Source organism: Rhipicephalus sanguineus, chromosome 1, assembly GCF_013339695.2.
Source record: "Rhipicephalus sanguineus isolate Rsan-2018 chromosome 1, BIME_Rsan_1.4, whole genome shotgun sequence".
NCBI lineage: Eukaryota > Metazoa > Arthropoda > Arachnida > Ixodida > Ixodidae > Rhipicephalus > Rhipicephalus sanguineus.
Genome location: NC_051176.1, coordinates 95,224,147 through 95,296,235, shown reverse-complemented (window position 1 = coordinate 95,296,235; position 72,089 = coordinate 95,224,147). Strand labels below are relative to the sequence as shown.

At 46.3% G+C, this 72,089-nt stretch overlaps 1 long non-coding RNA gene across 1 annotated transcript; it reads right to left on the bottom strand.

Annotated features, from left to right (window-relative positions):
- Window positions 1-32,384: 32,384 nt before the first annotated feature.
- Window positions 32,385-43,257, bottom strand: LOC125758285 (uncharacterized). The gene is made up of 4 exons (XR_007415987.1): window positions 42,855-43,257; window positions 40,027-41,999; window positions 37,545-37,645; window positions 32,385-33,023 (listed from the first exon to the last, which is right to left on the bottom strand). It is a non-coding gene; the product is annotated as an uncharacterized LOC125758285 (long non-coding RNA).
- Window positions 43,258-72,089: the final 28,832 nt, after the last annotated feature.

Genomic DNA, 72,089 nt, shown 5'->3' with positions numbered 1-72,089 from the left:
GCGCGCAGACTCCGCCACCGCCGCGCGCGACTTGCCGCTGCTGGTCTGTGCCGCATTCGAGAGGAGTGACGTCGTAACCATAGACACAGTGGCGCCGGCGCGCGCGCAACTATTCGCCTTCGCTGTGCAGTCGCCGTCTGACACTGCGCTGGGGCCGCTCTGACTGGCGTTTGCAGGTGGGTAACGCCATGGAGAAGGACAACGCAAATGCTGCTCGACGGCATAGAAGAGCCGAGAAGCTTATCTCATCAGATCCCGAAGTAGTTGCTTGGCAATTAGCGGTTCAGCGTACGAGGAATGAACAGAAGAAGGCTAATAATCTTAGACAATCTGGAAAGCTAAGAATAATCAGCTGAACCTTTGCTAACGCTACGTATATCCTGGCATAGCCGAGCTAAGCCACTACAAATTTTGTTCTTACACCGTGCTGTTAACTAGGGTGCGGTGAACTGCCGCGCCGCGCCACTGCTGCGCCGGATCCACCCGTGGGCTTTCCGCGCTCGGGAAGCGCGCCGAAAGCGAGGGGCGTCTGCTACGCGCTGTAAATTTTTGAGCTACAAAGAGCACTCGAAGTCTACTTAACTTTCATAATGCGGTGCGGAATGGCGCTTATCCATCTTTAAACGTTGTGTTAGTGCTGGGGCAACAACAGAATGCAAAAATTCACGTGTCAAGCGGCATCAGCGTGGTCTAATTCCATTGATAGAGTTCGGGGGGGAGGAGGATAACCGAGCGCTGTTATCATTCGTTGATCTAGATACTTACTTTCGTTGCTGAGAGGTACGCACATCCTCCTCCCCCCCTCCCCCCGTGCAAGGGAAACAGTGTCGTCACGGAGGGCGTTTCCGCAGTGAATGGCAGACGCGCTTTTTGGTGCGTAGCTTTCGGTATCGCCAGCAAAATTAGTCACATTTCATCGCTCCGCGGTGATTGCCAGTGACCGCCTTTCAGAAATTTCAAAGCGGCTATGGGCTATTCTCAGGAAGGGCTTCCATTCGCCCATTTGACTGGACCACTTATTTCCACTGGTTAAAAAGTTAATTTTCTTAATTTCTATAATTACTGCCATAATTATTGTTTGCACGCATCTCAAAATGCCCTCTCCCACAGTAAAGGTAACGCCGCAGGTAGCACGCAGGTACCTCCTTTCTGTGATTTTTAAAAAAATACTGGACACGTTTCTTGAAACACCCTGTGTGTGTGTGTATATATATATATATATATATATATATATATATATATATATATATATATATATATATATATATATATATATATATATATATATATATATATGTATATAAGGTCTTCCTGGATTCGGTAGAAATATATATGCTCAAGTGAAGTGGACGAACGTACGAAAAAAGAAGCTTTATTGCCAACGTTGCGGCCGGGGACCAGCCTTCCTCAGGGCACACATGCATATGACTGTAATGCGTACGTCTTATACAAGGACATGGCAGGGTGGGGTCCGCATTGTGCGTATACACTGTTAACAGATTTTTCGATAGAGGCATTCACTGTTAACAGACAGATATTCAGACATGCGCAGTATTTTGTATGGTGATAGCATAGATGGTGGAGTAGCAGTACGTATTGAATATCTCACAAAGCAAAGTAAAATCAAACATCAAAAATAGTATGTAGGGCTGTTGAAATATCACCACACTTGTGACACAATGAAAAAATCTATACAATGTTGATAAGTCACATTTATTTGCAACGAAATGTACACGAGCAAAATATCTGCATCGACGCCACATTATGATAGCACGTTTACATGCGCATTCTGCTCACCTGAGTGATTAGGCTGATATATATATATAGACAGACGTCTAGCGGCACAGACGCCATACCTCTATTCCATTCACGCGCACTTCTTCATCGTCGGCTTCTCCTGCCACGGCTTCATGTGTCACACCATTCCCCCTCCCCCCGAAAGAGTGCGCGAGTTACCAACAAAAGTTAACTAGGAGTCTTTTAGGAGAAAAGAGGTCAATAGTACCATGTCCCTAATAAGTTCAATGACCTCGCCAGAAGTTTAGAACGCGGTTCAGCAGTCCGTTGATGTCCAGCACAGCTCTGGTGGGCGAGGCTGGCTGTTCCACAACAGATGACATAGGCTTCCCCGGCGCCTGGACGCTGATGAAAACACAGCTTGAGCTTCCGTGAAAAACGAACTCGGCTGGGAGACCACGTAGCATCGACAGGTCAGATGTCGTCGGCGTTGGGGTCTTTGCCGTGGCTTATACACACTGTGTGCCTCTCGTTCGCGTGTTCGTCGACCGAAGCTGATGGGGCGGTGTCTGTGTTCTTGACGAGAACATGGGATGGTTTCTCGCTTCTTTCGTCGTTCTCTGTGGTTTTGTCGCAGTTGTCTTGATCTGTGGCGCGGAAAATTTCCTTGACGACGCTCCTTCATGCGAAGTTGTCTCAGATGTTGAAATTGTCGTTGGTTTAGTTGGTGTCTCTTCTGGCGACCTCCTTTATGCCGCAAGTGTTCTTTAGATGTTGTTTCAGTTCGTCGTTGTCCTTGTTCGTGTAGCCATTGTAGTCTCTGAGATTATTCAAGTTCCTTTTTTTGGCATTGCTGTTGTTGCGGAACTGGATGAGGTGGGCTTCTTCTAGTAACATGAACCTGGTTTTCTTTGCAAGTTGATGTGATCAGCAAATGGTCGGTACTCGGTGCTCTACTGTAAGTGTAAGGCTTGTCTAGCGAAGAAAGTAGTGTGCCAGAATCATCAGCAATCTTCTCAGGGTGTTCTGAGACGCCATTCATTGTGGATGTTTCAGTCAGTTGGCAATGCGCAGGGTTTGGTGAATTTGAAACTTCTGTATTGCTTTGCCTTTCAGGTGGGTGATCACTGGACGCTACAGCAGCAGACATAACTTCACCAGGTTTCGATTGCGAAAGCAGGTACGAAAGCGTGGTGTGAGCGTTGTGAGCAGCCGAAGCGCCACTTGATGGAAAACCAGGTGGTGCGGCACTTATGCGATGCGACGAATCAGCTGCACTGGGTGGTTCAATAACGTCTGGAGTCCTGTGGTGCAGGGAACAGGTCGAAAATGCCGATTCCTGGCGGTAGGTTCGGTCTTTTGGGAAAAGGGTCTGGATGCGTTTCGGTAAGCAGATGCTTTACCTTGCCCGCTTGGAATTGTAAATTCCTGTTCGGTGTTCGAATGTTTGAGGGATATTCGGAAGATTCATAAGATGGTACAATCGTCGACAATTTTCTCACATGAGGCCTTGTTTGGCAAATGCGCTTGCTGCGTGAAGAGTTCTCGTTACTGTGATGAACGAGTTGAAAAGCCTCCAGCTGATGGGTTATGGGCAAGTCTTCGTCGTATTCTTTAAATCGGATTGTCATATCTTCTTTGATTTTTTTCCATGATTCGTTGTTTTGGAAGATGTGCGTGAGTTAAAAGCGGAAGGCCTCACCGGTGACGTTGTCGTTGAAGTTTTTGACCATCTCCCGTTCTGACGATGATGCAGCGGCAGCGTGGACCTCGAAAAGGTGGAACCAGTCCTCTATGGGTCCATCGTCCGTCGATCGAGCGTACTTCGGGATGTCGAGGTCTGCAGATGATGCTGCCATGAAGCTAGTCACTGTATGCAGCGATGATCTGCTCAGATGGTCTGTATGTGGTCAGGGCGTCTTGTTGGGAACGTTGATGATGCTTGACTGATGAGGTGGCTGCCAGGTCTTCATCCTTTCGACTTGTGTGACGCTATGAATGAGACGTGCAGCGGCACAGACGCCATACTTTTATTCCATTCACGCGCACGTCATCGTCGGCTTCTCCCGCCATGGCTTCATGAGACATATATATATATATATATATATATATATATATATATATATATATATATATATATATATATAGTGCGAGCCCGCAATCCGCACAAATGTAAGATGTTTCAGGATAGTGCCGCTCTCGCTCTGGGCGTTTCGTTGTTGTTGTTGTTTTGGGCAGCCATCTTGCCAGTTTTGTGTGCGTCTCTCCGCCGATGCGGTATTTTCTAGAAGACCTTTTTGTAGCACGTGACAACTGGTGGAGGTGCGGGGTAAATCCCAGCCGATGTTCTAAATGCCTCCTGGTAGCCCTGTACCTGCAGTGACAACACCTGTTCACCGAGCCAGCCGCAGAATCCGAGGATCACCTCCCGAGTGTGGACCTCTTCCCGAGATGACGTCACCGACACCCCAGTACGGTATGGAAGGCACTGCGACGATGCCTTATACGCGGCAGAAGCCTCGAGTGCCAAAGGTTTTCCATGGTTCCGTCTTCGAGGATGTAAAGGACTGGATGGCTCAGTTCGAACGAGTCGCCGATTTCAACGGGTGGACCGACGCTGACAAGCTGAGGAATGTGTACTTCAACCTGGAGGACGGCGCCCGTACTTGGTACGAAAACCGTGAGCCCTTCTTGCCGTGGAGCGTGTTTCGCCGTCAGCTGCTGGCAGGTTACGCCAATCCCGATCGCCGTGAACGAGCCGAGAGCTGAGAATAATGGAACAAGCCGAGAGGGCAATTCATTCGCGCATCTAAATGCCGAATGAAAGTGTCATGGTGTACGTTGGGGACATGACGAGCCTCTTTCGTAGAGCTGACCCGGAAATGGCAGAAGAAAAGAAGCTCCGCCATTTAATGCGAGGAGTTAAGGAACAGCTTCTCGCTGGCCTCGCTCGATGTCCCCCAAAGACTGGCTGAGTTTTTGACCGAGGCCACAACCATGCAAAAAATGCTGCAGCAGCGTTCGGCTGTGTATGACTGGCAAGCAAATGTCGCCTCGTCTGTAGGCCAGATTGGAGTTGCAGGAAGTAGCATCACCATCGAATCTCTCTGCGACCTCATCCGATCGGTGGTGCGTGACAAGCTGCAAAAGATTCACCGCCCATCTCAGCCTGCTGCTGGATCCATCTGCAGCCTCATCAGAAACAAGGTACAGCAGGCTCTGCAAGTGCCGACCGCGCTTCGCAAACCCTACGCCTCACGATGCACTTCCATCCCTGCAACCAGTTCAGCACTTCGAGAACCGGCAGCCAATCCAAAGGAAATCCGACGTCTGGCGCACACCGGACCGGTGACCGCTGTGTTATCATTGTGGTGAAGCCGGACATGTGTACCTCGAATGCCCCTATCGCCGCCTTGGACTCCAGGGTTTCGCCGTTGACTAGCCAAGGCCGAGATTTGGTGAAAGACCAAGGGCGATCGAAGAGTACCTCTCCCAGCAGCGCATGCCACTGCCCTTGCGGCGGCAGTGAAGATCACCGTCCCCAAGACGATCACAAAATTTTCGGAGTTTCCCAGGGGCGGCGCAGGCGCGTTCGCCAAGCCCTAGGTGGGAAAACTAACGACAGCGACCTTCGGGAGCGAGGCCGTTGACAATCGATGCGAGCAAGGCCTCCCATCGACGCGACAACGGACCCGCAGCGATTCACCGACGACAGCAACAGAAACCGAAAGCCGAATTTCTTTGGACATACCTGTGGTACTCGACCGCGGCCACGACGCTAGTGCTTTGCTGGACACGGGGGCGGACTATTCGATCATCAGCGAAAAACTAGCAGTGCAGCTGAAGAAGGATGTTACGCCTTGGTACGCAACACAAATTCGTACTGCCGGCGGACATGTAGTCTACGCAATGGGTATGTGCACTATCAGAGTGCGCATCCGTGAACGTACGTTTCTCGCCAGCTGCCTTGTACTTCAAGATTGTTCCCGAGACCTCATTCTGGGAATCGACTTTTTACGGGAGTATGGCGCTATTATCGACCTTCGGGAGCGTACTGTGACATTTTCTACAGAGAGAGCAACTGACAAATCCGACGACAGCCATCACAGCACGCTTCGCGTTTCCGCCGACAGCATAACGTTGCCTCCACGGTCGAGCGTCCTGGTTGATGTCGTGTGCGACAACTTACGCGATGGTGAGGCTGTCGCCGAAGGCAACTTATCGCTTTTGTTCGCGCTAGGTCTCTGCGCGACCCGCAGCCTCGTCACACTTTGGGATGGGCCTTCTGTGCTACTTGTGACCAATTTCAGTAATGAATACCGGCACCTTTTGCGTCGCACTGCCATCGCTTTTGCCTACCCTGCAGCAGATGTTGCTGTTTCACGTCTACGTCAGAGGACCATGGGCTTCAACCGACATCAAGGGACGTGACTTCGTCATTCGGAAAGGTTGACATTAACTCGGCCCTCTCGGAGCAACAAGAAACAACGCTGCGTGAACTGCTACTACAATTCAAAGCGTGCTTCGCGTCATCCTCTAAGGTACGACAGACGCCAATCACCAAACACCGAATTACGTATACCGACGCCTCGCCCATCAAAAAACAGCCTTACCGAGTTTCGGCCGAGGAACGTGACGCGATAAATGCCCAAGTCAAAGAGATACTTCAAGATGACGTTATACAGCCTAGACATGAGCGCCGGACCCAAAATCACCGGCGGCGGCACGCCGGTGTTTCCAACTCCGGCGGCGGCGCGTGAACGACGCGGGGTTCATCGGACCGGCGGCGGCGCGGTGCGGAGGGGGGGGGGGCGAAGCCGTGAATGCGATAAGTACACGCTGTAATGTCACATGAACGAGGGCTAGCAGCTAACTCTTTTTGCTCCAATCTCACTTAACTCTACAAAATCCTGGTGTATGGCAATACGGCAGCTCCCGGGAGAGAAGTGGTTTTCGGTCAGTTTGTCGTATAAGTGGTCCGAGCGCTTAGCAGTGAGACCACATAAAGTCCCTTAATATATAGAAAGTAGCGACACTCTCCTCCATATACTCTCCAAAGTGTCCAACCCTCCTCTCCCAAGTGTCCAAACCTTATCTATATCCTCTCCCGAACGGCCACCATGCGGGCGCCGGCCCTATAACCCGGTTCGCGCTACTTTCCTATCAAGAATTCTATGTCACGCGGATAACGCGCGCGTTTGCCGGGCGACGGCCCATGAAGCGGGGAGTTGGAAGGCGGGAGAGGAGGGTGCTCGGCGTGGCGGCTCGGTTAAAAGAAAGACGGTACTTTCCCAAAAATATCCAGGGACCTTAAGACAACAGCGCACACAGCGCTCACAGCGCGTAAAGGTATACGAGCCGTCCGCTGGGGGATGTCTGCCGAAATAGCGCGCGTGCCAGCGCTCTCGACCGTGCCCTTATAGTCAAAGTTCAGAGTTGCTGCTCGAGTTACGCAGTCCCCCTCCCCAGACACCCCTTCCTGCTCATTCGCCCAGCAAATGACGGGCGGGGCGTTTCCTTCTGCTTGAGGAGGAATCGACGGCAGGCCTCGCACGCGGGTTGACGTTATTCCGTGTGACGGAGATGGCCAGCTTGTTTCATCTCTGTTTTAGCCATGTTGCTTGCCAACGCTCGCGAGCTTTTACTCGCGGGTAGAACATACAATGCGCGGAGCGATTTTATCGATTTAGAGTTTATACGTAACATGACGGCGACGGTGAAAACCTGTATAGAGTGTCCATACAATTGCTAACGCAACAAAAAATATACAGAAAACTGTCGAGACAGGCTCGACTTTTTCCTGGAAATCTGCATCGTCTCCGCTGTAAAGAGTGCATCCGTTGGAATAATCGTATAATCCGGCGCCTTTTCCATTGGTTTCGTTCTCGCCTTGAATACTCTATTTACAGGGGACATCTCCTCACCACTTATTTCTTCATAAAGCACGCGTACAATGTCAGCACTAAGCGTTTAACCTATCATAATTTCGCGCTTGTCGGCTACAGTCTGTTATCTCTGCATGCGCGGTCGCAAACGCACAAAATGGAGCCAAATCAGTTAATCGCGCACGATAGTTGTGCGAGAGAAGCAAGAGCGGGTGGGCGGCTGCATAGCAAAGCAGTATGGGAGATAATTCACAACTGTTATTTCTCGTATTAGGACCACTCGAGAGCATGTACCCTGATGATGTCACGTGAATCACTGTTCTGGCATCACGAAGTGCACCAAAAGAAAAGAAACGCCAAGAGAGAATAACGCGCTCGTTGTTTTTGTGTTTTGTTGTATTTTCAGAGGTTGTTAGGGGCCCTTTATAGAAACAGGGCACGCAAACACCGACACAGGAGAGTAGTCAAGACACAAGAAACGCCCCTAACAACTGAAAAATCACACAGCGGCGGAATCGAAGGTAGACACAAATATTTATCTGCGCATTCCCACGTAGAGGCCATACCTATCAATCAAATGCGAGTAGTGGTCTACGTGAGAGATAGCTGTTCACTCTCTCGACTTTTCTCTTATGTCCGTGTTCCCACGTCATGTCTTCTTAACATGAATACCTACCAACTAGCTCAACTATATATTCCAAGTTTGCCATTCTTTTTACTTCTGTATTTATCGATTTACTCGAGTAAGATTGAAAGGAAAAAGTCTACTAACGCACCGAGATATATATATTACTTATCTATTTTATTTATTTATGCACAGTATACTAGGTCCAGGACTCCAAGAATATGCTATCCAGCGAGTTGGGTCGTCGCCCTTTAAGGCTGGAGGACGCGGCAGCGTTAAGGTCAGGCAATACTCGTGATATTTCTGGAGAAGAAAAAGCTACTACAACTTCTGGAGAGCTATTCTCGATGCGTTCATCCAGAGGAGATGTCAACACTCCATTTCGGCAGAGCGCATTCAGTGATTCGAAAAAGCGGTGAGCCGTGATGTCCCCTCGCTCTTGACCACGTCGCCGCATCGAACCCGCCAGCACATTCCTAGCGTAAGAAGAGAGTGGACGAAATGCACAGAAACAGGAACTTTTTAAGTCTGAATTTGCATATGAATGTGTCCCAGATGTTTGAGAACGATGCAGGAAATGCGTACCGACCTTAGAGCAGAATTAGACGAGCGGCCGCATTAAACCTAAATCGATGGCTAACACTATCAAAAGACATGTGCACCGAAAATCGGATCTCTGAGGGCTGCGTTCGTTGCATTGAAGCGCATTCCGTCCCTATCATTTGTGTCGAGAGTGTTTGAAAGCTTCGTGATGTCATGATTGGCGCTACAACAAGAACCGGAAACAGAGGGCGCGCTTCTCGCCGAGCTCCCGCTATTCAGCGGCCGCTCAAATGGACAGTTCATTACATGGACACATCGAAAAGAGTTCCTCCGGCGAAGTGCTGTATTAGATGCGAAGTATCTTGTGGCGGAGTTCAATCCGGTGGTGGTGGTGGTGTGCGGCGTGACCACCCTTACTGCGCATGCGCATACCCTCTCCACTTCCCCTCTCCCCTTTCCCACTCTCCCCTTTCCCACTCTCCCCTTTCCCTATCCCCTCCCCTCTCCACTTCACTTCTCCCCTCTCCCTTTCCACTCTTCCTCTGAAACGCGGGCTAGACATCCCGAAATTATCTCCTGCGCAACGCCGCGATGAGCACCAGCGCATGCACGTCCCCTCCCCCTCTCTCTTCTCTCCTACGCTGCCCCCCTCTCGCATGCCTGCCGACTGCGTTCCCCGCTCGCCCTGTGAGAATTAACGGCCAGGCTAGAGGGAAGACAAGACGCGCGTAGCGTTCCTCTTAGCGTTCCACGACGCGAGGAAGCATACCAAAGAACGCCAACGGAACGCCATTGTGCAAGTGCACTGGCTTCGCATCGCCTCATGGTCCCCTTTAGCGGGAAATGGTGTAATTTTTTTCCAGATTCCCCTTTCGAATTAAATGAGAAGACTAACGGCGGCGCGCCGCAATTATTGCGCGGCGGCGGCGGCGGCGGCGGCGGCGTGATCCTTCGGCGGCAGCGCGAGCGACGTGACCAAAAACAGGCGGCGGCGGCGGCGCGGCGCGGCGGCGCACACCTCTAATACAGCCTTCCCAGAGTCCCTGGTCATCGCGGGTCGTTCTGCGCTTCTGCGTCGACAACAGAAAACTTAATAGCGTGACTAAGAAAGACGTCTATCCGCTTTCCCGCATCGATGATTCACTCGACAGACTGCGGGAGGCACAGTATTTTTCATCTATCGATTTGAAGAGCGGATACTGGCAGATTGAAGTTGATGAACGAGATCGCAAAAAAACTGCCTTTGTTACACCCGATGGCCTGAATGAATTCAAAGTGCTTCTCTTCGGCCTATGTTCTGCACCTGCGACATTCCAGAGAATGATGGACACTGTTCTTACCGGCTTAAAGTGGCATTCTTGCCTAGTTTATCTGGATGACGTTGTCATGCTTTCAGAGACCTTTGAGGAGCACCTGAAGCGCCTGAAGACTGTACTGGAGGCGCTCCGCTCTGCCAACCTCACGCTGAAGCCAGAAAAATGCCACTTCGGCTACAAAAAGTTTCTCGGCCATACTGTGAGCGCGGACTGTGTTCGACCTGACCCTGACAAGACCACTGCCGTAGCCTCGTTTCCTGTTCCCCGTGACAAAAAAGCAGTGCGTCGCTGTCTGGGACTTTGCGCCTACTATCACCGCTTTATTGTCAATTTTTCTAGGATTGCGGAGCCTCTGACACGCCTCACTCGCGAAGATGTACCGCTCACCTGGAATTAAGAGCAGGACGCAGCTTTCACCGAGCTACGAGAGCGTTTGCAGACACCACCAGTCCTCGATCACTTTGACCAGGATGCTCCCACTGAGATTCATACCGACGCCAGCAACGTAGGTGTTGGCGCTGTTCTTGTCCAATATCAAGAGGGCACGGAGCGAGTAATAGCGTACGCCAGCCGCACTCTCTCACGCGCCAAGGTAAACTACTCTACGTCAGAGAAAGACTGTCTCGCGGTTGTGTGGGCCACGATGAAATTTAGGCCTTACCTATACGGACGCCCCTTCAAGTTAGTGACCGACCATCATTCGTTGTGCTGGTTAGCCAACCTACGAGACCCGTCCGGGCGGCTAGCACGGTGGAGTCTTCGTCTGCAGGAATTCGATTTCACTATCGTTTACAAATCAGGCCGCAAGCACGAAGATGCTGATTCAATGTCACGTGCACCCGTCGACGTTTGTGACCACGACGCCGAGGACGACAGTGGCTTCCTAGGGGCTCTTACCACAACGAATCTGGTCACACGACAGTGCAAGGACTCCGAAATCCGTGCAATCATCGAAAACCTCGAAGGACACAACTCCCCCATACCTCGACATCTTTCTCGGAGTCTACCATCGTTCTGCTTGCGAGGTGGACTTCTATACAAGAAAAACTCGAACGGCAACGGGAAAGCCTACCTTCTAGTCGTACCCATTGACATGCGCGACGACATTCTTCTCGCCTGCCACGGCGAGCCCACCTCCGGTAACTTCTTAGGTTCCTCTCGAACTCTCGCCAGAGTTCGTCAAGCGTACTACTGGCCCAAGGTTTCCGCATCTGTAAAGCGATACGTAAAGAGCTGCCGTGAATGTCAACGCTGCGAATCTTCGCCAATGAAGCCTGCAGGGCTACTGCAACCAATCACACCACCAAGAGCGCCATTCGATCAAATAGGCATGGATTTATTAGGCCCCTTTCCGTTGTCATCTGCCGGGAACAAGTGGATCGTAATGGACAGCCTATTTGACGAAATACGCCGAGACAAGGGCACTACAACGCGCTACGGCTTCCGACGTTGCCCTAGTTTTTCATCGAACAGATCGTTCTTCGCCATGGCGACCCGTCGTACGTAATCACAGACAGAGGAACAGCTTTCACAGCCCAGCTCATTGACGACGTCTTCATAATCAGCTACACGAACCATTGCAACACAACAGCATATCACCCGCAGACCAACGGCTTGACAGAGCGACTGAACAAAACCATCACCGACATGTTATCAATGTATGTAGATGTCCGGCATAAGACGTGGGATCAAATCCTACCGTACGTCACATTCGCGTACAACACTGCCATACAGGAAACTACACCATTTACGCCTTTCCGTCTTGCCTATGGACGCATAGGCGTATCTACCGGGGGGGGGGGGGGGGGGGGGCAAGGGGGGCGCTAGCCTCCCCACTTTCGACAGTGGTTATTGTCGGCTGCAGACTGGTAAACTAACAAGTCAGGCAAAGTTTTACTTGAACGCAGCAATATAAATTTTTAATAAAATTTATCCTACGATTCTGCTGTGACGACTGTCCTCCGTACTGTAGGCCACGTACTGTAGGCTACCTGTGGTGCGTGCTGCCTATTCCACGCTTGTGCGTCATGCGCTCGAGCATTGCAGAGGAGGCTATCGCTCAGCAGGGGCGCTATAACATTACAGCAATCTGTCATGATTTTATTTTGTCCTGCCTGGCCTGAAATTTAAGTAATCCGCGACGCAAATATGGGCGGGAACCAGTAAACGTTTTATAGCCCGATCAACGCTCTCCTTTTTCAGGAAATTCAGTTTCTTTGAAAACGAATAGCGTCGCCACTGCTCCATAGTCAAGCTGCTGTGAGTTGACGAGTGTGCAGAAGTGTCCAGTATTTTAGTTGTGCCTAGCCAGGACAGCTAAAATAGATTCCCACTTTAGTCTCCGCGATTAGCCTGCTTCACTTGGCTTATCACATGGTAGCCTGCAGCGATCGTGGCGGCTTGTAACAAGGCAGTGGACTCGAACACATTGAGAAGCCCAGCTTTCAAGTTTGCCCCGTTACTTGATCTACCTCGCCAGGGAGATGATCAGCGTCCACTGTTTTCTGGACTAAGAAGGCTGCCTACCTGCAAAGCATTGTGTCTGTTCCTAATAATGTTTATTTCTCTCTCTACCTCTTTGTCAGCGACGATGAGTTCACAGAGAGTTGTACACGCATGAAAACAGCTCAGCATCGTTATAATGCAACTGAAAGTATCTATCATACACATATGAATCCATCTCGCCCGTTGCTTTAAGCAGCCGCTGCCAATGTGATTGGCGGGCAGCCTTCTTAAATTACGTTCAGAAAGAGACATTGTCTGGCTATTCCGACAAAAATGAGTTATTGTTGAGCACAGTAATGTGCTGCTTATTGTGCACACTTCATTTTAGCGCCGCGAGTTTTCGTAGCCTTGTGACGTCGCGTAACAATTGGAGGCGATTTTATGGGACATTGAAAATTTTTGACGAATATCGAAGCAGCAATGACAAACAATACGCCGTATTGCTTGTCATTCGCAGTCATGCGTACGTGGTAACTACGCGGTGGATCACTTAAGCGTCATTTGTTGTGTCGTTTTACGAGCAGGTGCTCTGAGCATGACCCAGAAAATTTCGACCAACCATTATCAGCTAGCGACCTATACGAACGGAAGCAATACAGGGTAGTTTAACGTCATAATCGTCCACATATTTTCAAGGAAAATTTGAGCTTACACAGTTTACGTAGGCTATTTGCTTGGAGGAACCGGAGGGGAGGAGTAAAGGGCCACCCACAGCACATCAAGCAGGCCTCAATGAGGCCTGCTTGATGTGCTGTAGGTGACGCTAGTCATCACCTAAAGAAATAGCGATGTTAGAGTGCATCAAAGAAGCGTCCTATATGTATGACACTGGGCATATATGGGTTAAGCGATTGAACTTGGTCTTCTTCTTGAGAAAGACTCTATATTAGAGGGCTCTAACAGTAAAAAAAACTGGCACTCAGCTTATCCTGAAGACTTCTGCGAAGTACCTTGCTTTGTCAGCCACATGTTTTGTTTAATAAGGGAGAATTTAAGGTACTAGAGTCATAGCAGGTTCTTCATACTCATGTTCAATAGTCTCTTGTGCCACTGTGCCCAATTTGATGAAGATCGCCGGACTCTCCAGTGTGCCTTGAATAGACTGGATGACCGGCCCTTTAGTGAAGCAAAGATCTTAGGAGCCTGGTCGCGTAGCATATCAGCCCAGAAAGCCACACGAGCCCTCCTGGGGTACTTGAAAAGAACCCTATTGAGCGACCGCCTGTGAAACTCGGCACTGTGTGTGTGATGTGACATGTGTCTATCCTTCTCTCTCTCCCTTTTACTCCTCTTTTCTCCCTCCCAATGTGTAGGGTAGCAAACTGGACGCATTGTCTAGTTAACCTCCTTGCCTTTCCTACATTCCTTCTCTCTCTTCATATTCATCGTATCTACAATGCCAAATTAAGACTCGGAAGTTCGCTGATGGAATGCTGAGATGGTCAGGTTAAATTTGGATGTACTTTTTAAACTTCACGGTAATATTTCCAAAATGTTATTGAACACTGCTTCGTTCATCTTGGTTGATACAGCGCACACGAAACGGCAACGAAGAATAAGAAAACACAGGACAGGCGCTGTTTTCTTATTCTTCGTCGTCGTTTCGTGTGCGCTGTATCAATCATGATGAACGCATACCAACTCGCTCAAGCTTCCATTCTCGTGCACTGCTGTGTTATCGCGGTATAGGGCGGCCCAGCCTGCACAACATGTTTGTGCAGATTCTTCCTGGATTTAAAACAAACAATTTTGAAAAGCTAGTCATCTGATCAGCTCTATGAATATAAAAAATCGCCTCAAATCAAACAAATCAAATATATATATATATATATATATATATATATATATATATATATATATATATATATATATATATATATATATATATATATATATATATATTGTAATGGACGAGATAGAGACAACACCCGTTCCTGGGCCAAGCTGTTCTATTCTCTTCGTCTTCTTCCTCTACCTCGCTCTAGCTGCCCGCGCGCCAGAGCCTTGGTGCCGCTCTTCGTCATCACACTCGGCCATGACTGTGAGCGCGCGGAACAGTCAACAATGTCTCTGGTGGGCGGTGTTGGCTGCGTCGCGATGGTCGGTCCCGACCACGCTGAAAGTTGGTCGGGAGACCTGCCTGAAGTGCCTCTGGTGGGCGACACTGGCTGCATGGTGGTGGTCGGTCCAGGCCACGCGACGACTTGGCTTGAGAAGGCGCTTCAGCGTGCTCTAGCGGGTGACCCTGGGTGATGTAGTGTGGTCGTATGTAGCCCGCACGTTTATGCCGTCGCAGTTGGGAGAAAAGGGAATGAAGTGGTGGGTCCTGTAATGCCACTTGTTGCACCGAACCAGGCCATCTGCACTTTTTGCAGTGGTTAGAGGGGCCTCTAAATGTCTTACTAGACGTCTGTGCCAACGGGAAGCTGAGTTCACGCGCTGACCTTCGACACTCACCTTTTCTTGAAGCGACACTGCTAGCAGCCGAGACATCCTCGTCAGTAGCCGCTCCAATAGCCGGAGACGTGCTGCACTGGCAGGTCTTCGATCAAAACGATCTCAGCCGTGTCAGACACCTTGGCGGCTTCTGGATAGACGCCTCGCAGCAAGTTGCAAACGTTCTCACGTTCTGCCATTGCATGCTGTGGGGTACGCTGATTCGCTTTCGTCTGTTCAGAGGGGGTCTTGCTGTAATCCAAGGAGAGGTACGGCGCGTTGCATGGTAGAGCGTCCAGTACTGCAACTGCCGGTGCCTCCAAGCACTCAAGCGACGACGAGCATGGGGGCAGCGTTTCCGACAGATGTGGACGGAAAACGATCTCGGACACCGGCAGGGATGTTCTGGCGTTGGACACTGACGCCGAGTCGGTGACCTGAGGTGGTATGCCTGGTCTCAGCTGTGTGCTTGTCCCAGGGCAGGTTGAGACACTGTCTGCAGGTGAGCTGCAGCACGCAGTGGCAGCCTCGAGGTGGTGCCCCTTCAGAGCTCCATCCTCGGTAGCGGTGACGTTGGAAAGGGTGGTGGCAGCGAGGTGGTGGTCAATCGGTCCAAAGGCAGCTATGAGCCTGGTGCTCCACTCGACCCAGGATTGCTGCCTCACGCCGTCGTACCTGTGCCACGCCGCGGCACCTTCCCGAAGGCGGTCTACCGCCATGAACCATTTCTGCGCCTCCGTCCAGGCTTCGCGATCTCCCAGGGCGTTGGCGGTCGCCACCCATTTTTCGACGTCGTCCTGGAAGCCGCGAAATTCCGGTAGTACAAAGGTTGCCTGGGATGGTGATACGGCAGGAGCGAATCGGCAGAGTGTGTGCGCGAAGTCACCAAGTTGGATAGAGACCTGGCTGAGGGTAGACCGGAGCTCTCTACGTTGCTCAGGCGAGCTGGCCTCGAGGTCTAGCGAGGTGGCCACATCCAACATGGCGTTGATGGCTGTCAGTGCCGGAATGATGGGAGGAAACAGCACAGAACTCGACGCCGTCAAGGCGTTGGCCGTGACGCGAAGTCGCGCAATGGTACGCCGCAGGTGCGCGGCGCTCTCCGATGGTTCGCGTGCGGAGCCAGTCATGTCGGACAAGTAGGTGGTAGTTGGGCCCATGACGGCGGGCTGCTGGTCCGAAGGAGCTTGTACCGCATCCGAAAGCGCCTCAGCTGCCGATGGAGCCCTGAATGAGAGGGTGTCGCCACGGGAAGCGTGAGCGGCATTCCCGGGCAACGGTAGGCCGTGCACTGTCTTGGCGGCGCCGGGGTAAGCGTGCGCTTGAGCCACCGAGGAGGCCTGGACGCCGTCCTGGGATGGTTTGATGGGTAGCTGTAGCAGCGGTGGGGCCACGGTGTCCATAACCGGGGAAGCGTGGACGGCGCTTCTAGGATTGGGAGACCCGCGCTGCCAACGACGCGCGATGACAGGTGGCTTCAGCTGCAAGGTTCGGCTTACGTTGTAGGCTGCGCCATTGTAATGGACGAGATAGAGACAACACCCGTTCCTGGGCCAAGCTGTTGTAGTAGTAGTAGTAGTGTCCTCTACTGCATGGCTCATACCCACTCAGGGGGATTGGCCAAGAAGTTGTCTTACAAAAATAAATTTTGTTTTTTAAATATTTTGAGTATTGAATGCTGATGCCAATAAAAAGAATAAATAAATAAATAATAGCAATGAATATACAAAAAAACACGTACGCATCAATGAAAGAGTGCAATAATAGTTTTTTAAACATACAGATCAGACACTTTAATCATTGTTCCGAATAGGAATTAGAATAAAAATAATAAGAAGAAGAAGCACAATAATAATGAAAATAATATCAAAACTTTTTTTTGTTATAATAATACTTATACAAGCGGAAATTTAAAGCCGTATTCGTTTTGTTTCTTGAAGGTAGCTACACACGGCATCAAACGCATTTCTGTGGCTGAAGCCCAGAGTTGAAGCACCGAAGGTAAGCACATTGTCAGTTGTGAATTGCAGCCCCAGGTTAGCGAATGGGATATCAAGAAGTCTTTTTCTGAGTAATCTGTATCTGCGACATGATAAAAAGTACTGCTCTATTGATTCTATTTCTAAACAAAAGTGACATAGGGGCGATACCGCCAGACCAGCCCTGTGTGAATATAGATTTAACGGGGGCACACGACATCGTAGTCTAGTTACTAATACTTCCAATTGTCTAGTAGGACACCATTGGATCTTCCACGGAAATTTTAAATGACTAAATTCTGTCCTAGCTGTTATTGATTCTATGGCGTCTGCACGAAGTGAAAATTTTCTATATCTAATCGCAGTTATACTGGCCACTACAGGAAGGACAGGAACAACTGGACCATTCAATGCAGCTCGCGCTAGTGAGTCTGCCATTTCATTTAATTCTAATCCAGAGTGGCCAGGCACCCATAATAATTTTAAGAGCTTCAGCTGTGGAGGAATTAGCGTCAGGAACGTCTTTAGGGCAGTTGATTTTGATGAAGCTGTAAGGGACGTGCATACTGACATGGAATCTGTTATTATTATTGCGCTATGGGCGTTCAAATCTAATTTACGCAGGGCTAGAATAATTGTCAAGAGTTCAGCTTCAAAAATGGGGGTGAAGTCCGGTAGTCTTAATGAAAATGACCAACCAAGCGAAGGGGAGTAAATGCCTGCTCCTGCCTTTTCGTCTATTACTGAAGCGTCTGTGGCTACTACATTATTTGTGTCCACGTGTGCAAGGTAATCTTGTAGCCGGCTATTTAATACCCTGTATGGTTGAAATTTAGGTTTAGGGGGGAAAATCTCATCATATTCTATCTTTAGATTGTGATTGGACACATTTGCTGCAGGCACATCTCGAATTTTCACGTTTATCTGGTCTAGCTGCTTCTGAACAAAAATAATCTGTGGTGTATGAAAACGTGGCCAATGAGCAAGAAAAAAGGAGTCTTGGTTTTTTATAAAAGCATATTCAGATCGTCTTAACGGATAGCTATAAAATTTTAAAAATGCCTGCACCGTTAGGATGCGGAATCGACAAGGCAATGTTGGCAATCTAGCTTCCTGGTACATAACATTGTTAGCTACAAACCTAGGGAGCCCTAGACATAATCGCAAGGCTTCTCGCTCCAGCAGAATCAAAGGCTTAATTTTGTAAGCAGGGCCACCTGAGAACAATACACACCCAAATTCTAATATTGGGCGCATGTACATTTTATATATCATCACCATTGTGTCCCTACGTAATCCATATCGTCTGCTGCTCAGTCTGCGTAGTATGCCTAAGGTACTTTGTGCCTTAGATGCAATACTTTCTATGTGAGGAGTCCAGTTTAGCTTGCCATTATAAATTATCCCCAAACATTTAAGCGACTCAACCTGTGGAATGGGCTCTTGTTTATAACATATTGAAATTGAGATGGGGTCTGTTAATGGAAATATTAACAGTGCGCTTTTATTTACATTTAAGGTCATGCAAATTGCCTCTAGCCATATCTCTAGCATATTTATATATGTCTGCAATTTTTGATATAAAGAATGAATGTCACTATCTGCCGCGAAGAATGCAATATCGTCTGCATAAATATATGTTTGCACGTCCTGGCAAGTGGGGATTGAGCTCATTAATATGTTAAATAATACAGGAGACAAGACTGCTCCTTGGGGGACTCCGCGAGTCTGTTTAAACTTTGACGATGCGCTTCCATCCTTAAAACAATAAAATTCTCTAGCCTTCAAAAATTCCCTCAGCCATGCAATCATATATTGTGGTAGATTGTGGCTCTGTAAGATGTCTAATAATACTGAATGTTCCACACTGTCATATGCTTTGGCTATATCTAGTGTCACTAGAGCAGCGTGTTGCCTTCTTTTTCGAGCAAGTTGAATGCGGCTTTCTAAATCTGCGTGTGCGCACCATATTGAGCACTCTGCTCTAAAACCAATTTGATTTGGATTTAGTACTACGTTTTCTGCCAGCCAGACTGTAATTCTTTTATGTAACACCCTTTCTATGAGTTTTACCATATTCGATGTAAGAGAAATAGGTCGTATATTTTCTATGTTATAGCCTAATCCTGGTCGTTTTTCTATCGGAATTATTTTAGCTAGTTTCCAATCGTATGGAATCCAGGTGTAATTTAACGAATAATTCACAGTGTTTAGGAGGTCACATGGTGACAATTTGAATAGTATTTTTATCATATTAACTGTAATTCCGTCCGGACCTGTAGCTGACGAGGGCAAATCTTGAATCACCTGAGCCAATTCTTCCAATGTAACTTTGGCAAAATCTGTCATTAACGCTGGTATTTGCAAACTGTACGGCTTAGTTGATGTAAATCGACACTCCAGTCCTCTACCTATAACTTCCAAAGATTTCTTCATTTCCTCTGATGACATAATTTCATAATCTATGTTAGTTGGAGATGGCAGAATTTTACGTAATCTCATAAATCTAAACAGCGCATTTTTATTCTTAGGTTTTGACAGGTAATCATAGTGTTTCCTATCATATTCCTCTTTAGCTAAAGAAACTGTGCGTTTAAAATTTGCAGCGTAAAACTTGTAATCAGACCAATTTTGGGGGCACTGGTTATACAGAAGTTTTTTCCAAGCTGCCTGTCGTCGTCGGAAATCACGTGCACAGTCTGAATTCCACCAAGGACTATGGGCGGTACTCTTTACCGTTTCGACAACAAATTCTGCCTTTTTGTACGCTCTTTTTATCAATGCACTTAGTCTCATAGCTTTTGTGTCTTCTCGTTCTTCAGAATGGGTGGGCAAAGCAGTTTCTAGATCTTTTTTTTAATTTGCTATAATTAATAAATACTCGAGTCTGAGAACATGACGGTGTTATTGTGCAACAATCTCAAACATCACTGGCAAGTGATCGCTGTTGGTGGCACACTCCAAGGCTGTCCATGATACACTAGTGAGTGACGAACTCACAAAGCTTACATCCAAGGCTGAGCGAGAACGATGACAAATAAATGTAGGCGTTCGAGAATTCAGGCAACGCAGATTGTTATCTGCTGTCCACTCCCACAATCGTTTACCACACCGATCAGTGCGAAAACCCCAGCACGTATGGTGCGAGTTAAAATCGCCCACCACAATTTTATCCTTACAAATAGATGTTACTGCGGCGTCCAAGCATCGAGTTTCTTGCACACCTGTAGGGAAGTACGCATTGACTAACAAGAGGGGCTGGCATCCTGGCAACGTTATTTCCAGAGCAAAAATTTCGCTTTCAGGTGACATATGCTTATATGCAATTTTCGCCTTGAGACTTATTCTATTATTGATAAAAAATGCCAGACCTCTACCTCGCTCTAGGTGCCCGCGCGCCAGAGCCTTGGTGCCGCTCTTCGTCATCACAATATATATAGACCTGGCGGTGAAAGAAGCACACTGGCTCCGTAGTAAAACGGAAGCGAGAAAGCACGACGTGCGTGGAAACACCTTTAATAATCACAAACGTTTCGGCTGGCCCACCAGCCGAAACACTTGTGATTATTAAAGGTGTTTCCACTTACGTCATGCCTTCTCGCTTCCATATATATATATATATATATATATATATATATATATATATATATATATATATATATATATATATATATAAGGAATGAAGAAAGAAACTACGGCTTTCGTTGATTCGGCGCTGTATATTTTTGCTAACGTTTCGTCTGGTGGACCATACTTTGTCAAAGTCATATATTTCCACCAGACGAAACGTTAGTAAAAATATACAGTGCCGAATCAACGAAAGTCGTAGTTTCTTTCTTCATTCCTTATTCTATCGGGGTCCGCGTGATTCTTTTCCCACTACTATGTATATATATATATATATATATATATATATATATATATATATATATATATATATATATATATATATATATATATATATATATATATATATATATATATATATATATATATATATGTGTGTGTGTGTGTGTGTGTGTGTGTGTGTGTGTGTGTGTGTGTGTGTGTGTGTGTGTGTGTGTGTGTGTGTGTGTGTGTGTGTGTAAATTAAGTTTTAAAGGGACACCAAAGAGAAAATCGACTTTTTCCACATTAGTAAATTACTCTTTCACAATTCCAAAATCATCATGCTTGCCGCGAGAAGACGCTTGGTAAGCGAGAAAGCGCGCGAAAAGAAAATGCGGGTGGCGATGCCGCCTTCCAATTTCCGCACCAAACGTCGTGACGTCATAGATTTTAACGGCATCTGCTATGTCCTACGTTTTTCTTAATCGGTAAAAGTAAAGTACATCGTCTTCTGAGGGGGCCATAGACCTAACATGCCAAGTTTCAGGAAATTTGTTTAAGCCAATGTCGCCAAAGTACGACAAATGCACTTTGAAATCCGTGACGTCACGTGCGGCGTTTTCGGCGCGATATTTCAAAATTGAACTCTGACCTTGATTTTCTCCTCTATTAATGAACATATGATGGTGAAATTAACGAGGTTCGAGTTCTAAGAGAACAATTTATCAATTTTAACCGATTCATTGTTTCGCTTTAGTGTCCCTTTATGTGTTAACAGATGTGTTTGGGACGATCATAGTGCAGTGAAGCCAACTGTCACTAGAACTGAACAAATGCTTATGACTGTTATACAAATAAATTTATTATTCCGAGTGTATTTTGGGCATTTATTCCATATGTAGAAGCCGGTAGCTTCACGCTCAGGTGCCTCGGGAAACAGTACGCTGTGCCAAGAATCTTAGTCGAGCAAGGTGGTGACCCGTGGTGTGCAGTGTCTCGGGAAAGTGTTTTGCTGACGCCCCATCAATCAAATAATCGCGATTAAATTATTCTTCCGAAATTTGGAGAGTTATAATTTCCCCACACAAAGCACTTGTGCCGCAGTGCTACAGATGACCTGCCGAGGGGGGGAGGCGAACCCCTCCTTGAAAAATGCAGGGAGGCCGGAACCCCCCCCCACCCCCCTTGATTTCAATTCCTGATCAGCCCATAGACAGATTGTTCTTCTCGTTACCAGTAACCCTTGTTCATTCAAAACAAAAAGCTACTTTGGACCATTATTCAGTATTAGGCCTACGCTCGATTTCTTTTTTCGTAGCGTTCTATTTCGTTTGCTCAGTGTTTTCCTCCGAACACGCAGATGCTGCAGCATACGTCGAAATACGAATATAACCGCAGTATAGGTAGTCCACCGCCTCCACACGTTTGCTCCAAGTGTGTCGCGACTCATGAAATGTCCGCGTGAAGGGCCACGACAACTGACGACGCATCGCCACTTTTTCTTTGCGCACTATGTGCCGATGACGACGACGGATGCGTTGCCGCTTGTTCGTCCACATCTCCCCTTTTCCAGCGCAGGTACGACTCGTAGTCCGGAACCTTAAGGTCGCTGCCGCGTGCCAGGCGGCACAAGACACGGTAACCTGCGCAATGGGCAGACAGCAACATCGTCATCGATACCTGGTTTCTCAACATGTAGCCGGCATGTCGCGGTTCATAAACAACTGCAGTTTGGGGAGTTTTGTGCACCCTCATAAGCTTCTAAATACAATGTAACCTTATTAGACAGGATAATTGTGGGTAACAATGCAAACTTCATTAACATCGGAATGCAACAAGTGAACGGACGCGTTAATGTACCGAAGATGAAGATGCAAGGCGATAATACTGGTTATGAACAGGTGAGGTCCCCGTGGACGGAAGCAGCCGCAAGTTCAACTGTCGTTTAACGACAGTGTAATTTTTCTTGGCATGCGGCATTGGTGTACTTTGCGGATCACTTGCTCCGCCTTCATTACTTAGATCTGGGCTGAAACACGTAGTAGGGATAAGGGCGCACAAGAGACTGGCCATCGGTGCCTATTCAGTTGGGCGCAACAGAAGCAGTAATAACGAAGAATAGGCGTCAAAGTATCCCTTCGCCAGTGTGCTTGTATATGCTTTCGTTTTTTCAGTATACTCTTGAGAACGTACACTCTAAAAAAACTCACAGGATCCCTTATGCACTCACTTAAAGGGGCCCTGCCACACTTTTCTGAGTTTTAATGAAATAGTCTCACTATTAGCGCATGACGCTTCAAGAGTCACGTGCAGCAAAAGTTTTAAGAATCGGTCGAGTAGTAGTAGTGGTTCTTGGGGAAAAGGAAAAGGGCGCTAATTTCTGTCTGCCTATAGGCGACACGGCTAAGCGCCCTGTAGGGGTAGGGGGATGGGAATAAAAGAAAAGTAGAGAGAAAAGAGAAAGAAGTGAGAGATAGTCGGCAAGCAAGAACGACGAACAGAGAAGAAGACAGGAAAGATGGGGGGCCGGTCACAAGAGTTCAAGGACGGGACCACGATTCAGCCAGGGGCACGATGCACGTCGGTGACGAGGCGGCGAAGGCCCCGTCGATGAGAGGCGCACCGCATGGTGGTCGAGGCAGCCGTCACGGGGCGTCGATCAGCGAGAGGCACGAGGAGAGATCCAGGGCGTCGCGGACGATGCGACCGTTCTTCATGAAATCCTGCAATCAACTCGCTCGGTCGAGTACGAGCGAAGTTACAGGCATTTTTCGCATGTTCCAAGTGCCTTCTCTTTCCTCTCGTACTAGCGAGCGCTCTGAAAGCTACGCAGGGATGGGGGATGACAAAGGGGCGAGAAGAGGCGTCCCTTCGTCAGTGCGCGTCACGACCTTCAGCACTTTCTTTCGTGTTTTTTTCTTCGAAGACGCGGCTTCATTTCAGTGTGATCGCGAGCACAGGCACGTGGCGGCATCTCGCGGCGGCCACGGTAACTGCACAGCCCGCGATGCTCAAAGCAGCCAATGCCACGGACTTGGATATATGGCGCAAGAATTTGGGTATATGGCATCAGAGAGAAGGAACGATTTCTAGCTGACTGAGAATTAATTGTAAATTCCAGGCCGCGTGCAGCGCTATAATATTTGACCCGAGTGTTCTCGGTAGCCTCGACTACCGATCAGCAGGGGACGTTAAACCCCAGATATTATTATTATTACCGATCAGCAGCGTTTTCTGACCATGCTGGAAAAGTGTTGTAGGGCCGCTTTAATTTTGAACTGTGACTATTCCTCAAAACAGCAGCAACAGCGAAACGAACGACTGTGCGCGTAACATTGGCCGTTTCAAACTATCCTAGAATGCCTAAGGCAAGTACAGTTCTTAAGTGCCCACTACGCCATAATTCTTCCTTTTGTGAATCAGCGAGGGGCCCACTACGCGTCCGTAAGGCAACACGCGAACCTACGCAACTGCTCACTTTTTAGATGCTTTTACAGCTGATGATGATTAAATATGTCTGAGTGTTTTGTAATGGCTAGGCCTTTAAAACACCCACTCGTGGCGCGATTCACATGTTTTGACTCCTGGCGCGATTCTACGCTTCTTCCACGCAATATTACATGCGTTAAGGAGACTCCTTCCACTATACATGACATTCATATAGTGTTTTTTTTTTGTGAAGCAGTTTCAAGTAATACCGTGGCTCTGTGGTAGAACACCTGCTCGCCACGCAGACGGCCTGGGTTCGATTCTTACTCGAACCGAAGTTTTTATTATTTCTTTAATTTGCATCTTTCTCGATTTTTCGGTCACGGACAAGATGATTTTTCTCTCGCAACCAACGACGCCGACACCAGACTCTAAGGCAGCTCTACAGTGCCTGATATTCGCCTTACGCCGGGGACCTCACGAGCAACTACTGTTGGAAATTAGAGAGCTGCTCCATCACATCTTCGTGCAAGGACATGACATCATCTTTCAGTGGCTTCCAACTCTCTGCGGCATATTGGGCAATGAACATGCCGACGCAGCTGCTCGAACTGTACACGAAGACGGCGTACAAGAACCCATCCCGTTATCAAGAACGGATGCTACAATGAAAATTCGAGAAATTGCCAATGAATACATAAAATCCTTGTGGAGCACACCAAGTTTACAGCACACACGACTGCATAGACTGGACCCGTTTCGTCGACTTCGGCCTCCGTCCGAACTCTCTCGACACGAGGCAACGGTGCATTGCCGACTGTGGCTTGGTGTTGCTTTCACTAAAGCTTTTGCGTTCCGAATCGGCATGGCATACAGTGCTGCTTGCAGCCAGTGTGACAGCGAAGAAACGATAGACCACGTTCTTTGCCGCTGCCCTCGCTACAGCTCGCACAGACTGTCGCTAGCTGCTGTGTTGGCCCGCCTTGACGACCGACCTCTGTTGGAAAAGTCAGTGCTGGAATGCTGACCCGAGCTGTCTTCACACCGAAAATCAATGAAGGCCTTACTCACCTTTTTGCGTGCCAGTGGCCTATTGAATAAGCATTAGTACTCCCGCTCTGCACCTTCCTTTTGCTTATATCTTTTTATCGCGCGCCTGCTCTTCTCTCCGCTTTCATTTCCATCTGTCTTTCCCTTTCCCCCTCCCCTTAGTGTAGAGTAGCAAACCGGATTCTACAATTCTGGTTGACCTCCCTGCCTTTCTCTCGTTTTATTCTCTCTCTCTCCGTGACTTGTTCCAGCTGCGCGCTTTGGTGGAACTGATCGCGAAGGCCACGCTTTAACAGAGCTGATGGCGCCGATGACGCGCAACGTCGAAGATGACGTCACCGCCTTCGCTCAGCAGCTCAAGAAACCCTGCGGCTGCAGCCGCTGTTTTTTGCCAAGAAATCCTATTTGCGTTCACTACTGTGAACTCTTACATTGGTTTTCGAATTCAGCAGGGATCAAACTACGATTACACACTCCAAAGCCATTTTTTAAGTGATTCAGCTTCCCTTTAAGAACTTCGTCCTGGCTAAAACCACGATCTAAGCGTCTATCCACAGCCGACAAAAAGATATCACACAGTATCGGTGCGACACAGGAACTGATGCAGACACCACGTTTCTGCGCATAAAGTTTGCCGTCAAAGGTAACAACAGTAGACCCTGAGTAGAATTCCAAGACATACATGAAGTCTTCAACACTAATACCTGCTCTGTTTTGAAATAAACCGTCCCCATAGTTGTCAATACACTCCCTTACGGCAGCGAACATTTCCGGCATCGACTTCGGGTCTTCCTTTGAACTGTGACTCGTGAAGTGCAAGGACCTTGCCGTGCGGAGACAAGACGGCTGCAAGTGCGGCGTCTCGAATGTACGGGGGGACGCGGAATGCGGAAATCTAGAGGACTCGAGGTCCGACTTGAGCGACGGGGACCGACGGGATGTTCAGGACGAAAGAGCTCCGGGACGATAACTACACGGTGGCTGCTGCAGACGCTACAGCTGCGATGAAATTTACTCCTCCGTGGTGTTGGAGGGTCCCAAGGCCCTAAGGTTTCTTCGATGGCGTCGATTGTTTCATCGGCACTGCTGCCCGGTGATGCGTTGAAGGTAAAGCAGTGCGCCTTGGGCGGGGGTTCTCGGATGGCCATCCTCACCGTGTTGGACGGCTAGATGTAGTCCTGTCTGCCGCGGCTGGGCGCGGGGCGCCTTTGTGTTGCACTCGTTGGTTGCTCGCTCGAGACGAACGCTCCACACACGCGAGCGCACGCTTATCAGTTATCGAGACACCGCCTCGTATCACGTGGTTTGCCGCCGGCGCAACCAGGGGAGCTATTCTGTACATTGTCGGATTCCGCCCTTGGTGGACAACACTGAGAGGCACAGAGGACTGTTATGACCTCTCTGATTGCTTTATTGGCTTAAAATACTGCCATTACAAAATCTGACAATATGGCAGAATTTGAATGTGTCCTGGATAGCCCCCCAGAATTCTGCCATGTATGAGCTCCCCGTTATATACATGACCCTCGCGGCAAGCCTGCCGCAACGGCGCGGGGCCGTGGAACGTCGGCCGTCGCCGCCCGCGCGAGAGCTGTCCAACGTGCACGGCAAACTTCGGCGGCAAGGCAATCGCGTTTCCAAAAAACATGACCGCACTGCCAAAAGCAGTTGTCGTCCACCTCAAATCTATCGAGTGGCCGCTGTGCGCTCTGTGGCTTGTCAGCTCCGAACTGATGCTTCCATTTGCTCTAGATTCGTGTCCTTAAGCTTCGACAGCAATGTATTTGTCCCGATTCGGCGCGAGCTTTTGAGAGCCTTAGTCAAATAATCAATGCTGTAATCTTAGCGAGTCGAGATGGGCGCTTCCAAAATCTCGGAGGACATAGATTACGTGTTTTTTTAGTTGTCTATAATCCTCCTTAGCTGGCGCCACTTGACCTGGCCCCCACCTTGGGAACCCTTTATTTTGTTTTACGTATTCTCCGAACGACAAGGACCGGCTGACGTGCGCGAACGAAACCGTTTGCGCACAGCAGCCTGAGAACGGCAATTGGCGAGCTGCCGTGCCGCTAGCGTGAGCGGGCCATCACGCGCAGGTGTCTTGCCTTATTAAAATTAATGCAAGTCTCTAAGGAAAGTGTGAATTGCCTCCCGGTATTTTGTACCGAAAGTACGACTAGATTTATGCCTTTATCTTAGTTTCGAAATATTATTTAAATGAAACGCCCATAGCAAGCGTTCTGCTTCTAACAGCGAAGCTGTTTAGCAAAATGTTCCTTGTCCAGTGAACCAAACAACTATCATCATCATAAACGGGTATCACCACTGGCCACTGGTCCTCTAAAAATGAAGAAGGCGACAGTTAGCCCAACAAATGGCTGCGAAGCGACGGCGGCGAGTCGAAGACCCCGAGTACCTACAACCAGAGAATACTAGGGAACGGGAAGGGCAACGGCGGCTACCAGAATACCCTTAAGCGAAGGAAGGCCTACGCCAACGACGACGTGCCTGTAGATCTATAAGAGGTGCCAACGCTTCGTTTCAGCGCGAGATCCTGTCTCTGCAGTTTGGACATCCGTGTCGTGTCTGTGGCTCGCTGCGCTGAGAATCAACGTAGAACCAACCTAGCATCACCTAGCTAAACCCTAGCAACGACCTAGAAGCAACGTAGAAACAATCTGCATTACATAGCTAAGGGAAGGAACCCGGTCAGTCTACACAATCGTGCCGTTTTGCTGTTTCAAGCCTTGCGCGTCTTAGTGCGAGCTTCGCCAGTTTTTGATCCCACATCGGAATTACCCCAAGCTTAAACAGCTCCGGAGTTTAAACGCCCGCACATCCGCTACTAATGCATTTTTAACTGCGTTGCAATCTTCGCTACAACGCACTCATTTGCTCCCCATAAATTCATGTTCTGCAAAGATGCGTGTCTAGACCAGTGGTTTCGACGCTTGCCTTCGGACTATGACGGCCCGGTTTCAAAGGTCGCCTCGCCAAAACAAGTTTGCTTTGTTTTATTTATTTACTTATTCTGTTTTAACGAACGCCGGATGACACCTGCGCAGAGTCCGCAAAGACAGCTTCATTGTAAAACAAACATTCCTTCATAGCTTCGCCTGATGGCAAAGCACACCGATAGCCCCGCCAGAAAACTTGTTACCACGGCCAGACGCGGCCGCTGGAACCGCTTGTGCAGAGCTCGACATCTGGCGCCCGAACGCGTCCGTGCCTGGAGCCATATTCCCTGGACCCAACAAATGGCCAAACGCCTATGATCACCGACAATGAATGTTTTTAAACAGTATGAAGGCGTTGTACACGCGGTGCAAAACCACCATAAACAAAATTAACGCAACTGCGCACTAATGGTGCCAAGCCTGAAGGAAGTGCGGAGCTGGGCGGCCTTCTTTGTTTCCCTTTAGTTCTCTCTTTCTTTCTTCCTGTCTCTTTCTCTTTTTCTCTCTTGTCTCTGTTTTTTTCTGTCTTTTTTTTTTCTCTGTTTACTTCTATTCTCTCTATCTCTATTGCTTTCTCTTCATTCTCAAGCATTAACCTTTCACGCTAGCATAATTTGTAGTTTGTCGTTAGTACCCCTTTAGGGGCTGCTCAGAATACTGACGAACATTACAAAGAAGTCCCCCCCCCCCTTCCGCCCTGAGAACAGCGTTCTGGGGAAGGCCGCATCCTACAATGAACCTACACGCTTACTCGACCCTTAGACCAAAGGAGATTTGGCTCCCGTCAGCTCCGCTGCTCACCCATGCTGACAGAATGGAATGGCACTGAGTTCTCGCTTCTGTGAGTTACAGATTTCGGTGGCCGCGGCGGCATAGTTTGCGAGTAACCCGGCCCAGTGAGTGTACAGAAATGCGGGTGTACGCAAATGCAGCCCTCGAAGGTGCGCCGGTCACATGCTTATTTAAAAGCGCCATTTTCCAATAATTCATGATCGTGGGCTTGTCAGCGATCAGCCGTTTCTGATATGACAATCTGATCTTTTATCAAAGTCACTTGTCATTTGAGGTTGCGCGCATTTTAACACGACATTGTTAATGTGCTCGTTTCGCAGAAATTCCGGTGTCGGCGGCGCCGTCGGTGCCGGCGTCGTTGGTTTAAGCGAAAAAATCATCATCTTGTCCGTGACCGAAAAATTGAGAAAGATGCAAATGAAATAAATAATACAAATATAAGGTTCGAGCGAGAATCGAACCTAGGCCCTATTGGCCTCGAGATCTTTAATTGGCGCCCTCTCGCGTGTGACGTCCGAGAGGACACTCGGGTTCCGCTCTTCGCGCGCGCGCTCGCTGCGTGAAGGCTGCTCGACGCTACCGGCCAGTCTCTCCTGCTCGAGTTATTGAAACATCAGTGGGCAGCTTCATAAAGCAATTTGTACTGAATGTTCAAGCAAAATGCCCAGCAAAATCGAGCGGAGTTGCCGTCAGGAGCACGTTCTGTGTCGATTGCTCCTGGTGTCGTCGGCTAGCCACGAAGCCATGAATGTGTACATCTGCATGTATGGCGACGATTTCTTTTCGCAATTGTCCTATGGCTGTGGCGCACTCAAAATGACTTTCCGGCCCATTTTCGATCACTGATTTCAGCGTTCGGGCTTCGGCTACCGGGTCTACGTTAAAGTGCAATATACGTATACAGCGTGCTGCGCGTGTTCGGTTGCCAAGCCTGCTCCAGGGCCGTAGCCAAGGAGAGGGGGGTTGGCAGCGTTGAAACCCCCCAAAAAGTTTCAATTTTGCTTGCGTGTATATACACGCACGATCATACATAAAGTATGGTTGACCCCCCCCCCCCCCCCCTAAAAAAAATTCTGGCTACGCCCCTGGCCCGTTCCTTAAATTCAATTCCTTTGTTCGGAGTTTTAAGCGCATGACAAGCGACGTGTGATGTCATTCAAATAAATTAAATGGTCGTTACAGGCAACAACTCTCTATTAAATCCATGTTTTCAGCAGCTGCCGTGTAAGCGCATCGTAAGTACTTGAAGTTTAAACAAGAAATAAGAAGGTTGAGAACACGTGTCAAAAGGGGATGCACGACGGTGACATGAAATATTTCGTAGGATGTGCGGAGTATTTATTTATTATATTTTGCAGCGTATAACCCATACGTTAATAAATCAACGTTTGCTGACTCGTTCCCGGTAGTTTAAAGGTATGCTGAACAGTAATCATACAAACGTAGATGAATACAAAGCTTTCGCATCAGAAGTCGTAGTAAGATGTATTTGCAATAAAATAGTGTAAATCACTCTCAATGGTCGACTCCTGATAGGGCATGATGAGGGTCACTGTTAGTGATGCAGAACTATCGATGGTACTATCGATACTATCGATAGCGGAGTCACTATCGAACTATCGATGGTAAAAATACTATCGATAGTGCTATCGATAATAAGTACTATCGATAGTATAAAAACAACAGCGCGAACTCATTGCAGCATAAACTTGGTTCCCCGCGCGCGTGGCGCACAGTGAAGCCGGAGGAGCAGGCTGAAGAGCAAGAAAGTTGACATGCTTGTGTTCTTCACCAGAGTGCTTCACTGACACGTAATCATAAAGTCAAACCGTTCAGCTGTAGCGGAAAGGAAGCCGTTACATGTGATGGAACTGCGCGGCTTCAAATTTATATTGCATTTTATGACTCCAAAATAAAAAAATTATCAAGAACTAAGTTTGTTAATCGTACGGTGTAACTGGTTGCTTTTGAATATGAATTTATTTTTGGACATATTCCGCCATTTTCACTGCGCATATAATTTATTTCTCTCGACGAAAATTGCTCATAAATTAAGCGAAGCGAAGCGTGTCGGCATTTATACATGTGCCGTCGAATATTCCAGCTTTATCGCTGGCTGTCGCGCAAGCTCTAGAATAAGCTCGAGTGTTCGCGTCTTGCACGCAATCTTAACAAAACGATCTACAACAATCGCGAAGCTTCTCGAACAGTGAGGCGCAGTTTGCGCTGAGCGTTGCTGACAGTATTTGTGCGCGAAAACCGAACGGAGCAAAAGTGATAATAAGAAACGCACGTGGCAATATGCACGCACCCCCGATTAGGCGGCACTGCGAAACCGAAAGCATGAATTTGGCTCTCGAGCGGCAAACCGCAAGAGCGTATCTATCTCTAATCCTAAGGGTGCGGACTGTACTACACTGCAAAAAATCTGGCCCCTAAACACGGACAAAGCTGAAGGTATAGCGGTGCCGAGCACTTTTCCGCGATCCGAATTAAACGATTTCTCTAAAAAGGAGTCTTCTTACGAAGTGCTTTCGTTACCACAGATAAAACAAAGCACTCCGTCACTTTGTTTGAATGAGAGCACTGTTCCGTGACCAGAATAAAACAATTTCCTTCAAAGAAGGTCTTCTTACGTGCCTCCTACGTTAAGATACTAAAGAATGGTCTGCCCGTACTGTCCAATATAATACGGCACATTTGCCTTAATGCAAAATAACTGTTTTGTACCACAACTGCACCATAAAATCCCATAGAAGCTTTGCCACCTATGCAGGTGGCAGTCTCGGTATACGCTGGCAACAAGTGAGCGGAGGTCGACCAGTCCACTAGCCACATACGTCCACGTACACGTTCGGTATGGGTCTGTGGTTGTTGTTTCAAGCAGATGCTTCATGACGCATGAACCATAATTCCAATAGTTTTCCTCCACCTTCGTTCCTGAGCCAGCATCGTCGCATTGTTAAGGTCGAAGCTATAACCTGTCGTCTTGCAGTATTCAACAAGCTGTCTTAAAATGCGCTCCATGGGTGGCTTTAGCAACATTCCCACTTTGTGTTCTTTGAACGTCTTTGGCATTTTCCTGCCCAATTCGCCGATGTAAGTGGTGTCATGAACCCCACAACGTACTCTGTAGAATACCCTGCTCTAATCATCCGCAGGTGTGCGGTCTTTGGGCTTTGTGAACACATGTCCTAAGGACAAGGTATACACAAACACCGCCGAAGATTAGAGCGGGATCATCTACGAAGTACAATGTGGGGATTGCGACACAACTTGCATAGGACGAAATGGGTTGAAGAAGGTAATCGAAGGTTAAAGAACACAAAGAGGATGTTGCGAAAACCACCCATGCAACATGTTCTAAGACGGAGCTTGTTGAACGCTGCTGAATGACAAGGCATAACTTTGACCTAATCAATTCGACGATGCTACCTCGTGTACAAAGGTCGGAGGAAAAGAAAAATCTTGGAATCATGGTTCATTCATCACGGCGCATTGGCTTGCAACAACAACAGCAGCCCTCTACGAGATGTTTACAAGGAAATGTGCGACTAATGGACTGGTCAAACTCCGCTTATATTTGGCAGCGTATACTGAGAATGTCGCCTGCATAGGTGGCAAAACTTTCATGTCATTTTGTTAATAATTGTTGTGTTAAGTCAAAGTAAACATTTTACAATCAAGCTACACATCCCGAGCTGGTAGATGTGGGGGTAGCATGCCATGTGTAGATGCACTGTACTGTGTGAACTTGCTGATGACGGAAGCATACCTGCTGCTTCATGCCAAATAAACAGTGAAGTACACTACTACATGCTTCTTTAAATGCCACTTTGGCAGATGTATTCAGGAACATATTTGTCAAAAGTGTTGCAAGCCTGCTTATGAAACTGTGTGCACGGCCCATGGACAGCTCCACTTCGCTCCTTTCTGTACGTCTGAAAAGGAAGTGAAAGAAAACACCTAGAGCAACAGCAATGTTCAGAATTTATACACATTTAAACATTGCCATGGTGCATGTGCACATGGCCTCCATTAGCATCACTGTTTCAGAAATCAAAAAAGCAGAAACGGTATTTTGCAGATATTTCTGGACTCGTTCTAATTATATGAAGAACAAGCAGCATGATTTCACGAAGACTTATTGCTATAGTACACAAGAACTCAGGGTTAAACACACTACGTTCTAACTGCAAGAGTATTTATTTACGTGCATTACCAATTCTATTCAATTATTGTCATGATGTTGAAGTAAAAGTCTTAACAGTTACAATTTTCGTACTTAATGCTGCCGAGAAAGCCGAGAGTTATGTGGGTGAAGAAATGAAGAATTGCGCATGTATAAAATGGAATCGGCTCGCACAAGACGAGGCAAATTGTAGACCACTGCGAAGGGCTACTGCTGCAGTGCACATATAATAAGGCTGAAGATGACAAAGATTAAAGCGTAAACGTAAAGGATGAGAATTAAATTGAGAAGCAAGGCTTGCTGTCAATAGCTCTTGAATTCTATCAGAAAACATGACAGTTGTATATCCTGTACATCTTAACGCGACAAAAGTTGAGCTGAAGATGGCGGCTTGAATAAATGTCAAACCATTGAACAAAGCGTGTTGTTGGAGCCAATGTTTCAACAAATTGATGTGTCTAAGTTGTTGCAGCAACCTTGATGCAATTCGTTGCCCCTCTAAAGAGGAGTCCTCTTGTTGAATCACTAGCTCCAACAACATTCGTTGTTCAACAATTATTTCATGAGCTGCACATCTCGTTACATTCATTACAAACCTCTACTGTACCAAATGCTACTATGGCAATGATAGTGGGTGCAATACTTAAGCTGCAGTGTCATAAGCAGGTGACCGGCTATTCAACTCTTTAAATATACCAGATCCATAAAGACTGCAAACCATGAGGCAAGCACAACACAAAGAACAAGCGTAAGGAAATTGAAAGAGGTTAACTTTAATAAACGAGGTATGGAATTAGTCATCCCCATTTTAAGTATAAAAGGTGGTTTTTTAACGAACTCCTTTGCTGTTGAAAAAGATCATGCTGCTAAAAAGATCATACCTGTAGTCAAGTGCTAATTTCCAGGACGAAATTTCGTGATGCTGAGAGCATGCATTAAACTTCATGCACGATAAGCGTTAGATGCAATGTCAGAGAGGTGGAGATGATTTAATGGATAGCAAATACTAAAAATGAAAAGCTCTGAGTAACTATCGCAAGAATAAGGACGAAGTAAGGAGGGAAGCATATGATAAGCTAGTGCAATGTCTGAAGCGAGTTAATCTTGTCTTAGAATATGCAGTCATAAAGTGAGATCCAGTAAGTAGGCGTCACATGCACTGATTGTGAGAGAGATATGGAAATGACGGACCACCTTTTAAATAAATGTAAAAATGTCCACCCATGTACGTGTTGGGAACTAGCTCTCATGAAGCCCTAGGCTTAGAGAAAGCTTGATAAAGATGAACACATCCACAAGAGAAATCAGTAAAAGACAGATGGAGGATTGGTAGTGGAAAAGCAGCGAGAGCAGCCAAAAACAAACTTGCAGGGTCTTTTGTACAATGCCGAAAAATAAGCTACCTATTATAAGTTTTTTTAAGGAAAGAAATTTAATTCAGGTAGGAAAGGCATTAAGCCAATTCAAAAATTGAGCTTGGCCACTTGCATGTCAATGCTTCGCTTTAAAGGGAACACACATAGCATCCATCCATCTACAGATGTGAAACTGCGTCATGCAAGATAACTTATACAAAGTTATTGCTTTGAGCAATTAGAGCAAAATATTTCAGGACAGCACCTAACTGGGCTGGTTAGTACATGATTACAACGGGAACAAACAGCGCTGGGCACGGGACGGAAAAAAAAGGTAGACGAAGGCGACAGCACCCTCGTCTATTGTTCTTTCTTCGTCCCGTGTCCAGCGCTGTTTGTTCCCGTTTTAATGCAGAATATTTCTTTCTTTAATCTGAAGGTGGCAGTGTTTCATGGCTAAAATAGTTTACTAATTTGCATTTCAAGTTACATTTTTTCAGCCATAAGGAAACACTGCAAAATGCTGAAGTTCTAATGTTAACATTTATCAGAAGAAAGACTAATTCTTTCGTATGGAATACCGAAGGTTGATTTCCAAAGTTCATTGCCTTTGTATTTTGTGCTGTTCCCTTATGATTTTCCTTAAGACGGTTGTATAGATGTTCTTGGTTTATCTTGTGTTTTGTATATGTTATGCTCCTGTTTTTGCTTAGCAAGATCATTTTATGTGTAACTTATCACTGTAGCCCACTTTGCAATACTGCTTACTGGTGTCAGCAGTATTGTCAAGTAATAAATAAATAAGTAAATAGATATCCACTTTGTCATAAAACTACTATAAAAACAAAATAATCAGAAACGTTCCACCCAAACTGTAACAGTCGGAAAAAATAGCTTTTGACCCATATTGCAGCTTAGCTTTTGCTATGTAGCATTCCAAACAGAAATGTCGCCAAGACATTATTGTGTGGTATACTTTGCTGGCAATTTATATTCCATTAAAAAAAAATATATACTGCTTGGTCGTAAGCAAGGAAAAATTTACTGAAGTGATTCCTGCACAGAGTCTCGTTCCTTGACCTTCGCTGCACAGCACATTGGCACAGGATTCACGCGGGTGCCCCTGTGCTCATATAGTGCAAGTCTAAATGTTGCAGATTTAAGCAATACTTCTGTCTGAAATACCATGCAAGAACAATGATGTGCTGTGCAGTGAAGGCAAAGCTCCAAGAAACTTCCCACAGCCTTGTTATTTTTCATTTGAAAAAATTATTTTTCGCTTGAAGATAATATTACACCTTAAAAACTTTGTCTAAATTATCGCACGAGGAAAGCACACTATGATGTGTAGGCAACATTTTAGCTGGGATTGCTACACAGTGAAAGAGAGCCCGCAATATGGGTTCAAACACTACTTCTTCCAAGTGCCAATTTGAAGACATTTTTGCTTCTTTTTGCCAGCAGCATTTTCAACCCTTGGTATATGCACTGAACGCATACTGTGAATATATTTCACATGAAACATTCAGTCTTTTTTACAATATACTTAAAAATGGTGCATTTTGCAATGTTTCCTCACGACTGCAAAGAGCATAAATTGAAATCAAAATAAATTCGACTATCATAGTCATGAAAGATTGGTGACTATGTTAAAGAAACAAATGCTTGTAGTAATAGCTCGACGCAATAACCATGTGTCAATTAATTTGCCTGACACAGCTTCATTTCTGCATGCGAAGTTTGAAAGGTCTTTGCTGCATCATGCAATTCTTTCCCTGAAAATAACGCTTGGATGACTACTTCCCACACTGAAACATAACAGCACCAGTTTTACAAAATATTGGAAATGGTCAAAAAATGACCTGGCACACTGGCGTGAAATGACCCAAATAGGTACTAAAATAAAACAGTGTGCACTGTCAGACACTAAAATGAAGCACTAATCTGCTTGTATTGCTAAATTACTTCAAAACCCTGCTCTGAATAACTGCCCACAAGAAGTTGATTGCGAAAAATTTACTTTAACCTCTGACCTATTTTTATCTATCTCTAGTATAATGACTCCTAACCTTCGGCACACACACAAAGGCACAAAGCATTTCATATGGTTCAATGCCTTCGAACAGTGCGGAAGGTCATATGTTAAGAAATAGCGTAAAATCTGGACTAATTTTAACCAGCTATGTTTTTATAACATGCAAACATCGAGAAATACACAATAATTTAGTAACTCGCCCCCTCTAAAAGTGTTGCTGTCACAGCTCCAAATTCCATTCACGAGCTATACTGGCTAAAATATTAAAACACAGCTGAATTTCCATCACAATGGTGGATGCACACAAGTCTACAATAATTTAGTAACTCACCCCCTATAAAAGTGTTGCTGTCACAGCTCCAAATTCCATTCACGAGCTATACTGGCTAAAATATTAAAACACAGCTGCATTTCCATCTCAATGGTGGATGCACACAAGTCTACACGAACAGGCATGCACTTTAGATTGACTTCACAAGCCAGATATCCGGTAATCCTGCCGTTGGAGAACGTTACCAAGTGTATGAGCTAGACTACTACATAAGCTAAAATGGATGCTTGTGTGTGTTGGTATGACAGAGCGTAAACAAAGCAGTGCAGAAGACTGAGCACACGAGCACAGCACTGTTTGTGTCTTCCTTTTTCTTGTGCTCCGTCTATTGCGTTTTTTACACTAATGCATTAATTGTGGAAACAACTAGCTGCCGCAATTTGGTCATCTAGGTCGAACTTTTTGGGCCTTGTACCAGACTAAAGAGCTCTGTTGTGAAAGCAACAGGGTGTAACAATATTGCACTACAAATCAGGGAATACAAAGCATCGATAAGAATGTTCAGCCAAAATAAAAGGCTTCAGCAAAATGTTTAAGACACATACTCACAGGTTAATGCTCATTCACAGCTTCTACGGCAGCCCCATGATTTCTGTGCGTCCATCTGTGCGTGCCTTCCTTCCGCCTTTGGGCAAGTTCGTGTAGAATGTCTGCCAGGAAAACAAAAACATCAGAAACAAGTCGACTTTTTTTTAGCATGCCTCACATAACCCAAATGAACTTTTCTCTCCCCATGAGGTAGCTGTTTAGAAAGCATCCAAACAGCCTCTGCTTTGTCTATGTATAGCTCATAACCAATAGGTAGCATCCAACACGACACCTGGTCATTGTCAAAGCATACGAGACAAGAAACTGAGACAAGTATAAGCAAAGAGCAAACGGCTATATTTCGCCATTATATTGTTTCCTAATCCAGCCCGATGCATTCATCGCTTAAATTTAATTTACACTGCTATATTGGTGTTCGCCCTAAACTTACTTTCCAAATAACTCACTAGATAACCTATTTCTCTTACGCACTATATGAATACATGTTAAAAAGATGGGGCATGCAAACATGGACACAAGAGAGTCAAGACACCTAAAACGCTGAGATCACTAACTGGAGGCTCATCACCTAATCTACCTTTACATTGTTGAGAGCGTAAATGCACGCCAAAATTCGATGAATGCAGTTTTGTACAAGCACATGAATGAAGAAATGCGTCCAATTGTCGAGGCCTGGCATATCGATAATGGCAGTGCACAAGAGAGCCAACCGTCGATTAACTAGCATAAAGAAGAAATCAAATGATTGAGCAGTTATCTCTCACGTAGACTATCGCGCGTGCCAGATTGATAGGTATCGCCTCTTGCCTGGGCATGCACAGATAAGTTTCTGTGTCTACTTTATTTTGTGCCACTGTCCACCTTTCCAGTTGGCATTAGTGGTGTCTTGGTTCCTCTTTTGTGTCCATGTTTGCATGCCCTGCCTTTTTAACATGAATACCTACCAACCAGCTCAGCTGTCTGTTATACTAAATATGTATACAATCTAGAATTACCACTCTGTCCACTTGCTGATGTAATAATAACAATGGGTTCTGTATGTAAACGTGAAATTAAAAGCACAGGAACCTCTAGGATTTGCACCTCCACCGAAAGTGCAACCACTCCATCAAGGATCGAACCCGCACAGTTCAGATCAGCAGCTGACCATTATAACCACTGTATTGCAGCGGGGGATGTTCACTTGGTAATGTAGGTTAATGTTAAGGATTATGGAAAGAGCTGTAGGTTGAAGAAAGACATGCAATTAAGCAAGGAGCTGCAGACATTATGCAGTTTAGATATTTCTGTAATCCAAAGGGCTGGTGCTCAGGGCATGCACCTAAAGAACTCCTGTTCAGCGTCTCTTTTCGAACCAAAGCTTAGCAGAATTGATGTTTCTGTCTAGATATGCCCCTGAAAACCACAGTTAAATAGCTGCAAAGTAAACACTAGAAGACAGAAAAAATCCATCACTTGTATGATATTAAACACATCAAGATGCAAATACACCAAACACCCTGGACTGTGAAACGCATTGATTGAAAAGATATCAGTTAAACAAAGCAGCATAGCAATGAACTTCCATGTAGCTGCCACACGGCAAAAAGCAGGTGGCTCTGGTGCCATGAAAAATCTATAATAACACTTGTTGAATATAGCAGGATGTTTTGTATGATAAATGTATAAATTACCACTCACAGAAGCTGACATGCTATTTTAAAAATCAGCATTGCAAAAAATAAAGCAAGAAAACCACGTGACGTGTGAATTTACCATTCATAATTTAAGGCTAAAGGGCCCCTAAACAACCCCGGAGTCTAAAATTTGTGACAACTGCACGCTTGCACAACGTGAACATGTTGTCACATGAATTTTTTCATTAAGTGGTGTAATAATGAAGCCACAGGGGATAGAACGAACATTCCAGCTGGTTTCAGTTTCTCGCTCAGCCTGACCGTCCTGAAGAGGGGCTTCCTCGATGTGCCACTGTGCCAGAGCGGTGCGGTGAGGAAGCACAGTAAAAGCACTGGCGAGATAAACCAATTCGCAACTCTTGTGACAACCACAGATACTGCATCATCACAAAGCCAAAATGCCGTTTCGTATTGCAGAGGACTATTCAACAGTCAGCGTTACTTAATGTTGCTCATAGGCAACATTAAGTAACGCTGTTGCTCATAGTGGTGTAATGTTGCTCATAGGCAACATTACACCACTTCGCTAGCAAAGAGGACTGGTAAAGCGCTGAAGAGGAGGTGCGGTTATTGTTTTTAGAAGTGGAGTGTCTGACATTCGGACAATGTGATTCCTGTGGCCCTCTGTACGAATTAGCGAGCTTGTTTGGGAGGTGTAAAAAAAAGAAGTCGGAGCTTGCTGACTGGCCCTTTAAGAGAATGTAAATATACACTAGAAGGAAGTACACTTCTAGACATATTACTATAAGCTATAAAAAACAGGCAATTAACATGCTCAATCCATGCAGCATAGGGATGTCTCACACCTTTGCAAGAACTTTACTATGGTGGCTGCATGTTTGTGTAGGCCAGAAGCAGCAGGCACGTGGCTTCCATGAATTTGACCCGTTCGTTGAAGGGAAACTGCTGCTCACATCCTTGTAGCACTGCTTTTTGAAGATGCTTCCTGCGATAACAAAATGACCACAACACAATTATGGTCTGCAAATATCCACAGATGACCTACATTGCTGCCCTTTCTCATTAAATTCAGCTCTAGACTAAACACTGCTATAGCGGCATCCTCCTACATTACAGGGCATCATACTGCTTTCCTTGGTCTGGTTTTTAGTTCAATAATTGTTTTCACCCATAACAGAATGTAGCACTAGTAAAGATTCGGTTGGGGAGGGTGCAGTCGTAAAGTGTGTATGCAAAGTAAGAATATGAAAAAAAAAACAATGGCATAATTTCACATGAGATATAACAATTATCATAATTCATGTAATGTCAGACACCAAGAAGTGTTTAATTGAGCAAGTTTTGACCTTAAGCTATCACAAAACAATGCCCTTTATGGAAAGTGGGATTTGCAGAGTGAACTCTGATGATGAAATTGGCTGCCTTTACTGGCTCTGTAGCTGCAAGTGCATTGCTAAAGCCGCTTGAATGCACTTAACAAGCCTGTGTAATGATATTGACAAATGTACAGAGAAGACAAACTCATTCGTTCTCACTTAGCTGCCATCACAGCAATACGTTGCTTCGTGTCAGGTTTCCTGGTATGCAGAATGCACGAACTTGGTGGCCGTGCCATACCACAATAAACATGATCGACATCCGCTCCAACTGCGTAGCTGGAAAGTGCTAAATTACACAATCAGCTGTACCATGCACACATAATGTAAATTCTAGCAGTGGCAACATTTCGCACCTCATAATAGCCTATGGGCATTGTACTCGTTGATGCTGCCAGCTGCATTCCCTGTTTTCATTTCTAGCATGCATAGCACATGCACACAAAGCACCCAATAACTGTGGGAAGCAGAGTAGATCGTCCGAGGTAATCAATAAAATTGATTGACAGGAATTCCACACATCACTCAAGCCTGTTGTTTAGCATAAGTGATGAGAATGTGCAGCCAAATGTACACAGCAAATTCAGTATTGGCCTTGAAGAATTGCAAGATAGGTTGAAGCTTTCCAGAAACAAATCGTATGCAGTAAAGTCTGTCCCAGATACTGAAATCATGAAGTTATAAATTTTAAAGTGGGCCGCTATATTCTTCAAGCACCATGCATTGCATTTATGAAAACGCTAACACCCCTGTACAACAATGCGTGCTGCAAGAAGTCATAAACCTTAATATTTTTGGCACAATGCCATTTCCCAGTACCACGTTTTACAGAAAGGCAACATTTTCCTTTGCAAAACTAAGCCATGTTCCCAGGCAAAATGCACTGTCCATGGTGACAAACATGAAGTACGCTCTTCTATACAGCTTAGCTGGTTTACTGGAACTAAAAGCTACGGTAACGCTGTCTTAATTGAACTGGCTAGCAAGAGCCTTCTCGCTGCTGTTTATGTGAAGTAATTTCACCTTGGTGGAACGTCACAAGAGTAAGTGGCACATAATAATGAGTGCGAAAACACAGTAACAGGTTGTGCAACGGCTACCAGGTATGCCCATTCGTGGAAACTGTGGGCTCTTCCCCTAAATGAACCAGTTGGAAATAACCCTTTTGCATGAATAAACTTAAGTTGGTTGCTGGCATACATAACACTGTTACTCTGCATTTCCATCTCATTTATCTAGCGCTCATTGTTTCCCTTCGACATGACTAGCTCAAAACAAGATTCTTCTTCATTAAATGGAACTTTGTACATTACCTTTACGTTGGCTACAGATGCTTATTTCTTATGCCTGAATAAGCACCTCCTATAGCATACTTGCCTCAGCCACCTTCTGGACTGCATGGTCAGGACTCCACTGTTTGTCGAGGCACTGCTGTTTGCTACCTGCAGTACGTTGCAAAAAACTTCAGCATTAAAAAAAAAAAAAAAGGTTAAGAAAAGCCGAACCAGGTGTGCCAGCAGCACCTTGCCCTTTGAGGAGGGAGGAAGAGCTCTGACAAATGGCTAATTAAAGACAAGCGTTGTTCTTCACAAGCTATTATTATGCGATGAGAGGTGGGACTTCAATACACGGACGCACATATAGTGCCATAAGCAATTGAAAATTCAGCTGAAAGTACGGCTTGTCAGATTAGGTCAACGTGCATAAAGGATAAAAATGGGGCAAACCAACTGAACAAAATACAATGTCATGCTGCAGAAATTGCATTTTTAGCAAATCTATGTTATCTATTGCTTGAAAGATGATAAGCAATGTCCAAGAATGCTAACCTAACGCTTTTGAGGGTCACGTTACATAATGACAAATAAAATGCACGCCTAAAGAAAACATCCCTAAATACACTATATTTCTCCCACTGTACCGATTCACGATTCACACGGTGGCTGATGATTATTCCTTCAGAGCTCGTGCGAACGAAATGGATGTTGAAGCTTCGGTTTCACGGCGTTACTCCAAGTAATTTGTCGAGAGACATGCATAAAACGCATGACAATGGTGAGCCTGACAAAAATGTTGTCTCCTTTCAGCAAATATTAGCGTAGAGCAGTGCGTGCAAGCGAGCTAATTACCAAAACTTTATAACACTACCGACTACGTTCTTGACAAATGTCATGCGCGAGCAGAATCCTCACAACTACAACCGCATACACTACCAACACGTTATGCGATTTTCTTCGGCGACAAGGCGTACTACAATAACAATAACTCATAATGTACGAAGCGTAACGTTCACTTACCTCTGGCAATAAAAAATACGCTGGCAGCGTACACTGCTAGATGACCGCCGGTTTCCAATGGTGCGCCAAGCGAGGAATCGCCGAGCTACCGGCCGTCCCCGAGCGTCAAAGCATTTTCCAGGGCGACAGAACGCGTCGTCGACAAAGGATTGCGGCGCTGCTACTCACTGACGTGCGGAAACATTTGAAGGTGTTCTTCAAAACTATGAATCGCGTCCGTCGGTCACACCGAACAAAGCAGTCGCAGAGATTCAAGTCGCACGGTCGGCATCTGGTGACTATTTGCCTGGTACCGCGTATAGTTGCGCTTACGTCAGTAACCACGAAATACAACACACAATACACACAATGCGAGGCAGCGCGTTAAAAGTCGACCGCACAAACAGAACTCGGCACGACGATCACACGACGAACGCAGAACTATACGGGCTCTAGGAAGGTCTCCTTAGTGTCGTGAGCGCGCCTGCCAGGTGGAAAGATTGCGCGATCCAGCGTGCAGACGGCGCTGCCGCTCGCTGGCGTGCTTTCGCGCGTGTGAGCCTGCGCTCTGTGGAGTTTCCCGTTGAAGCCAAGCTTTTTGTTGCGGTATAAGCTCGTCGTGTAGGCCACACATGGCGCTGATAAATTGTAAAACGAAGAAAAGAAAACTCTGGAGACTATGCGGGCAGATTAGCTTCTTCTGAACGGCACATGCTGGCGTAGAGAACAAACATATAGGAAATTCGGGGTTTCCGTTCTAGTTGATTAACATTCTTTTTCACGCAGTAATGTTTGAGTACAATGATTGAAATATTCATTGACAATTATAGCGGTTACATCAAGAACAAAAATAAAATGAACAGACGCAAAGACAGATATTTTCGCGCAGAATGTAAACAGTGAAAGGAAAAGATAGGTGCATATAAAAAAGAAAAATAATTAATTAAAAGTAAGAATCAGCGAACAGTCAAATGAAATTTATGTACACATGAGGGACCTCCCTTGATGTTTCACGCCCACTCTTGCAGGCATACTGGATCCGTAGAAGCTCTGAATGAGAATCGATGCCTTTTCATTGCACGAGTTCTTTTGCATAACGTCATGGAACAGGTTGTCTTTTTTCTTTTTAGGCATGTTGCGTTGGAGAGGCTAGAAAGATTTGCAGTCGCACGCGAGCATGCACGAACCTCTCAAGACGCAGCTCGGAATGAAATTGCAACAACCACGAAAATTCCAGGGTCGGATCTAAGAGGAACAGGGTACCGGTGCCCTTACCCCCTCCCCCCTTTAATTTTCGACGACCGTAGCGGCAGCCGCTACGGGTCGCTGCGAGCGCCTGCACCCTAAAGCTTTACCGCACCCTAGAGTTACTGTAAATGTTACTTTTATGTGGCGGAGTTGCTCATCTGTTTTCAAAACGCCGCTAGCAATCGTGCACTGCAGAGAAGCTGATGCGCAGGCCGCCGCCGCTGCAGCGAACCGGTTTGTACTCCCGTGCCACAGTCCCGAAAGGAGGCTTTCATAAAGGGACGCTTTTCACCAATACGAAGCAGCGCCGCATGTTCCTTGTGTCCTTGTCTATTAGGCACCGTGGAACGCCGCACAGAAGCCTTCGCGGTAGGGATGTCCGAAAAGCAAATTTATTTTAGGTTCGAAGCGAACAGTGATTACCTCGAATAATTTTGAATCGAATAGTTCGAATAGTATGCATCACACATTATATAAAAAAATTAGCATAAATATTGTCGAGGCCCAACTAACCTGCACAGCGTTTTTTTTTTAAATTGGAACGAGGCATGTGCGACTGTCATTCTTTTGCTGCAAGTAAACGCTACTAAACTAAGCGCTACGCTACTAAACGCTACGTTTAGTGGCGTTTAGTAGCATCAAATAGTAGCAGAATTTCAATTTCAGTAAGATGCAAGTTATAACCGATAAAATACGTCACACTATAAAGTTACTATACATATAACATATTATAACATATAAGCCCGTATAACAAGCTTTTAAACTTAAAAAATGATCAGGGGCGTAGCCAAGAAGAGGGTTGGGGGTTTCAACCCCCCCCCCCCTCGAAATTTTTCAATTTTGCTTGCGCATATATTCACGCACACATACAAACACACGCACGAACATACATAAAGTATGGTTGAACCCCGAAAAAGATTTCTGGTTACGGCCCTGAAAATGATTAATCTATGTCGGAGTAATATGTTAATTTAACCTTGAAGTGGGGCTTCGCGGCATTGCGCAATTTTGTTGGTTAGGTGCTTTCATGGCATTGCATTTTCAGGCTGCAGTGAAACCACCTTCACAGGTGGGTTACATGCCATCCAATATACGCCTATTCGTTCATTATGAATACTTTGAAATTTCGGAACCTTAAATTCGTGTCGAAGCGAATTCGAATACTATAATATTCCTTCGAACATTCCTAGTGCTCGAATATTCGCACATGCCTACTTCGCGGCAAACAGACGCAGACAGTCTGCCAGTATGTCAGGACGGCAGCAAAATATTGTCTACCCTCGTTGCTCGCGAGAGTAACATGCACAAAGCAACAAATTTAACCACTCTCGGTTGACCTGAAAAAAAGGTTAAAGATTTAAACCGCTCACATAGAGAACAGTGGTAGTTGCACGCTCCCCAGGCCTTCTGTAAACGCATCGTGTCTGAAGAAAAAAAGATCACAGTTTCACCGCAAGCGCGAAGCAATGAATGCAAAGGCAACAAATTGTAATGTTATACGAAGGAAGGCTGGCAGCTAACTGTTTTGGATCCGATCTCGCGTAACTATACAAAACGTTGGTGTAAGAGAATACGGCCGCTCCAGGGAGAGGTGCGCTTTTCGCAGTCTCTTCGCGTTGAGAGCGCGCGTAAAAGAGTATACGAGCCGTTTGCTGATGCCTGCGAGATAGCGAGCGCGCAAGCGATCGTGAACGCGCTTTTAGGATCAAAGTTCGCAGTTGCTGCTCAAGCACCCCCCCCCCTCGCATCCCTCCATGCTCATTCAAGACGGGCGGGGCGTTTCGTTTCTGCTTGAGCAGCATCGACGGCAGGTCTAACACGCGGGGGGATGTTATCGCATGCGCCCTCCGAGTGACGCAGATAGGCCAGCTCGTTTGATCTCTGCATCAGCCGCTATCGTCGCCGCTGCTCGCGAGCTTTTACTCACGGGTAGAACCTACGATGCGCGGTGGGATGTTATCAATTTGGACTTTATACTGAACATGACGGCGACGACAAAAACCCGTCGAGAGTGCCGATATAATTGCTATCGCAATAAAAGTAGCCACGTGACGGTCTTTGGTTGGAAAATAACTTAACAGCGCAGTCAACTTTAAGACTTTTCGACTTTAGGACTTTTAGGACTTTCTTTTTCTTTAGGACTCTAAAACACTCTCTCCCTAAATGAAAATAAAGCAATATGTCCGTTGGCAGTTACGAATATGTACTCCCTATTTCCATATAATGAGAGCCATCTGTAAGTTCTACGTAGATCTTGTTCGTGGATCTGAAGGAATCTAAAGGACAGTTTTTGCAGTGTATACTATACTATACTATACTATACTATACAAGACGCTAGCACAGCATGTCTGGATAGCTGAGTGGTTACGGCACTCGTCGTCGGATCGTGGAGACACGGGTTCGAATCTTGCCGAGAAAGTTTTTTAGATGCGAAGCAGCTTATGACCGAGTTCAATCCGGTGGTGTGCGGCGTGACCACCCTCACTGCGCATGCGCAAACCCTCTCCACACACCTCCTCTCCACTTAACGCCTGCCGAAATCGCGGAGCAGCGGGTGGAGCAGCGGAAGGCTCGACGCCCCGAAGCGCAACGTAAACGTCAGCAAGCGGACCCCGAGCTCCGAGCTAGGGAAGCCCAGCGCAAACGGCAACGTCCGCGGGAAACTGCTACAGATGAAACGCGGGCTCAACATGCCGAAACGCAACGGCAGCGTCGGCAAGCAAACCCCGCCGTACGCAACGTCGACGTCTAAGCCAAGCGTTAGCGTCGGCAAGCAAACCCCGCTGCACGCAACGCCGACGTCGAAACCAATCGTCAGCGTCGGCAAGCAAACTCCGCCGTACGCAACGCCGACGTAGAAGCCAAGCGTCAGCGTCGTGCCAACGCGTCGGCTGCGGACAGACGACGCGAGCCCAACGCCCGTGCAGAACGCCTCGCTATAGACAACTTCAACGCCCGGGCTTCGATGGTGCCGACGCCCGGTTCCAACGCGAATTTCTCGACCGGAGCTTCGGGCACAGCTGCAACGTGTGCGACCGACTTTGGTTCAATAACGATCTGACCGAGGTCGGTAGCATGCGCAACGAACACCAGCGGAACGCGATCGTGCAAGTGCTCCGGCCTCGCATCCCCTCATGGTCCTCTTTAGCGGGAGATGGTGTAATTTTCGCCAAAAATTTATTTTCTCTATCTTTTTCGTTCTCTCTATTTCCCTCTTTCTTTCTCTCGGTCACTGTACTTTCTCGCCCATGAGCGTTATTGCATCCCACGCCGGACCAATCGGCGCACGTCTTCAAAGGAAGGTAGTGAAGAGGAGGATGGAGCGAGCGTAGTGCCGGTTCATGATGATGATAGTTTTATATCTTTAGCATAAAAGCTTTTGAGCGTAAACCTTGAGCATAAAAGCTCGGCTGTAAAACACGTTGTGAATGTGAAAGAAATACCAGTGAGGATTACGATGAAAATAGAAGTTACGATACGCATTCGTCTCCGAAATTCATTGTACATACATCTGTCATCGTACCTTTCACTGCCACGGCGAACAATTTCTACAAGGTTCACAGCGCCTAATCAACAAATCAAAAACCTGAATAAACTTGCAGTTATTTTGTGAGGTTTATCATGGTGAAAGAAATACATGTTCACCATGCTTTCGTAATTCAACTCTGCAGCGCGTCCTAATGTTTAGTTTTGCCTTGCTGGCCCACGGATACCTCTCGTACACTAATTGCCAGGGTGCGTTGAGATAGATAATAACCTTTAAAGAAAATCCCGGAGAGGTTAGCCTGGTTTGTCGCCTGGCTTGCTACTCCAAGTGTGGGGTGATGACTATGGTATATACAATGATCACATATACACACAAATAGTACGTACAGACACAAACGCACATATATGCACAAAAGAGTAATTCACAAACTTTGGTCAAGTTGAGTGTTCCTAAAGAACACCAACAGCGCTTTTGTGATGCGCATCGCACAACCGCTGTCTTGCCACGGGCCGAGAAGGTGCCGCAACTCGAAGCTCGAGCCGCGTTGCAAATGAAGCGCTGCCTTCAGAATCTCTCAGTTGGCGTCGTAAGGGGCACAGTCGCAGAGTACGTACTTTAAGTCTTCCCGAGTATTACATGTGGTGCACGTGGGTGAGTCTGACTGCCTGATACACCTATTTTATTGTGATAGCAATTATACAGACATTCTCGACGGGTTATTGCCGTCGCCGTCATGCTCCCTATAAAGTTCAAATCGATGACATCACTCCGCGCTTCGTATACGCTATCCGCGAGTAAAAGCTCGCGAGCGCTGGCGAAGAACGCGGCTGAAGCAGGGGTGAAACGAGCCGGCCATCTCCTTCGCACTGGAGGATGTATGCGATAACATCATCCCGCGTGCGAGGCCTGCCGTCGATTGCTCAAGCAGAGAGGAAACGTACCGCTCGTCCTGAAGGGACGCCGGGGGGGGGGGGGGGTGTTGCTGCGTCGCTCGAGCAGCAACTGCGAACTTTGATCAAAGGGCGCTGTCGGGAGCGCTGGCGCGCGTGCTATCTCGGCAGACATCAGTAATCGACTCGTATACCCTTCTACGCGCTGTGCTTTCACCGCGACAGACTGCGCGTAAGCCGCTCTTTTACCTGGAGCGGCCGTATTCCATTACACCAGCGTTTTGCAGAGTTAGAGGGACTGACATCCCCTCAGAAAACGAATTGAGATAACCCCACTAACGGGAAGATTGTCTGTTCTATTGTCTAAAAGGAACCCTGTTTTTCTCGTTAAACGCGGATTTATATTTTTATTTCTTCACTCGATATTACTTTTGGCACCTCTAGCGGCCATAAAGTGAAGGTGCACTTGTAGGCGATCACGTGACCTTTTACTGGCGTACGCTAATAATTGTCTCTATATTAGCGTGGAAATGCAGCTCACTCTTTATTATAGTCTTTCTTAACTTAAAATTTACAGGTGTGCCTTCGTTTGTACTGACAAGAACATTGGCGTTACCCTGATCCGATGCTTATGAGCGGCAGCATGAACGTTGTTAGCTGAGGGCCTAGCGGCACCTGCCGACGAGTTGGAAAAGTGGAAAGAGCGCCTCGGGGCATCCGCGATTAGCTCCGGCAACGCCTTGCCGGAGCTATATAATTGCGGAGGCCGCAAGGGCCTGGCTCGCGCGGCGGTAAAGGGACCTCACCTATCCAGCAGCGTTTGGAAAACTTATTCTACCTGCTTTTTATGTTTCAAAACAGATAAAAAATGTCATTATGAACGTGGTTAACCACAGTTTCACTCACTCCTGTGAAAGCAGAACCTTGAGCCGTAACGAACAGTTTGGCGAGGAGGGCTATCGACATCGCTATCACTTCACAGCGTTGCCGGAGGACGTCTACGTACAGTTTTAGAGGGTTTTGGATAAAAAATACTGCTTATGAAATAACCACGTGTTTTGGGGATCAACCGCTTCAGCTACAAACACAACATAGGGTGTGCTTTCTGGTGCGCTGTAAAAAACTGGGTCGAGAAAGATTGGTTTTGTTTGTCAGTTCCATTAAGTGAGATCGGATCCAAAAGAGTTAGCTGCGGGCGTTACTTTGTAAAACATTACAATTTGCTGCTATCGCATTTATTGATTCGCCCTTGCGCCGAAACTGTGATTTCTTTTTGGTGTTGTTTAATGTCTAAAACTATGTGTTTGCCGTTTACACTGTGAATCATTGACGGCAATCATTGACACTGTGAATCATTGACGGCAATCATTGACACTGTGAATCATTGTTCTTGTTTTTAGTCGTATCTCTCATGATTGCCTTGTTTTATTTTTTCATTTCAGGTGGGAAGGTACACGACGTACTTGACAGATAAAAGCTTACCAGGAATTAGACTCGGTGTGTGCTTCATCGACGCTTGCAACGAAACAGACCTAGCCAGCATCGGGCGCACTCGTGAGTTTCACGTATTCATACATTTTGAAACAGTTCTCAATATTGTGACTTACCTATACGCTGGTGCCCGAAACGATTATGCGAAGTTTTGTTTTGCGTGCACATCTCTCTCAGTCAACGTGCGCATGTGACAGGCACTACATGACACATAATGTGAACAAAAAAAATAAGTAAACGAACACTACTTCCTAATTATACTACACAAATCACTCGATATCAGAAAAAAAAAGAATCACTTATGCATCCTGCAGTGCTTTTATGCTGATAACTACAGAATGAAAGGCCCCGCCACGGTGGTTTTGTGGTTATGGCGCTCGACTGCTAACCCGAAGGTCGCGGGATCGAGTACTTGGGGGCCTCGGTGGCTGCATTTTCGATGGAGGCGGAAACGTTTGAGCCCCGTGTACTTAGATTTAGGTGCACGTTTAAGAACCCCAGGTGATCGAATTGTCCGGAGCCCTCCACTACGGCGTCTCTAATAATCATATCGTGGTTTAGGGACGCTAAACCCCAGATTTTATTATTATTAACTACAGAATGAAAATGATTATCAGTTAATCACGGAGTTAAGACCTCATGACCGTTATTTTTATGAAGTAGCTCACTTTCCTGCACTAAATTTTACTTAGCACTCAGAGCCGTGTGCGCCGTCAAGTTTCTTTGAACGCGAAAGTGTTTCATGCCGGTCTGCACCAAGGTTTGACTAGCGTCATTTCGTTCACGTAAATTATTTGTCTAAGCGAGCATGCGAACAAGCAGCAAAGAGAAGTAGTGCGAAGAAAAGTTTCTTCGAACATGGCAGCCCGGTGGTGTAACTATTAGGCTACCACCGCTTTTTTTTCTCTCTTTTACCGGTTTCTTACATCAGTAAAAAAATCAGTAGCAGGCATTTGGAACAACAGTAGAAACAACAAAAGCCTGTCTATACATGCAACCATCCAATCTCTAGCTTGTAGTCTTAAAATTCATTTATGTACACCAGGGCCTTAAGCTTGGTTATAGCCACTAAGGGACACACTCTTGTATTGTGAGTAACTCAATGGACTGACAAATGCTTTCGCGAAATAATGGGCGCGTGCAGGTCGCCTGTCAGGATCGTAGTAAAATCGGGCCATATTTCATTGTTCTAAACTTCTGATGGTGATGGCGGCACCATCTCCACTATAGCACTATTGTAACATCGCCGCAACTGTATTGTTCTTTTTGCACTATTGTGCTAACTAATGGCGTGTTTCCTCTTGGTGCGTTGACTTCCTATCTCTTATTTGTGTCCTCCCCCCCCCCCTCTCTAACTGTAACGTCTCCCCTACAGCGATGTCTTCGGGGTGATTGTAGTATCATAATAAAAAAATAATAAATCTAGACTTAGTACCCTAGTATTGCACCATGAATTGGACAAAGAAAGCAGAACGGTGGGTCTGAAAATTATTATGCAGAAAACGAAGGTAATGTGCAATAGTCTCAGAAGAGAACAGCGCTTTGCGATAGGTGGCGAGGCACTGGGATTTGTGAAGGAATACGTCTACTTAGGACAGGTAGTAACCGCGGAGCCGAACCATGAGACTGAAGTAACTAGAATAAGGATGATATGGAACACATTCAGCAAGCATTCTCAAATCATGAATGGTAGTTTACCACAAATACTAAAGAGAAAGATATATAACAGCTGCATCTTACCGGTACTCACTTACGGAGCAGAAACCTGGTGGCTTACAAAGAGGGTTCAACTTAAACTGAGGACGACGCAGCGAGCAATGGAAAGAAGAATGATAGGTGTAACCTTAAGGGACAAGAAGAGAGCATAGTGTGTCGGGGAACAAACGTGTGCTAAGGACATCTTAATCGAAATAAAGACGAAGAAATGGACATGGGCAGGGCACGCATCGCGTAGGCAAGATAACCGCTGCTCATTAAGAGTAACTGACTGGATTCCAAGAGAAGGTAAACGCTCGAGAGGGAGACAGAAAGTTAGGTGGGCAGACGAGATTAAGAAGTTCGCGGGTATAACGTGGCAGCAGCAAGCAGAAGACTGGGTTGATTGGTGGAACATGGGAGAGTCCTTTGCCCTGCAGTGGGCGTAGTCAAGCTGATGTTGATGGTGACTGCATCATGAGACTAATGCGGGCACGGATAGTTGGCGCTGTGGAAATGTCTCGGCGCGTGGAGGCTTCTTTTATTGCGATAGAAAATATAGAGAATCTTCTGGCACATTTTGCCGCCACCTTCGCCGTGAGGTTCCATATAGAGTCTGAGGGAGATAAGATCGCCTCGTGTGTCGTATGTGCTGTGTGCGACTAATAGATTGCGGGGCAGTCGAAGATTGCGGTTTAAACACAGACGAAACGCGCCGGTCGTATGCCGTCACCCGAAAGGCCGATGGGAGGGTCCCGTAGGGGGGGGGGGGGTCTGCGTTGCTGCCGCAGAAACTGCGTACTTTGAGGTTGACTTGAGCTTGACTTTGAGCTTGACTTTGTCGAGTACCCCACCTTGACAGGGATCAGCAGACGGCTCATACCTTCGTTCGTGCTCTGTTCTCATCGCCCCGTTTGAGTTGATGTGATGGAGAGCACGAACGTCGCTTCGCTCGCTGCAGCGGCTGCGTTACGCCAGCGTTTTCTTAAGCTATACTCTGTTTCACAAGCTGTTGGCAGTGCAGCCAAAGGTAGAGCTCTCTCGTCCGATAAGGGCTGTAGGGGCCCAGGAAATGGTCCCTGAAATATTTTAGCAATCCAGTTCTATTTCGCAAGCTACACCCGCACAAATTGAAAATATTGTTAGGATTCACTTTTTCAAAGCGTGCAGAGTGTTTTTATGATAAGTGGAATTAAAAGAGAAAGCCTGCATGGACGCATCTCTGCGGAGGCTTGTTGTGAGGTGGTGATGGGCCGCCTTTCGGAATCATGGCGTCGCCCGAGTTGGTTGTGTCTGTGCAAGATGCCTCTCAAGCTGTGCGACCAGTGAGCCATCCTTCGAATGTGCGCGGTTTTGCCAAGCTGGCGAAGCAAATAGCTTTAAATGTTTTTGAAGGGCTTCGCGTTGAATGCGGGGAGAGTGCAAGTGTGGATGCACTTATCAAGAGGACCGCGAAACTAACCCAGGTGAGCGAGCGAACGCTGTATCGGTGGAAAAGGGGGATGGAAGACGCCGGCGAAGTCCTACCACCGAAGAAGCGTTCTTGTGGGAAAGGCTGTGATCGGAAAAAAAAAGCTGGACGATTTTGACCTCAGCGTCTTGCGAAGAGTGGTGCACGGCTTTTTTGAGAAAGGCGAAATTCCAACTATCGCCAAATTGGTGCAGCGTTTCAAAGAAGATGAGACGCTACCGACCGTGTCCACGACGACGATGCAGAGGATGCTGAAAAAGCTTGGCTTCAGGTACAAGAAACGCTCTCGGAACGCCCTTCTCATAGAAGCGACGCACATTGTCCAGAGTCGCCGCCGGTACCTGCGCCAAATAGCGGAGCTGCGACGCCAGGGTAGGGCAATTTTTTTCACCGACGAAACGTGGGTCAATGCTGGTCATACGCGCAGTCGGGTGTGGATAGACGGCACTGTCCAGTCTACGTACGAAGCCCGTCGATCTGGTTTGTCGACTGGTCTTCGAAACCGCAGTGGCAAAGGAGGTAGACTGATTGTCACGCACTGCGGTAGCGAACATTCTTTCGTTGAAGGCGCAGCGGAAGTCTTCCACGCTGAAAAACGCTCAGGCGACTACCACGAGGAAATGAACGGGGATCACTACGAAAAGTGGTTCTCCCAGAAGCTGCTTCCACTACTACCACCTGGCAGTGTTATAGTCATGGATAACGCACCTTATCATTCTGTGAAGCAGAAAAAAGTGCTGCGTATGAGTAGCCTAAAAAAAAGGACATACAGGCCTGGCTTTCCGAAAAAGGTGTTCCGTGGAGCAGCGACATTGTGAAAGCGTAGCTCATGAAGCTTGTCGACAACGTACACGCAAGCGGGGACCGATACCGTGTGGACTGCATCGCTGAGACTGCTGGTCACCTCGCTGTGCGCCTACCTCCCTACCACTGCCAGCTTAACCCAATAGAGCTTGTTTGGAGTGACGTCAAGGGCTTCGTAGCAGCGGCAAACAAGACGTTTAAGCTTCAAGACATTCACACTCTACTATGGCAAGGAATTGAGCAAGTAACCGCTGAGATGTGGAAGAGATATGTGGAGCATGTTATCGCTCAGGAAGATGTAATGAGAAAACTCGACCACTTCATCGATGATGTTGTTGACACTAATGCAGCTGTCGTAATCACCCTGGAGGATGAAACAATGAGCAGTTCAGATTTAAGTTGTGATGAGGACTATGACATTTGAGCTCTTGTAACAAGCTCACGTCTATCATTACATGTGTGCGTAGAGGTCAGGATCATTGAGTACTATCGAGGTGAGAGTAGCCAAAATGAAAACACAAAACTGTCTGCTATTATGACAAGGGATCAAGCAAGTCACACTGAGAAGTGAAAATAAAGCTTCAGATTCATTGATTCAATCATTCGTTCGTTAAGTGATTCAGTGACTGAAGTAAATATTCTTATACACGGTGCATAAACAATTAAAAAAAACTCTAACGCCCCAAGAACTCATACGAACCGGGTGACGATAAATAGAGAAGGTCGGGCCAGTTTCATTGAAACGCTGGTCGTCCCGTCCGTAAATAAACAAAAATATCAAAACAGATCAAATAGGTACCAAGCGCCATCTGGTACAAAAATTAAAAGATAGTTATTATAGTACACCCACTACCATACAGACGGGGCCACCGGTCGAATTAACGGACGCGACATCCGCGTAGGAACACACTTATGAAGTGCGCTCTGTCAAGATTGGCTGAGAGCGCCCGTACCTTCCACAACGCTGCCAACAGCTTGTGAAACGGAGTATAGCCGAAGTGATGTCCCAAAGGAGCTCGCAGCTAGCCTTAGTACCGATAACATTCGCATTTGTTGCTATTGCATTCATTGCTTCACCATTGGGGCGATACTTCTTTTTAACAGTGAAGCTGTTTAGCAAATCCTTCCTTGTCCGGCGAACCAAAAAACTATCACAATGATAAACAAGTATGTGCCACAGAAATTGGGTAAATCTCACTACTCACCACTGGTCTACAAAAAATGAAGCCAACAGTTAGCCCAACGAATGGCTGCGAAGCGACGGTGGCTCCGAAGCGATGAAAGGCCTACGCCAACGACGATCTGCCCGCAGATCTATGAGAGGTGCGAACGCTTGGTTTCAGCGTGAGTTTGTCTCTCGTTGGAAATCCATGTCGGGTCGATGCGAGCACTTGATTTCAGCGCGAGGTTCTGTCTCTGGAGTTTGGACATCCGAGTCGTGTCTGTGACTGTTTGTGGTTTAACTCGAACCTCTCTGCGCTGAGAATCAACATGGAAACAACCCAGCATCACCTAGCTAAAGCGTAGAACGACCTAGAAAGAACCTAGAAGGAACCTGCATCACGTAGCTAGGCCTAGAAGCAACCTAGAAGCAATCGGGTTAGTCTTCAGAATCGTCCAGTTCTGCTTATTCAAGCCTTGCGCGGCTTGTGCAAGCTTCGCCATTTTTTTTTGTAACAACGCTGTTTCGCGACATGGGATCGCTTCCGAGCCCTATTTACCTACGGTAGCAGGATGTTCCCGGAGAAAGCTATAGGCGCACAACAGCCATGTTTACATGCAGCTTTCGGCTACCAGAAGGGTTGCTGATCGTCGTCAACGTCAGTCGTCGGTATGGGGAGATGTGACACTAGGCGTTAACGTGAGTGCACCCACGTCAAAGGCTGCCATATTGACCCAATAGCGACACACACCGTACTAATCGGACAAATTGTGTTTATTAATGTCGTGCTAAGCTAGAAGTGTCCTATGAAGGCACACCTCACTTTCACATTATGGCCGATTCCTATGAGAGAGGAGGGAAGCGTGGTTTTAAGTGATTACCAGAAATTACCGATTCTTGTACTTACCTAAATTTTCGTCTGAAATGTTCATTCTTAACAAAATGATCTAAAATCGCAAGAACTGTTCAAAAGTTTGTCCAAGAAAGCTTCTTATATAGCTCTAAGAAAGGCACTTGCAACATGAGGAAGCTGACATAGATCCAATTAAAGTTAAGACACCGAAGTCTTCGTGACTCGAGAATCACTGAGTAGAACGCCTCATTCGAGGCTGTAGTGACGATGGGCAACACTGTTAGAAACACAAGTATTCGCACCATTCACCATCGTCTTATAGCACTACACTTTCTTTGTGAAATATCGTTGTCTTCGTGCGCCCCCTTTTCCCTTTCAAAAACTCCCATTGCCGTTCCACGCGAAGGCGAAAGATTGGGGTCTTTTAGCAGCGTCGGTTTACCACGTGGTAGGCACGGAAATACCGTACCGTCGTAGTCAGCACGTCGCTATTTTAAACTGCAAGAGCTGCAAGATCACTGCGGTTGCCCGTGGTGTGAGCACGGATGGGCCGATATGGCCCATGTACTTTGGGAATGCGCGAGAAATGGAGATAGGCAGCGAGGAAGGACGATAACAACAGAAGGACCCTCTGAAGCGGGGCGCCTTGGTGAGCGATGGCAAACCGCCCTCCTCAGCGAGGCCCCCGAAGACCGGGAGTGGGCCGTCCAGCGGGCTAGGGCCGTCGCCGAGGACTTCGGGAGATGTTCCTCGAATGGTGGATTCCTGGCAGCCTAGCTCCGAGCACAAAAACAACGGTTGTACAAATAAAGTTTATTCAACTCAACTCAAATGTGCATTGGCCACCATATTTTACTCATCATGTTACCGTACGCATCGAGCAACTCGAGCAACTAGAACGTCTTCGGATCGTGGTACATTTAACACGGAACGGCTATCCTATGGCGGAAATGGTATGGTATTACCGTAACTGCTGAAACACCCTACTGTCTCATTTATAATGGAAACTGCTCGACGTTTTTTTGCGCTTTGGGTTGGGGAGAATATGATAAGGTGCGCCGTGTACTACTTGCTTAATATCGGAGCGATCATTCTTGTCCATTCAGATTTAACAAGACACGGGTGAAGACCGTAATAAAGGACGTGACTGTGGCCTGAAGGAGTTATGCCATTTCTTCGTCGGAATCTACAATATATTTACAGCGTTGTCGAACTTGGGCCTTCTAGATAATGGATTACCTATATTTGTCCGGAGTTCATGCTCTCACAGCAGTCGGTGTTTTAAATTATAATGTGACCTGCTATCCTATTACTGCGAGGGAGAGTGTGAGGTTAGATTGGGACGACAGGGACAGCAATCCGATTAAAGGCTGGTTCACTCGTCGAAGATGCGCACGTTGGAAAGGAGAAATCGTTCATTGGTTAAAGGCCACCTGAAAACTGAAGCTAAGTTTGTGCAACCATTTAGTTTTTATATGCACGCTGTATGCACGCTGCTCACTCTGTTTTCGTTTTCCGCTTTTTCATTCATCAGTAAAAATAGCTTTGGGGCTTACAGACCGCTCCACTGAAATTGCATAGGCCGCGCCTTAGGTCCTGTCGACGGTTATGTCATAACACTTCAAAACAACAAAATGTCTTTAAGACACTGCTAACGGAGAGAATTAATAGCGTTCATGGAAGGAATTACTTTCTCAATGTTGATTGATGGTCCACCAAAACAGAGGATCAATACCATTAACTCGAAATCGTGGGCTGAATTTGTGCTCGTTTCTGCTATAACGAAGTACTTTAATGTCATTTTATGTACGATCAAATTTTGAACGACTCTCGTTAAAGAGTGATGCGAGAAACTTGCAGGGCACTGAGGCTTCGCCTTCAAGAGTGGAACGCAATACCGTAATCGTTCCCCGTTGGCATCGCCTTCTGATTCGCTTGCCACTTTTCGCATCTCGGTGGATACACCATCTGTTCCGCGAGGAAAAGAACGTCTGTGAGGGTAAAATTGTACGTTTTAAGCTGTCCTATAAAGTGGACTGAAAGTACAGTTGGAAAATTTTTGCTAGGAGTACGCTATAATTCAACATTTTGCAAAGCAGCGAAGTACCCACTGCACGTCCGTATAGGCAATAAGAGCATGTACGCAGCTGCACAATTTATTGATGCTGTATCTGATGATGATGATGATCAATTATGTCTGAGTGCTTTATACTGGCAGGCCTTTAAACTGCCCACTCGTCGAGCAATTCACATAGCTTGATGCCTGATACGACTCTACGCTTCTGCCACGTAATATTAAATGTGTTAACGCGACTCCTCGCGCTAACGGTGCTCGTTTTTTTCTCTTTTTTTTACGAAGCCATTTCAAGCACTTGCGTAGCTCTTTGGTAGACAACCTGATTGTCACGCAGAACGCCTGGGTTTGGTTAAGGCTTGACAAGTTCTTTATTTTTAAATGCGAATGCATTTCTTAGTCGGGCTATGTAAGGCATCCGGCGTTATCCGCGCGCCGGCAGGTGTTATCTCTCCGCTCTCACTCCCTCTCCCATAGCAACAGCTGCGAGCGCGCGCGCTTATCCTCGCCCCTAGCAACCGGAGCATGTGGTGCGAGAGAGTGTAGGAGAGGGTAGGTGCAGTGCTTCGCCGCTCCTTCTCTCGCCGTTCGCTCTCTCTCCTCCCTGCGCCCCACTCACCCGTCCGCTCGCGCCTCACTCTCGACCGTTCGCTGGCTTTAAGAACATCCGGAAATGTGTGCTCGAGACGCCGCTGTAGAACGCCAACGGCGACCACAAGGCTGAGATTATGGCCGTCAGGTACAATGACAACACAAACAGGTGCTGATGAATGTGTAAATAAATGGTTACGGTACAAATCCTTGTCTCGTCATTAATTTACACCATTAAAATTACTACGCCGTGTACGCTCGGCGCAAGAAATGCATTGGCATTTCCTCACGATTCCCTTCGGGGAGGTGGGGGCATTTTTGTTCTTTGCATCCATCGCAATTTTTCGATCGTGGACAACCCTGATATTTTGCTCACAACCAACGCCACCGATGCCGACGTCGTAAATTCTGTGACAGGGGCGCTTTAACCTGTCGCGTTAAAAAGTTGTGAGCTCGCAAGATATTTTTCGTAGAGTGTATATGAATTATGACGACGCCCTTACACCGTGGTCATGAATTATGACATGCCCGTGACTTCATTCCATATGTCCATTGGTAAAGTAACGCACCGACTACGTCATACAGTGAAACCTCGGTGATACGAATCTCACGGGACCACCAAAAATATTCGTATCATCCGAAATTCGTATCGCCAGAAAGCATGGAAAATTAGCATGCGATCAAAGAAAGCTGGGGTACCTTTTCATCTATTGTTTTTCAGGGCCGCAGCAACGTCAGGAAGAACCCTGAATGATTGTCAGTTAAGTTTTTAGATGTCGGCAATCATACCAGCGCTATTAAATATACGGCCCGTAAGCGTGTATTTAATTAATGAACCAGGTGCGTTGTGACCCGCGACAGCAGTAGCCCTTTCCAAATGGTAGTATGCTTTTTTGCATTACGCCGGTGTACCGCAGCGAAAGTAACGAAAGAAGCGCTTTGACGCGATGGATCAAGGCCACAAAATTACAGAACCACGGTCCTGTCCTAGGAGCTGGCTCGCCAGGTTCTTAAGCTGGGGCAAAGTCCCGCGCCGTAAGCGTAACCTTAGTTTCAGAGGCGACCGCTACAGGCGCAGCTCGCGCGAAAGAGAAGTCTTCTTCCTCTTGCTCTTCGAGCGCCTTGATGATGACATTAACGTAGGCAAAACTACATTTCATCGATTTCCTCGACCACACGTTCAGCCACAGCTGCAAGGTCTGCGACCGCTTGTGGTTCGACAACAGCCAGACCACAATCGCCACTATTACAACGTGTGACGTCTTTATATGACAGTAGAGTAATTGTGCGGAGCATTCACGGTTTACCCGATTATCTCCCAGCCAGCTCCTCAGTCATCATTCACTTCGTGGATATGGCGGGATTTTTATGATTTTGTTATTGCGGAGATGTTGAGGATGATTTTTGGGAGACTTACGGCCATGCCCGCACAAGTGCGACCTCAACGGTTGCGCATGTTGACGTTGTTAGGCCTGACTCCTTCGCCAAGACAGTCCTCGCCTTCTTTCGGTCCTCCTCCACCTTTCATAGGATGTCTGACGCACGAGGCAGGCACGTGTAAACACAGTACAACGACAGCACCCCACGTCGATGCGTTAGAAAAAGAAGCATGGCACTAATGTCCTCTGTAATCTAAACGCGCAGGCACACGGAGGCACATAAGAGCCTCAAAGATTCGCGCAGACAATCTCGGAAGCCGTGACGCGTCTCTGAAGGTTTATTTTGACCGCAAGAAAAGTGTTTTTCTTACACCGTGATTCTGACGATTTGGCGGTGCGGCGCGCATGCCCACGCTTGCGTTCCTGCGCTCGCACGTGCTTGGCGGGTGTTCCGCGACAGCGCGGACAGCACCTTTTTGTACCTGGGCGACAGCGTACGTTCGTATCAAACGCCGCTGGGTCAAAACCGGTTCGCAACAACCGTACTCCATTACAGTGCAGGCCAATGGGCCCTGGCTGGGACCAACGAAAAATTCGTATCACCCCGAAATTCGTATGAGCTGTGTTCGTATCACCGAGGTTTCACTGTATATAGATAAATGTGTCAAGTTAAACGCCCTTTAGGCCGCCTGTGCTCTAATTCCTGCGCTAAGCAACGTACCCATTTTGTCAATTTCTGCACCATTCATTCTGGCATGGTCTCAGAAATATGCCGGTGCTCTCTATTCCTCACTATTCAACTGTGCCTTCTGATGTTATGATAAAGGTCGTTAGACAGGCAGTTGATGTGCCTCTGCTCAAGGGTTATGTCGATTGCCCGGTGCAGGAGCTATGACACTGTTACCAGTCCTGTACACGAAAACGGGCTTGGGACCCCTATAAAAAGCGATTGTGTTTCACGTTTATATTATAGGTTCCACGGAAAACTGCGCTATGCTTAGATTATAGCACTACACTGCGCTACAACCCAAGGCGCCATGAATTGTGCTTCTATGTTCCTTCTACAGTAATTAATCATCTCATTCACTGAGTACCTTACTTCTCATTTATTGAGGCAGCCCTAAATATCTGAGGCTGCGTTGTTCAACACATTTTTACTTCAAAACGTGCCTCTTGAATTATTTTCGCATAGACTTCGCCTTGAAAGCATTGGCACCGTCTCCCTGTATGGTTCTCCTGCAGGCGTAGATAGTGGCGAGAAGATGGATGAATCTTGTCAGTAGTCGTATGCCACCTGTCCAAACTTGATGTAGGGCTTTAATCAACTCCTCAACGTAAACAAGACACAACTTGAATAGTCTGGTTAAGTGCTAGCTCGATTTGCTTTCACGCCCTCCCAGGTAGAGCCAGTGTTCGTTATTGCTATCATTTATATTTATCTGAACGAATACCACAGGCGTACAGAAAGGACAGTTCTCAATTTATTTGACCACCAAAAGCTACAATAGCCGCAGACTTCGTGCAATGTCTTTACGCTACATGTCGATGTTGAGGAGAACATGTTGATGAGAACTAACAGACAATAATGCCGAGGAAAGTATGGGGGATGTTATTTGTAGTAATTAGATTATAAATGTGAAGAGAGTAAAGTGGACGAAAAGATAACTTGCTGCTGGCAGGGATCGAACCTGCGACCTTCGAATAACGCGTCCGATGCTCTACCACTGAGCTACGCCGGCGGTCATCCTCCCGTCCACTTTATGGGGTTGGTCATTTGCACCAGCATCTGACAACAAATTCTGTGTCGCGCCCTGAAGCCAATATATATAGGTCATCTGCACGACACTTAAAGCTTTCAGCGGCTTAGTGACTTTTCATCGATGTCATAATAACTCAGAATAAAGCATCAGTGCACTTAAACTGAAGGAGCAGCTCCGAGGATTTCGAAAAGCGTGAAACGAATCGCTAAGATGGAACAAGGCGGTTGCTGATGCCGGGGAGATGTAGATAAAAAATACCTGCAGGAGTGAATGCAACAATCGTAAAACAAAAACCTCCGCTCATTATTTAGCACCACATAAATATGCAGAACCCTACAGAAATTCAGCTGCATAATTTTGTGTTTTAATATTCACAGTGGCAGGACCTTCGATAAAGATTACCGTCAAGGACTGCGTGACAAATGAATATGAAGGCATAAACATCGTTCAAGCTTGGATTATGTAAGTACTAAGAAAACCGTCTAAGTGACAAACTTTTAATTTTGACAGAAGTAATGGCTGGCAGTTAATTGTCATATTGAGACAGTTGACAACCTTATTAAATACGATGCAAAACTTTTCCGACGCTGCTGTTTATACACTTTTTCAGCACTTTCTTGGCTGTCCTCGCAGCAGTTATTGCTGGTGGAACGACCTTTGAACTGGTCACCAAAAACTGGGATAATGAACGTAAGAATGGTAAGTCAAACGTTGCTGATTTTTTGTTTTCTGCATTTAAAGAGTTGTTGCAGCTGCCTGGTGCTTTTCGCTGAATTATTGAGAGGCATAGACTATACAATGAACAATGCGGGCATATGTGGTTGACATACGAGGACTGCGTGACTCGCAAGTTAATTGCCGTGATGATCTGCGATACAAAGCTACACATTACGAATTTCTTAAGCTGCGTACGCCTCACCAAGAGGAGACGGGAATTATTTTAAAACAGAAAGGTGTTATTTTAACTGCGGAGCTTTTTAAACTCGAAATAAGTCCGGTGGCGTCCGCAGAAACTTGAGAAACGGGAATTGGGCAAGCCCCATTACCGAGTACAGCAGGTGCGAGGGAAAGCGAAGACATTGAAGGGAAGGAGCGTAGCGGAGGAGAGTGATGGACAGCGGTGGGGAAGGAGGTTGGAGCCGGGGGTGGGAGAGAGTAAAGTCTAGTATATCGAGGAGTGTCGAGGCAAGGAGTCGAGGAAGAGCTGGGAGGCGAGCGTTAAGCACCTCTGCCAGGGGATCGTCACAATTCAACTTCGTAGCAGCTAGCGCCCATGTGATTGAAAGGAAAGAACAATAGCCCACCACAATAGTTGCACTTCCTTCGTTTTTTTTTGTAAACGTGACACACTGGCATATCCAATTCGGTTTCTTTCCTCCATGCCCAACTGCGTTCACAAGCTTGTCCGCTATCTTGCTTAACTCGTTGATTCCGGTGTGAAGCAACATCAAAGGAATCGCGGCCTGAGAGCAATGAGAGGTATCGTCGTAGTGTGCAAAGTGTACGTTTTCATGTGTACATTACTCACGGATTGAAAATCAACAATATAGGGCTAAGCAATTCACGCAATAACTGAAGATGGTTTCCGCCGTCTTCAGCTAGGGTCATATCGGCGTAATTTCGACTCGGACGCTTACATCAGAGGCAACATTACTTTTAGCGGTCAGATTTGTAGCGAAATGTCGTGATTATCTCGAGAAATTGCGCGTACGAGTCGTTATACTCTAAATTATAATGTCGCCTTATAATAAGTGAGCACTGTAGATATGGGCACATTTTAGATATGTATTTTACTTATATACTTGTTTATGGCCGCTATACGGTAAATCAGGTTTTGGTTTGAGCCACTATATATTCTGTTAGGTTGTGGGTTGCCGCAGAAAGCACTCTCTCTGTGTAAAGACTAATGCGTGAGGATCCTAAATCATTTGCTTAGGCAAGTGACAAAGAACTTCGAGAGTCAGTCAAGGACTGATAAATAGGCGCTTGATAGGTGACAGTAATAAAAGGAATGTTGAAAGTTACTCTTATTTCTCTTGTACAACATATATGGGAAAGAGACTCTAGACTAAAAGGTACACAGTTTTAGTTGGACTGCGTCTAAGGCCTAATATAAATACGATACATAGCGGTTAAAGATATAACATGACACACCCATACAAGACTACTATAGCAAACGGCAGTTCAAAAGCAAACGTTCATATATGCAGCATTAAACTTGTTTCAACAGTATCGTAAGTCCAAAATATGTGCGCACACTTGAAGTAAGTATGCCACAAGTTCTTCTTAAACAATTTACGTGAAACATAAATGCCTATACACTCAATGTTGCACAATATCTGTCTCCTAAATTATTTAGGTGAGAGGGTAAACCTGTTGGTTATTTATAAATATACCAATTGGACAAAAATATAGTACAACGCGTGCTTAGTTCCCTATTTCAGTGATTGGGGTTCACCCACAAAAACAGCATCGCTCGGCGCAGGCCGTACCGCAATGATTGGGAAGCTTCGCGATTGTTTCAGATTGTTCTGTTAAGATCACGCACAGGACGCGAGTATAGTAGAGCTTATTCGGTAGCTTGCGCAAGCACCATCTATAACGCTGGAAGGTTCGATCAGTGATGTATAAAAGACGACGCTTTCCGCCGACAATTAGATTACCGACGAGCGACGACCGCGCTCGCAGTGGTCATTTTACAGCGAGTGTTTTTTGTACCATGAGTCTCTCTTTTACTGCGCACAAGTCCGCCAAATAAGGCATTTGATCTAGTATAGACCTGTGCGCCGCCGCGTCTCGCCGCCGCCGAAGTCCCAAGAGTGATCACGACACCTCCGCCGCCGCCGCGCAATAATTGCGGCGCGCCGCCGTTTGTCATATTTTTTAATTCGAACGGGGAATTTGGACATAAAATACATCACGTCACCGGTGGAGCTGTTCTCGATCACCGTGTTCTCGATGCGTCCATGTAATGAACTTTCCATTTCGGCCGCCCCAGATTGGCTGGTGCTCAACGAGCAACGCGCCCTCTGTTTCCGGTTCTTCTTCTGCCACGTCATTTTGATGTCACGAAGCTTTCACAACTCTCAACAAACATGAGAGGGACGGAATGCGCTTCAGCGCAACGAGCGCAGCCTCTAGAGATTCGCTTTTGGACACATATCTCGGATGCCGTGCATGAACTCTGTTCGCGTTAGCCCTCAAACTAGGTTTAATGCGTCCGCCCGTCTAACGCACCTGTGAATGTCGGTATGCATTCCAGCGTTCTGAAACATCTGGGACACGTTCATATGTAAGTTGAGACTCGTGAATTTTCTTAAGTATCCAGTTACTGTATATTTCGTCCACTTTCTTATTACGCTGAGAATGTGCTGGCGGGTTCGGTGCGTCGACGTGGTGAAGAGCGCGATGACGTCACGACTCGCCGCTTTTCCGAGTAGCTGAATGCGCTCTCCGGAATTGCACATCTCCATTAGATAAACACATCGAGAATAGCTCCCCGGAAGTTTTCGTACGCATCTTTCTCTCCTCCAGAGAGAGAGAGAGAGAATGGTAGAGGAAAGACAGGGAGGTTATTATACTCCGGTTGGCTAATATACTCTGGTTGGCTACCCTGTACTGGGGAAGGGGAAAGGGGGTACGAAAGAACGAAAGAGAAGGAGAGAGCCTGTAACGACACTGCAAGGTCACTGTCTAAAATCATTGTGCGAGACCAGTCATAACTTTTCGTTCGGTCCGGTTTGCCGAAGAAACCGCAGCAACGCCCTTGTAGCCGCTCGCGCTGATGACCGGGTTGACCAGTGCCCTAGGATTTTGTACTCTGTGAGAGGCCGGTTGTCTAGCTGGCACAATGCTGCTGAGAGGGCATCACAAGTATTGCCTGATCTCAACGCTGTGGTGCCCTCCAGCATTAAAAGGCGACGACCCAACTCGCTGGATAGTAGATTCTTGGAGTCTTGGACCTAGTACACTGTGCATAAATAAATAAAATAGATAAGTAATATGTATCGATGCGTTAGTACACATTTTTCCTTTCATTTTTACTCGAGTAAGTCGATAAATAAATAGAGAAGTAAAGACAATGAAGAACATGGAATAAAATGTAGCTGATCTAGTTGGTAGGTATTCATGTTAAAAGACGGGACCTGCAAACACGGACGCAAGGCAGAAGTGAACAGAGTGAACAGCTATGTCTCACGTAGACCACCACGCGCCGGATTGACTGGTATCGCCTCTTTCCTGGGAATGTACAGATAAGTTTTTCTGTCTACCTTCTTTTCCGCCGCTGTATGATTTTTCAGTTCTTAGCCGCGTTTTTGGTGTCTTGACTGTTCTCTTGTGCCAGTGTTTGCACACCCAGTCTTTCAACAGCGGGGCTGCTTAAGCCGGCCGTAAAAACTTTGGTGTCCGCAGGAAACCACAGTTGCGTATGCGCCACAGGAATTGGGCAAGCCCCACTAGGGAGTGCAGCAGGTGCGAGCGTTAAACGAAAACTCTGCTCAGCGAAGTGGAGCACGCGAAACACGTGAAAAAATAGAGATAGAAAGAGAGCGAAATACAAAATATATAGAGAGAGAAATAAAGAGAAAAGTAGAAATAAAAAGAATAAAGACGTAAAGACAGAAATAGATAAAAGGAGAGAGAAAGAGACAGAAAAAGAGAGAGAAAAAACAGAGAGCGAGACAGAAAGAGAAAGAAACAGAGAAATAAAGAGAAACAAAGGAAGAGAGAGAGAAACAAAGGGAACAAAGAGAAATAAGGATAGAAAGAGCGAGAAAGAAATAGCTAGAAAGAAAAGAAAGATATAGAAAGGAAGAAATAGAAAGGAAGAAATAGAGAGCAACAGGTACAGAAACAGATGCAAGAAACAGAGAGAAAGAGAAAGAAAGAAAGAAATGAAGAGAAACAAGGAATGCCACCCAGCTACGCTCTTGCTTCAGGCTTGGCACCAATAGTGCGAGGCTGCCATATTTAATTAAATGGCTCCTAAACAGCTTCTAAAAAAACGAGCGCGTTATTCTCTCTCGGCGTTTCTCGTCTTCTTGGCACACTCGTGACGCCAGAACAGCGATTCACGTGACACCATTAGGGTGCATACTCTGGATTGGTGCATATACGAGAAACATCAGCTGTGAATTGTCTCGATCCTTCCGTGCTTTGTCATGCAGTGGTCCACCCGTTCTTCATTGTCTCGCATGACTATCGTGCGGAGGGAGTGATTTCCCTCCATTTTCCGTGCTTTCTACTGCGAAGCCGAGATAACAGCATGTAGCCGGCAAGAGGGAAATCCTGGTAGGCTCGGCGCTTAGTGATGACATTGTATGCGCGTGCTTTATGAGGAAATAGGTGGCGAGGTGATATCGCCTGTAAGAAGGGTATTGAAGACGAGAAACAAACCACTCCCCCGTCCTTGTACTGGGAGTGGTCTAGCGACCCTTTAACAATGAAAAAGCTGCCGAATTATTTTATTCTTCCAACGGACGGACTCTTTACAGCGGAGACGATGCAGCTTTCCAGAAAAAAAAGGCGAGCCCGCTTCCATGTTTTTTGCATATCTTGCTATTGCGACAGCAATTATACGGACACTCTCGACAGGTTTTCGCCGTCGCCGTCGTGTTCCGTATAAAGTCCAAATCGATAACATCGCTCGGCGCATCGTATGTTCTACCCATAAGTAAAGGCCCGCGAGCGCTGGCGAGGAACGCGGCTGAAGCAGAGATGAAACAAGTTGGCCATCTCCATCACATGAAGGGCGCGTGCGATAACATCACCCCGCGTGCGATGCCTGCCGTCGATTGCTCCTTAAGCATAGAGGAAAAGCCGCGCCCGTCTTTCGCTGGATGAAGGAGCATGAAGGGACGTCGGGGGGAGGGAGAGGAGGAAGTGCGTGGCTTAATCAGCAACTGTGAACTTTGACTATAAGGGCGCGGTCGCGAGCGCTATATCGGCAGACATCAGCAAACTGCACCTATACCCTTCTACGCTCTGTGTTCTCACTCCTTCGCGCTCAGACCACTAAGACGACAGACAGCACGAAAACCGCTTCTCTGCCGGGTGTGGCCGTATTCCCATACACCAGCGTTTTATAGAGTTACGGGAGATCGTATCCAAAAGAGTTAGCTGCTAGCTTTACTTCGTATAACAATACGACTTGTTGCTATCGCATTCACTGCTTCGCACGTTCGGCGAAACTGTGGCTTTTTTCAAAATTCAAAGGACCAATTTCTCACTCCACCAACTCTACAATACACCCCCCCCCCTCCCATGCTCCGCTGCCGCAGATACGTTGAACCCCGCGCCAATCAAGCGCCATCGCCGGACGACCTCGTCCGGCGACGGCGCACAGATCTAATGTAGTACCGGCTTCGTTTGCTTCTTCAACGTCACTACTGCGTAGCAATATTCGATCAAACGAGAGTGAAGATCAAACGGGAGTGAAGGTTATTCCACGGTTCACTCTCCAGATGAATTGCTACTGCGTTCTGACACTGAGCACGAGGTTTCAGGTTGAATTAGCGGAACTGTAGGCCATATTACGAAGCGGTCGGAAAGTAAGGCCATCTTGCTTCCTCCAGTTGGTTGTGCACGAGAAAAAAAGTTGAACATCGAAAGAACCCCTAGCTCGACACAGCAAACTTTAATAATATGTTCACATAGTGCAAAGGAAGTTTCGTTCGAACCGATTAATAAAAATATAACAAACGATATAGAACAGCTTATGTTATTCTTGTGCACTCGACTTCTTATCTTTCTTGACAAGACAGATAAGAAGTACGCAGCACGATACATATTTCACAATTCACTTCTAAGCCAGATTTACCAGTCTAGAAAAGAATTTGCCTTCCCCGCTGACGTGTTGGTATAGTACCCCACCACCAGATAGCTGGATCACACTCTATGCCTGTTCAAATAAGCACAACACAGTTCTTACTGATGTCCATAAAACTTAATATACATACCTCTCTCTCTCTCTCTCTCTCTCTATATATATATATATATATATATATATATATATATATATATATATATATATATACAGGGTGTTTCAAGAAATGTGTCCAACCTTCTCAAAAAATCAGGAAAATGCGATATTTGTTCGGGGCTTTCAGAATTGCTTTTCCTGTAGCGGCAGGAATTTTAAGGTACTTAAGGACATCATTTAGGACAGTAATTAAGAAAGTTACATTAATTAACTTTTTAATTAGTGGAGTTAGGTGATTGTGTCAAATGGCAGAATTGAAGTTCTTCATGCGAGGAACTCATCCGAGCTTTGAGATTTCGAAAAAGCGTCCTCTAGTAATTGTTGTGGCGTAGTGAAATTCAACGAAATGCAACGTCTTTGAACAGCGAAAGCCATGGAATTCGGTTGAATTTCATTACTTTGTAATTATTACTAGAGGCCGCTTTTTCGAAATCTCAATGTTGGGATGGGTTTCTGGCACGAAGAGCTTCAATTCCCCAATTTGACACAGTCACTTAACTCTACTAATTAAAAAGTTAATTAATTTAACTTTTTTAATTACTCTCTCAAGTCATGTCTCTAACCATCTTAAGATGCCTAGCGCTGCAGAAAAAGTCATTCACTCATTTTGGACGTCTCAGAAGAATATGGCAGTTGCGTTCTTCCATGTTTCTGTTTAGGTTTCGCCATTGAATTTGGTTGAATTTCATTACTTCGTAATTATTACTAGATGCCACTTTTTCGAAATCTCAAAGTTGGGTTGGGTTTCTGGCATGAAGAACTTCAATTCTCCCATTTGACACAACCACCTAATGCCACTAAATAAAAAGTTAATTAATTTAACTGTATTAATTAGAGTCCCAAATAATTTCTTTAACCATCTTAAAATCCCTGCCACTACAGAAAAACCAATTCTGAAGGCAGCAATCAAATATCGCAATTTCCTGATTTTTTTAGAAGGTTGGACACATTTCTTGAAACACCCTGTATATATATATATATATATATATATATATATATATATATATATATATGTGTGTGTGTGTGTGTGTGTGTGTGTGTGTGTGTGTGTGTGTGTGTGTGTGTGTGTGTGTGTGTGTGTGTGTGTGTGTGTGTGTGTAGCCACAGCGTGCTAATGTTTTGCTTGCAAATCTCTGTTTTTCTAACCTTCTAGCCACTTATTACAAGTGCATCACGGCCTTCTCGTTCGTTCGTAACAGTAAAATAATCCTGCAAGTCACAGAAGGCGGAAATCCCGAAACATCGTGCTACAGGTTTGTGTACGGCCTTCGTTTCTTGAGCATGTTCTGGATATGCCTGGGCCATTCCTATTCCATGATCAACGAAAACATAAGTAAGTTATTACTACCTAGATTTGCTTTTACTTAGTTGCAAAGTCACAAGTATATATTGTATTTCGCGCAAGTCACTCAACGTAATCATTCCTGTCTTCAACCCTTCATTGTAATTTATTCACATCGTACAATTTCTTCTGCAGAAATGAGTCAAAGTTTGTATTTTTCAACGAAAACATTACTACCTTTGTAGGGAAAACTGATTAGAAGCTGCAAGCTATCAGAAAATCAAATACAAATTCTCAAATTTTAATAATGTAGATTTCACGCATGAAATTGGGAGCTACATTTACCATTTCGCGTTTTTATCTTAAGCGTTTTAGATGTTTTGGTTCCTCTGGAAACGCTCTAGAAGCGTTTCTAACCGTTTTAGCAGTCATCGCGGAGCTTCGTATGGTTTATACTCACTCTTCACGGACGCCAATTACGGAAGGAAATGCAAATACTTGAAAACGATGTAGTTTTGTGCCACGCGAACCCCTTTGTCCGCTATTGCACTGTTTTATGTGGCATCTGTTATATTGACAACTTACATCAGCGGCAGCGCACAGCGTAGGAACAGCTTAGATGCGGAATTTTCAGCGCAGTCTACACAAGAAACCTCTTGTATGAGTGAAACGTAGGGCTCGTTTAGACTGAGAAATTTGGCGTCAAGGCTGGCATGGAATTCGATTCACCTTCCGTCGAATTCCGCCAACAAAGCCCTTTTAGTGCCGACGTACTATGCACAGATTTCTATCCTGTCGCTCTGTCACCGCAAACGCTTCGCGCGGAACAATCACAAGCTGAGACACCGAGGCACCTTGGTAAAGGCACCATGTGGCGCTATTAAACCAATCATCCCGCAGCTATGCCAAAAAAAAAAAACTGTGTCGATTGCCACGATAGCGGATGTGGTAAATTATCTGCGAGAAGTTACTTGCTTCTGTAGAAATAAATGCGCTGAGCACAAGTAAAATCTTGTGATAGACGAAATGGCGGAAAATATAGATGCTCGCGAACCCGGGCCGGGCAGAAAAAGCTGCCACGAATAAGCAGAAGGAAAGCTCAATGTGGTCATTTTAGTACTGCTTGCGTTGCTTCTGTTCATGCAGCATCAGCAGTATGCCGCGCTACTCGGGAATAGTGCTTTTCATACCGTTCTTTAGACCGAGGTTATTATTCGCCTGTTATATTCCAGGGAACCATGAGCAATGGGTCGGCAACCACAAGAAGGTGGTTTTTTATCGCCGTGCATCTCGCATCGTTCACAGCTGTGCTTTCCACCGCCTCACGAGATGACTTTTTTGGCATCCGCCGCGGTGGTGTAGCGGTTACGGTGCTCGGCTGCTGCCCCGAAGGTCACGGCTTCGATCCCGGCCACGCGGTGGCATTTTGATGGAGGCAAAATACTAGAGGCCCGAGTGCTCTGCTATGTCAGTGCACGTTAAAGAACACGAGATGGTGAAAATTTTCGGAGCCCTTCACTATGGCGTGCCTCATAATCATATCATGGTTCTGGCACGTAACACCCCAGATATATTATTATTATTATTATGACTTGTTTGGCGGCGCGCATGTAACTGAATTGAGTTGTAAAAAACGTGTGTATTTGAGCTGGTTGATTCGTACTTGCTAATAAAGAAACAACGCAAAAATAGGACAAAAGAAGCCGGACACAAACCACAGCGCTGCCTAACGACCAAGTGTTTCATTTCCTTCGAGCGCCATATAGGTACATCCCTTCTACCGGAAATAAGGGAGTGAGGGGGGCGGGGTGGAGGATAAATGCGCAGTAGAAGTGCATTTTTTTTTCAGATATGAATGATATATCATTCTGACGGAGTTGCAATTATGGCTAGCTCACGCATACGTCCCTTAATTTGTGAATGTGAAAAGCTTCTGAAATCAAACGAACTCGGTCATCAGCGTAATTCCACTCAATGTTGCACTTATCCGACAGTGGTTCTCAACCCTAATCTAAACAATGGGCAGACAAGTGACTATCTCTAGCCCGCTTGCTCACGTTATTCGAATATTCGCGCATGGGATCGCT